Here is a 72089-nt window from a genome sequence, read left to right as displayed (position 1 = left end):
ATTTTTGTTATTGACACGAAATTGAACACCCTTCTTTTTTTTGTACACTTTCACAACTCCTTTTTAGAGGGACTATGTATCTTTTAAATCATGCTCTATTAAAATTTTTGTCTGATTTCATTAAAAACCTGCTTCATTCCTCGTTTTTTTGTTGTTGTCGGTTTTCTTTTGTTTCGCCCAGTTCTCCTGCTGGACTTACATTTCCATGACGTAACTATCTTGGCTGACAGTGAACCTCAACTAAAACAAATCTTTACACATGCATATTAAAAAAAAAAAAGGTATTTTAGGAAAACATCAGTATTTATTGGCCTAATTAAAGTTTTAACGTGTGTTGACACGCTCCTGTTGAAATTGTAGGATTTACATTGAGAATAAAAACTAAATTTCTTACTTTTCATCATTTTATCTTGGGATTTTATCTCACCTTTCCCAGTCTCACATTAATGTAACTCTGCCCCCAATTATCTGATCAATATAGTTAAAACTCTATTTAAATTTGTTCAGTCTCTAAGCGTCAGTCGTTCTGGTGGCTTTTGTTGAGTGTTTCAGAAGGTGGTTATTAATCAGTGAAAGCAGACTGACCTGGAGAGGTGGAAGAGCGTCTTCCTCGTCGGTGTTTAACCACTTGTTTATCCACAGCAGCCTGCACTGAGGGCCGTGGAAGGCAGGGGGCGCACTGGAGAGCAGCTTGCTCTTTGTTTACAATAATTATGTGACACCAATGTTAATACTCTAATTCTATTAATTATTGAACACGATTTGATATGATTTCAGCCATTCTAGTGATGTTTAGTTCCCGATCACTTTTTTTCTTTCCCCCATGCCCCTGCTTCTCTTTGTGTGTCTGAGCAAAGCATCATTTCGATCCTGAAGTCTGAGGAAATGTCAGCTCAAAGAAGAAACAATTTTATTATTTTTAAGACTAACCTATCACATTTTCTTTCCTTTCAGAATTATTGGGATAAGCTATCCCCGACAAATTTGCAGACTTGATTAACAGAGACTTTCTAAAGGTAATTGAGCCTTTTTTGGTTTTATTGTCTGAATAGTCCCATGTCTGTCATCGTTCTGATCTGATTTCAAAATTAACTTTCCTTTGTCGTCAATGAGTGTTATTTATCCATATTTTAAAACTTTTATTAATAACTTGGTGCATGACTGTCGATGTCTCATAGTGTCGCTGTGACACCATTTAAGAGTTCAGTGGATTGCACAATTTACTGGACTTTGGTCTAGTTTTCTTTATCATGGAGCATGTAATGATTAAAGCTCACACTTGTCGTACGCTTCATCCTTCACCTCAGTAAACTCGGGCATCGTAACTGAAGCAGATGCACAGCGGTGATCTTTGAAAAGAACGAGGCGGAGTTACTGTGACGTGTCAGTCATCTAACATCCAGCTGCTTTGCTCTCTTCCACTCCTCCTCTCTCGTTCCCCCCGTCCCTCCTGGGTCTGCCGGCTGCCCCTCTCTCAGGTCCAGTGTGAACTGTGTGGCCGGGTGTCTGTGCGTTGCGACTGATTGGCGAAATGACTGCCGAGTGGCTACACCTGCCCCCGCCGTACCCCCCTGGTGTGGGGCCGTTGTATGGTGCAGAGTTGGAGGCGTGGTATGAGGACCTGCAGGATATTCTGGGCTCCGACACGGGAGGGGCAAAACTGGCACGTGCCCCCACATGCACCGAGGTCAGTAGTTTGAAGAATGAATTGATGAGTAGCAATGTTTTTGTCTGTTGTGATTTTTTTTTAATGTTTAATTTTTAGAGACACTGTTTGCGTCACATCATTACTTGAGGTGAAACGGACTAAGTGTTGGTCGCTAACCAGGCACTGACATTTTGGTTTCGTGCTTGCAGAAGGAGCCCGAGTTTCTGGACGTTCTGGAAAGTTGCTCTCTGACCTGGCTGACTGACGGAAGCCAGACGTGGGGCGAGAGTGTCCAGAGAGCAACGGAGGAGATCCACAGCACCCAGCCTCTGCATCACACCTCATCATCCTCCTCCTCGTCCTCCTCCTCCTGCATGAGTCCAGCCGTAGCGGAGGAGCGGCAGGTGGAGGCCGAGAGCGGGAGAAGTGGCGGTGGATCTACGGGAGGCGGCAGTGACTTGCTACCTCCCGAGTTCTTCGAGCTGCTGAGCGAAGGAGGAGTGGGCATGGTGGATCCGAGCGGAGCGGTGATCAGCGGTGGCTACTATTACCACCACCATCAACACCACCAGGCTAGCAATGTCCAACCTGCATCTCCATCAGCCAGTGAAGAGGAACTGCCCTGTGTCCCCGATTCCCCGTCCTGCTCCTCTTCAGCGTCCCAGTCGCCGTCTCAAAATTGTTCTTCTCCCTCTTCACCCGTGTCTTCACCCTCCGCCTACCCGTCCTCGCGTTTGGGAAAACGCAAAAGGACCACCAGTGAGAGGGCCAACGGTGCCTTGTCCTCTTTCGCCTCCTCCTCACAGCGCACGTGCTACTCGTCTACCAAAAAGAGTCGCAAGGAAAGGGAGCAGGAGAACGAGCGGAAGGTGCAGGAGCTGACAGAGCAGAACGAGCGTTTGAAAGCAGAGATCGAGAGACTGGGAGAGGAGGTGCAGAGGACACGAAGAGCCCTGATAGAGAGACTAGTAAACACCAGGAAATGAAGGCGAGAGAGAGGACAGAAGACATGAGTAACTAAAATGACAGGTCCTTTTAAAAAAAAAAAAAAAAAAAATTAAATGAGCAGTGGTGGGGGGGACAGGTGTAGCGTGGTTGTCATGAAATGCCTCTTAGACAGGAAAAAAAGTGGAAACCAAAGATACATTTTTTTTTTACCAATGTGAGGATTTTGGGAAAAGAGACCAGGATGACAAGCAGAGGGAAAGTGATGAAAGTCAAGACTAAAAAGGGCACAGAGAGAAAAGAGCTGCAACAGCATTGCGGCAAATGAAAAGACACAGTAGGTGGAAGGGAAAAACGGGACAGCTCAAAGTGCAAACCGTGCAGTGGTTTAGATGAATGTTATTTTGAAGAATGCCTAACATCTTCCATCCAAATGAATGGCAGAAATAACTGTTATCAGCATTTTGATGATTTGTATGTCGGACAGAGAGGAACTTCATTTCTAGAGCGCATTTCATCGTCATCCATTTTCACCAGTTTGCAATAAATTGTAACTCCTCCTTTTAAGGGCTACAATCTGGCTATCAGAGATTATTTGCCCCAATTTGTGGAGAGTTTAGGAGCTCAGGAAAAGTTTGAAAGTGCCCAGTGTGAGTATGAGAGAATGTTGTTTTTGGAAGAAAATTCTTACCTTTTTCTTACTTTTGTATAACCCATGGCTTGTGTGTATGTTTATTTAGATAAAAGTAAGTAGGACCCGGCTATACTTTCTCAGCTGATCTTTTTTATCATCATGGAAATTTGTGGTGGAATTACTCAGAGTTGCTCTACCCTACTTTTACTATTTTTATATAATGCTGTAATATATACACTTGTACTGTAATGGCTTATTCTGTAAAATGCCAACATACTCGTTTTATTTTGTCCTCATTCATAGACACTAATTGTGAATTGTAGGATAATATGCATGGCTTTTAATTACCACTCGAATCAAATTCATGTATTTTACCATACCGTTCCTTTTTATTCTTCACTGTAATTACAAATTTGCAATAAAAGAAAAATGTGAAATTTCTGCGTCGTGTAATGTTTGTAATTTTTTTTTACCTTTGGTACAATTTTTATGTACGGAAAAAAAAAAAAAAACCCAGGTAATTAACTACAGACATGTTTGTTTGGCAGATCGTAATGACTTTATTTTATGGATCCAAAAAGGGTATTTATAGCAAAAAAAACAATTTCCCAGAGGCTATAAAAAAAAAAAAAAATCTTAAGATGTGCAACACACCTTCCAATGCTAATATCGCTGAGAGAGTATAAAAGACAGGGAGAGTATAAAATCAGTTTCTTTTGGTGTAGGGATTTGGAAAAATCCCTCCATTCTGTAGCTGTATTCATTTGACTCTCTCTTTGTGTGTTTTCATTTCCCCGCCGGCCTATCCAGCATTTCATTAGTCCTCGGTGCCAAAACCACATTGTCTTAGATCCTGTCACGGCTTTGCCTTAAGCTAATACCCTCATCTTTCTCTTAGTGTACATCTTGTTCCTCTTCTCCATTATCATACCTCAAACCATTCTCATCTTTCCCTCCTCTTGACTCCTCCATAATTTCTCTCCCTCCGTCTTACTTTTTCTTGCCTTTTTGAGGTGCAGACTCAGGGCTCTTCCCCTCGGCCAGAGCCAGCTGTTTCTTCAGGTCCAGCAGTTTAGCCACCTCTGCTGTGATCACCGCCTTGTCCGCTTTTTGGGCTTTGAGCGCTCGCACCTTGTCCCCCTGTGATAAACAGGATGACGGTATTTATTACACCTCGATTGTGCCAACATTTGTCGAAAAAAAAAAAAGCGTTGCAATTTCAGAATGAAAAAGGATAAAACGGCGACACGGTAAAATTTGAGTTTGGAATCGTATGCTTACAATTTACAATCGCTTAAAAATAGTAAATTCTTACACAGAATTTAAGTATTTCCCCCCCAAAATAATGATTTGTAAGTAAAATAATTTTGATTAACTAATCAAAAATCTATATATCACCAGATACTTTTCCAAATCAAAAATACTGATGGAATGCGGCTTTTAAAATCTGCCGATTTTCCCGTCTTTGCACGCGTTATGAAATTAAATTCTTAGTTTTTCTCAGAAGATGACATCGGCTTTGGTTTTTTGTATTTCAAGTTTTTATTTAAATTTTATTTTTTTTAAGAAAAAGTGAGGCAAATAAAATCAATATCGCCGGCATTTAAACTGTATTCAAATATGATCGATGTCCGACTGACTGTAATGGTTAAAAAAACACATTTACATTTTACACATCATTCGATTGGTGGAGTTTGTGAAGAGATCTAACCTGATCAGCCACAGCCTGCGTGAGCTGTTTGGCTTTCTCCGGGTCTGCTCCATTCAGCGGCGCCACCTCATCAGCAGCAGCAGCAGCCGGAGCTTGAGCTGGCACAGCAGCAGCAGGCTGAGTGTCGGCAGCCTTCTGAAGTGTCATGTGAAGGTGGAAGCAGACAAAGGAAGATGTTTGAATTCCAGGCACTTGTGATGGGTCTTTTTTCCCCCTACAGATTACTTACTTCATATCACACAATAACAGCCATCACTCAAATGCCAATGGGATTTTATGAGTCATTATTTATAAACGGACACAGAATCACACTGGACAAACAGAGACGAGTAAAAACTCAAAAGTGTCGGGATGTTAATTGAGCCGCTGGTGTTAGCGAAGGCGTGCGATAATGAACACTGACACGGCGGCGCCAGAGTGGACCGACTATTCACAAACAAATACCACTCAATACCTTCTTTTTAGATGGTTCATCTTCAGGCTAGAGGCAAAAAGGATTTAGAGGGGGATTATTTTAATCTATAAGATGGATGCTTCATACATTTTTTTTTTTTTTATATTTCCGGTGTTGAACCGTGTCTCGCTTTTAAAAATCAGACACTTCCATTACGTACAAATTCGTGGGTTGGAAGCAGCTATCCATTATCAAATCTTTCTTGCTTCTATTATTCAGAAATAGCGAAGCTATATTATTGCAAAATATGACGCATACAAAGATCATTAGGCATCATAAACATCAAATACCTGCTGTCCTCCAAATCTCTTCTTCAAAGCCTCAATCTGGTCTGCCTCCAGTTTCTGGAACAACGGACTGACCTGGAAAGAAAACGGGTTGGCAGAGGCAATGAAAGGTGAAAAAAAAAAAAAAAAAAAAAAATATATATATATATATATATATATATATATATGTGGAGGGATTTCAGAAAAGTTTGCCACCGTCGATCCAGCCCAAGGCCAGCATCGCTGAACATTTTCACCCGGAGGCTCAGTGCTCATCTTTGAACAAAGAGGGTTATGCAAGTAAGTGGATAACTAGGTATGAGAAATTTGCAGTGTTTCGATTCTGATCGCGACTCTCGAATGAAACACTACAACAGAGGACACAATTTATGTTGGGGCATAAAAACTACTGTCCCCTTCAGTCACACGTCACAAAGCTGAAATTCATCGGTAAAAGCGACTGATTGCAGAAAAATGCGTGCGCGATCAGCCTGTGCTATTTGAGGGATGTTTCCCGCTGCTTGCTCTTCAACCGTAGTGGAATCATAATAACTTTGTTATAAATATAAGCGCTGGCAGCAGCTGCACACACTGGTCACCACAATTACACCTGAAGGGACAAGTGGCCCGAGAGAAACTGTATGCTCCAAGGTTGAGCCCTCCAAATATCGTTAAGGCTATTATTCTTAAGGGTGTGTTAAAAAAAAAAGAAGGGAAAAAAAAAAAGTACAACATCCTCAAGAGAACTGAAATATTGACACACTGTTGCATACTCATTGTATCACCCAGTGTCAACATACAGAAGGTAGGACAGGTTTGTGTGTCTGCACATGCACGACCTGCGTGTATTACATGTCACACTCACTGCTCCAATGCGATGGCCTGCATTCAGGGCACAGACAAAGGTGCCGCATCCCTGCAACATGGTGCTAATACAGGACTGAGGGGCGTTGAGTTGATCCCTGATGGTCTGGCTGACCGATGGCATGTATGGCAACAGCATCACTGACAGCAGGCAAGCAATATTGACTGATACACCGGTCACTGTGCCTGCCCGCTGCCTGAAGGGAAGAAAGAGCAGTCCAATTAAAAACTGATTTTGAGGAATTTACTTTTTGCAGTTGATATCTTTTTCTTGCCAATGAAGTCTAGCACAAATTTTCATATTGGTCTAAATTGGTCAAGCCATCTTACCTTTCTGTCTCTTCTCCCTTGATTTTTCTCCAGGGTTCATTGACCTGGATGTACTGGTTACCATGGCGGGAGATGTTGAGGATGTGTTTCAGTGCATCGCGGATTCTAATGAAACATTACAGAGAAATCACTGAAGTTAATATAAGTCTGTCACAGTGATTTCAGAGTACACCAATTACAAACTGAAATTTTTTAGAAGAAGTATATTTTTTCCCAAGATCTTTTCAATCGTCCAGATCTGTGCAAAGCTCTGCTTTTGCTTTCAACATGCCTGTGATTTGTCTTACTTGACTTTGTCCAGGAGCTGTATGTACTGCTGCAGCTCCCAGCCCACCAGAGCCAGGAGCCTCTTATCTTCCTGCTGTAGCTCCATCACAGGCACACACCCCTCAAAGAACTTGGTGACAAACATGCCGGCTCTGGAGGCAAGCGAGGGAGAAGAGATTAAATAAACAGGGGTCAGGGGAAAAATGTTGACGTCTAAACAGAAACAGTGAGATAGAAAGCAAATTACGAAAATACGGCTGTTACTTTACTTTATGCTCGTTTATGAATGAGATTGCATTGTCACATTTCACACAGTGTTCATGTAAATTGACACAGAAAAACACTCGTTCACCTCCTAATAGCAGCTCTGTCTTTAACAGTAATTTCTGATGGGAGTTTTATGTGTACATCAGGAGGATGTTCATAGTGAGAAGGGCTTTTTTTTTTTTTGTGTCATGTCTGATGCAATACGCTGCTCTATATTTTACACATTGCTCAGCCTCTGAGGAAGGTCTGCCAGACCGAAATGCTTTGACAAGAACGTCAATTTTGCGAAGAACTGGGATTCTGATGTGTGCGCACGAAATTCATGTGACCTTAATTTTAGTCTTTTAATTAGTGAAGCTGTCATTCCCTCAGGTTTGTCTACCCTGGGAAAATTAAGAACAATCCTCCTGCTAATACGACTTAAATGCTTGATCAATAAGATATTGTACTTTTTGGGTAAACATTAGGTAAGTTTTGCTTGTCGAGCAATTTATTGTTAAACTTATCATCATAATGGTTTGAGCATAGCAGCACCACCAGAGATCGGGATCGTCCGTAAAAGGCAGGATGGACACACAGCCACTAATGATGTACTGATTCAGGGATTGGATGCAGGCAAGGACAGGATTTCTTTTCTGAAGCAAGAATACTTTCTACCTCCAGCACCTAAGGGTGGATGCAATCTACAAGATATTTTTGAACCAATTAGGCATCAGCATCGCTGCCCGAGACCAATTTTGAAGATCAAGGTACTTTGAAAAAAAGCTGCAGAGAAAAATCTTTGATGTGGGATTTAACCCTGATCTTTTAAAAATCATTTGAGGCAATGTAATTGGGGCTAAATTACGCCATCCCAAACAAATTTAGGAAAACTAGGGTGAATCTCATAACAGTTACTGCTGTAATAGACTTTTTTTTCCCAATGAGTACAACTGAAAACTTAAGTTCTTAATTGGATTGGATGACAGTTTCACATGATATTTACTTTCAGAATTAAACTTTTGTGAAAACCGGCAGCAAGTTTGAATGGATTGTGAAATCTTGTACCATAACAGATAGAATGTAATAAGTAAAAACCCATACTTTATACTAACTAAACTAAGTTCCATCAATATCCTTATGGGCTCTTGCTATCATCAATAAAAAGCCACACTTTGAGATTTGTCTCATCCTGACTGAAAGAGTAAATCTGACTAGTACTCACATAATCCAATGCTTTTAACACACACCATCACCAACCTGTTGATGAAGTTTCCCAAGTTGTTGAGCAGCTCAGAGTTGTTCTTTACGGCCATATCAGCCCAAGAGAAAGCTGAATCCTGCCCTTCTGGCCGCACATACAGGAGGTAGAACCGCCACACATCAGATGGGATGCCCGTGTCTTTTGCCATGTCTCCGAACACGCCCACACCGCGGCTCTTGGAGAACTTTGTGTCCTCATAATTCAGATATTCTGAGGGGAAGGCACAAAGCAGGTCATTTTCAAAGCTGGACTATCTGCAAAGAAACAGCCTTTATATGCCATTAAACCCAAATAATATATTACATGAATAATTAATAATAAATTAATCAATCATAATAGGTGCTCACCAGTGGCAACAAGGTGATTGACAAGAGTGTAGTTGTCCTGGGCTCCCAGCAGGGAGCAGGGAAACACCACACTGTGAAATGGCACATTGTCTTTGGCCATGAAGTTGTAGAGCTCCACCTGGTGGCAGAGACGGAGCAGAGCACCGTGAGGATGACATCATATTAGATCATCATGAGATCATCCAGTTCAAAGAGGACTTATCTGCTCCCCCAGCCCCCACCACCCCCCCACCACCCCCCCTACTCTATCTCTGCAAACAGGCCATCACACACCCATCACACAGGCTCAATCCCGGGGTTTCAGATGGAGGGAGAGGAGATGAGTCAGTGAGAGCGAACAAGATAGTGATGCTCATGGGAGCAAATGTCAGATTTTTGTTTTCGCTATCAGATTTTAGGTCAATTGAGAACACATGCAGATGAGCGAGTTATCTGATCAGCAGTTGCTTTCTGTTTGACACTTATTTCTTTATTAGTGGGGAGGCTGGGTGAGTGAGATCCTCAAACTGAAATTCTATCAAAATGGCTTTACGTTACGAAAAGCTCATGATAGTATTACGTGTACTGAAAACACAGAAATTTAAAGGTATCATGTTGTCACTTTTCACTCAGAAGGGACAAAAAAAACAAACCAAAAAAAAAAAATCCCAACCTTATAGCTATTGTTAGATGTCCTCCATCACAATCCACTGTTGTACAGTGTTGAGTGTCATGTTGCAGCTTTGAGTACATGGTAAATTCCTTAATATTGAAAGAAGCTATGACTTCCTCTGTATTGCAATAGAGTTAGATGGGAGTAGGAATTACACTGTGTTCTAATGGAGGGTGAAAAGGACCAGATGCAGCAATGAAAAAAGCAATCAGACCCATTCTGTGTAAAAATCTGTGCCAAGCTTGTGCATCAGGGCCTCTGTGCGGCTCATAAATTTTGACATGTGTTGTTGGTGTCGGCTGAGAGTTTTGGTACCTGATTAGGATTCTTCCACCACTTGTCCCATTTGTCGGTGTAGTTGGCAGTAATGGACAGATAACCAATGGGAGCATCAAACCACACGTAGAACACCTGCAGAGAAGGAACGAATCACAAAGATGCACAATGAACTGGCTAAAAATATCACAGACGTGATTTCAATGAGGTTTACTCGTGCATTGGTGTGCAGAATTACAACTCTGAAGAGTGCACTAAAAGAACAAGTGTGTGAACATGTTAGCAGGAATCAAGAATGAAAAGTATTTTAGTGAGGCACAAGTTTGTAATAGGTATTAGCAGCCCGTATTTGGGGTATCTTTGTTCAGTCATGTTCTACAACTCCAGGATTGCTCCAGTTTCCTTCCACAGTCCATGAACTTGCCTTTAAATATAATTAGTGACTGTGTGTGCCTTTCTGTCTTATAATGGACTGGAGACCTGTCCAGGGTGTAACTTGTCTTTACCCAGAGTCAGCTGGGATTGGTTCCCAGACTTATAGAAGACTAAATGATAATGAAGATGGATAGATGAAATGTTTGAAAGCGGTTAATGAAAAGCATTTGAATGTGAGATATTTCATTAGCAGCCTGACATTAGAGTCATTCCCACTGTGGTGGATAACAGCTGAGCTGTGGCGTTTTAGTACGTTTCATCAGGGAGGAAAATTGGATGGCTAATCATCTTTTCTTCTGGATGCTGAAATACTAAATTAAAAGCTCATTTGTGCCCATTACCAGCAGGTTGTCTGAAGAGAATGGGTCATATATTTTAACTCCATACACCTCAACAGACCTTTTCTTTAAAGTCTGGGTGGGGTACTGGTGTTCCCCACTTCAGGTCCCTGGTGATGCAGCGAGGTTTCAGCCCGTCTCTCAGCCAGGAGCGAGTGATCTGTTTGGCGTTTGCTGTCCAGTCTCCGCTGCTGGTTGACTTGTCCAGCCACTGCTCCAACTGAGTCTCGAGCTGCAGGGGAGAAAAAGGGGAGATCTGAAAGCGCTGACAAAAAACAGGCAGTGTCTTATATTTAAAGCACGGGTTTTAGAAAAAAGAGATACGATTATTGTGGCGGAGAGGTGATTAAGCCCCTGATGTGAATCAGGTGTGCTGCCTCACCTCTCTGCCCATAAAGGAGGAGACGCCCGGACACACGGTGGGACAGACAGAAGTGACACAGGCAGGACTGCAGAGTCTGCGTGGGAGAGTTTTAAGTTTCGTTTGGTTTTCATTTATTGAATAAAGAATGATTTTGGAAACTCCTGACTCTGCGCCTCTGTGGGGGAACCCAACGGTGGCGGGCACAACTGCCACAATTATGTAATAAAAATGACCACAGGGATGGCTGCCGTCCAATGCTACCTTTAACTTGCTAAACTGGATTAGTCCATCACCGTCCCTGTGACCAAAGGAGCACAGTCTGAATGCAGAATGGATGACGTGCGGTACTGCAGACCAGCATGAAAAGCTTACCTTCGGCAGGTCCAAGAAAAGGTGTTTGGAGGAGCGGATGACTGGAGTCTGTCTGCAAACTTTACATTGAGGCTCCTGTAGCAAACAATAATTATATGTGATTAGAACAAAGTTTAACCTGAATTATTACAGACCAGAAATGTGCAAACTACCATCATACAGTCAACTTTATCAACCTGAGCTGGAAGTGCAAATATAAATTCCAGTTTCTAGTTGCTTTCCATTTTAAAGGTTTCTGAATCACTTGCTTTCCTTAGAAAATCATACATTATGAAATCAGCCTGATTATGTATACATCCATCAAAGTTCTTTCCCTCTTGGTCTACATTGAGTCATAGTAGCAGTATTGAGACCACAACCTGGTTCCAGACAAATCAAACGATATAACCTCCGAGACAGGCCTGGAAGGCTTCTTATGGGAAATGACCATGGGCCCCTATTTTTCCAGAGCTGCTTCAGATGCTCCTCTAAACTCACTCTGAGCTCCACGGCATTGATGAGCCGTCCACACTTGTCGCACTGATCGCCCCGAGCTTCTGGGTAGCTGCAGTGTGGACAGATACCCTCTACGAAGCGGTCGGCCAGGAAACGCAGGCAGTTTTCACAGCGAAGTTGCTCCACTGTGTCCTCTAATAGGAAGCCTCGTTTGTGGAGCCGCCAGAAAATATCTTGAGATATCCTGAAACAATGAGAGAGAAGCGGCGGTTCAGAAGTTGTGTCTGTGGAGCGAAAGGGTGCAAATCCAATGACAATGACCTTTCAAAGAGAGCGGTGTAATAAAACACCTGATGAAGGAATAGGGTTTACAGTATTGATTTGGAAAGACAATATGAAGTCAAACAGTATGACACCCAAATCTGGGGGTAATCCTTAGTTGCTGAGTGGTAAATCTAAAACATAACATCCAAAGCACTTCTTATGAATCAAGTTGAAAGTCTTTAATCTGCAAGCTGTTTTCATTTTTCAAAGAACATGGTGCTGGAGCATGGTGTTTGATGCCTTTTATGTTGTACTTTATCAAAGCTCGGGTGCAAAAACAAGTTTTTTTCTTTGTAATCCTGTTCAATGTACAAGCACCAAGATTTAGGTCTAATCTTTACAACAGAAAAGTGCTGCACTTTTGTGTCCAATTTTTCATTCCAAGTCGGAAACTCTGCAAAATCCTTCACATCCATGAATTATTTTGATATCAGTGCAAATAAAGAGTGATCTGGCATTTCTATACAATTTTTGCCTGCAGAAACTAATCATGATTGAGAAAGAAAAAGTTCACAATACACAAAGAACATCCAATTTATTCCAGGCTCACTCTGAAAACTCTAAAATAAGAGCACAATTTGATTAAAGGGATATGGGGCCTAAACAAGCCCCAGTTTAAGTCTCGTCATGGGGACCTTTTCATGTGGAGTTTACTTGTTCTTCCTGCACATGTGGGTTTTCTTCCCAAAGTCCAAACTGCATTTCAAGTCGACAACTGACTTTCTTTTAAATTCTGTTGGTGTGAATGTGAGTATGTGCGACCATCTAAACTTGTGCTGCTATTGGCTCTAGTGCCCAGTGACCCTGAACTGGATGAAGTGCAATAGAAGATGGAGAGATAGAGGGCAATATAAGTGTTAGGTGATGCAAGTTGCACATAATAATAGTATTTGCAGATGTTGTTTCTTAATTACAAACTTAGAGATTTTTTTCCCCATATTACCTGAGAAGAAGGCAATAGTAACTGCCATCCAATAATCAGGACTATAATCTCAGAGATGAAAGTCTGAGGCTCTCTGGGAGTAACATTTATGGCTGAGAGGACGAGACAACCACACCAGTATGTATGGCAGGATTATAATAATCCTATGTTATGTAATATTATAGTATCTGTATAGAAGTCAAATAGGAACATGTCTGTTCTTTGATACCATACTAGAACCATATCAAATCAATGTCAGGCTCCTAAAGCTATGTTTTTTTTATCATTTCAGGCTTCCACGTTTAAAGTTTCCTTAACAGAAATGGTGAAATCAAAGTATATTCAGTTTTTTCTCAGGGCTTTGGCCCTAAACAGCCCGGCTCACTCACTCCGTCTGCTTCTCTGTGGTGGTCCTGCCAAAAAAATCGAAGTCAATCTGGAACCATTTGTAGATGCTGGCGTGAACAGCATGGTACTTGTCACAGATCTGCTGCGGTGTCAGGCCCTCCTCTCTGGCCTTGTTCTCCGTGGCCGTGCCGTACTCATCTGTGCCGCACACATACAACACGTTCCAGCGTCGCAGGCGGCCATACCTACCAGAGGAGTGACAGATGGAGTAAATGGTGCAGGAGGTAGCGCACGCACGCACGCACGCACGCACGCACGCACGCACGCACGCACGCACGCACGCACGCACGCACGCACGCACGCACGCACGCACGCACACACACACACACACACACACACACACACACACACACACACACACACACACACACACACACACACACACACACACACACACACACACACACACACACACACACACACACACACACACACACACACACAGAGAGAGAGAGAGAGAGCGAGAGGAACAGATGTGGACAAACAAAATATGTTGAGATAAACAACAATGAAGTTTTTCAATAAATTCAATTTAAAGGAAGTAAGAAAAAGCAGGTTATGGTATGATAAAATTAAACAGTCAATTGATAATATCATTGAGATTTAGAATATTGTGTCATTTTATTTTTTTCTAATGCAATCTTCAGAAAAAGTCTGTACATTCCTATATACACATATAACACCTGTAAGGGACAAACAGTTTGTTTTTTGTTTTTTTTTAATAAAAAAAACCACAGTATGTGCGTATTTGTGTGGATTTCTCACAAAAGACTAAATCTGGCTCACTGTTATCAGTATTTGTCTTGCGGTGTCCTTCATAAATAACAACAACAGCGATTGTGGGGATAACTTCGTACCTGGAGAAGACATCACCACTGAGGACGCAGCCGATGATGTTGCCCAGGTGAGGGACGTTGTTGACGTAAGGCAAGGCGCTGGTCAACAGGATGTTTCTCTTGCCCTCCTGTGGAAGACTGAAATACAAAATAAAAAAAAATAATTTATCAAATCTCAAGAGTAGTCTTGATGAAATTCATTATTAGTCTGATAAATCATATTAACACTTTGATCTATTATAGTTAAACTCACTCTAATGTAGAGATGAACAATTGTTTTTTTTTGTCGCAAAAAAAAAGATTGGATATTGTGATATTTAACACCCATTTTGAGATTGATGTAGTTATTTCGACACAATTGCAGAGAACATCACATCCCTCCTGTAGGACGGTTTTCAAAAGGATTGAAAAGTACTTGCATCATATTTTCAAGTAGTTACTTTTGATTTTTTCCTACAGGCACTTGAAATTAACCTTGTGGCTAAAATTTGCCAATAGTGTAGATGAAAGTGTGTGTGACTGTCTGTGTTTTTCTAGTGATTGACTGGTGACCTGACTAGGATGTTCACTGCCTTCAACCATAGCCGGCTGAGATCGGTCCCAGCTCACCACAACTGAGTAAAATTAAGTGATGAATGTGTCTATTTAAATTAGATGGATATAGTCCAAATAACAATCAGAGTACATGGCATGATTCCTGCAACATCCTTGTTTACAATACACAGTACATCTCCACTGCATAGCAATCGGAACAGAAGTGATGGATTAAAATAAACAGTGTTAAAATGACACTCACATGGGGTGCTGTCTCTCTATAGGCTGAGAGTCAGCGCTCAAACCCTGACACCAGGTGAGAAAAGCAGCTTCCATCTCCTCTGCTGAAACGAAACGCTCACCTTCTTCACCCTAATGAGGCAAACAAAGCATTAGTTGAGAACTAAAGCAACATGCAAGATCAATCGCCTCTACAAGCAGATAACTGTGATCAGAGCTCTAGATTCTGCAATCTGCTTGGACAAAAAATAAATAAATAGCTGCTCCTAAATTTGATTGACAATTCTGAAATCCTCCCACACAAACACAAGAGTATAGAGGATACTGAAAGAGTGATGTAATCTTTACATGTTCTATATCCTATCCCAGGTCTAAATTTCACTTTCATTGAGCCAGTTTATGTCTCACTGGGAGGCTGCACCTGCTTCATTAAAAAGCACTGTATAGTTAAAGTGAGGTGACTTCCCGCTTTCTCAACCCTAGAAAAAAATTACTTTCATTGAAGTAACTAAAAACACGGCAATGCAGTAGAGGCAACAAAGATGTTAACGGTAGTGCGTAACCAACGCATGCTTGCACTAAAACATCTCTAACCAGCAATGGAAAATCTTCCTAGAAACCTCCCAGGTACATAATTTCCTGAGGCGTACACACATGTGAACGTGGCACTGAAGCTCCTTTGCCTACTTTGTGGTTGAGTAAGAATGCTTGAAGTCTAATAGTTATCCTGATCTAGCAGATACCTCGGCAGGGTTGCTGTTGCATGGCTGTGTGTCTCTACACTGGCTGCTCTGAGGGACAGGCTGCCTCTGCATGTAGCTCTTCATGCCCTGCAGGCCTTTCCCCTGAAGCACTTTCTGAGCAGCAGACTGGCAACTGTGCATGGCAGCCACACGGTCGAACCAAGACTTCAAAGAGTTGTGTTCGCCTAAAAAAAGACAAGGGGAAATGTAGAAAATGGGGAATGGAAAGGAAAGGGGGGATGGGGGGTTGGGTAGAAAGAGAAATAAGAAAATTTACATATACATAAAATAATCTGATATTTTTTGTGGACTGGCTTTTATGCTGTATAGTACTTACCCAACGCTAGTTTAGACTCTGATAAAACAGGGTAGAGTGCTGCCCACAGAACAACATCAGCAACTGAAACTGCATCCTGAAACATGGTACAGATTCATCAGTAAAATTTTAGACTCTACACACAATTTAAAAGTCTTAGAGAATCTGGAAGAGGTGTTCAGGTTATTTTTGACTTTCTGCATAAGAAATAAGCAGGAGGGAGACAGTTTGCAACATGATGACTCATGTGCTTAAATCAACAGCTGGGAACGTCTGAACCAGGTTTTTTTCTTTTTTTTCTTTTAAGTCGTTCACAGAGGCACGCCAATCATCAAGATATATGTCACATTCTTGTACTCATGGAACATGTGAAGGATGCTGATGACTCGTGGTCACACAAGGGATGCAGAAACCACAGAATTATTCCCCTCCCCTTCCTCACCAACACTCATACTCAGACATATCCGCAAGGTAAACATTGTGCTCACTCGATGCAATTTTACACTTAATCTTTAGAGTTTAATTCACAAATCAAGATGGTAACACTCACAAAGTTACAACTGCTTGTTTAAAAAAAGGGAGACAAAGAAATAACAGCCAGAGGAGATAAGGCACAGTGGAGATGCTCATTTAAGCTCAACTCAACTTCAAATGAAGCATCAAGGGACTGTGACTGTTTAACTTGCTGACTTACATCTCTATAATGAACGGGCTTCAAGGCTTTGCTTGAATTAGTACGTTTATGCTCATATTATAGGTGTATTGACATAATATGCAACCTCTTTACATACAATTAAAAATAAACTGTGACACTGTACCCCAGTTATATATGGCGTTCCTCCTTTATTCAAGCTTTGCTCCAAGACATTTAGGTGACCTAGAAGGAGGTTAGAAACCTCTGATCCTTTTCCCTGCAGTACTGCCATGTGGAGTCCCTGCAACAGTGCAGGCTGTGAGAATTGGGAAAGAAAACAGGTTGATCAGAATTAATCGAGTGACAGCAGGTGAAGTAGTAAAACAGAAAGGGTTGAAATCAAACATTTCCCTGTATCCTCCATGATGAAGCTGGATGGATTGCTTTACTGCACTGTTTATACAAGAACCTGAGTTTAAGTCAAGGCTGTTAAACTCATTTCCCTTCTGGAGTCACACATAGACAAGTTTAAATATTGAGCTGGATCAATGAACAGTTCATATAACAACCTCCAATTAACTACCACTCAATAAAGGCGACTCCAAATGTCTCCCTTTGAGTTACTTCAAAACACTACAAGGACATTATAAAAAAGTGCAATTTTAAAATTATATCATTTTCAATAACTGCTACTGATGCAAAATGGTGCAAATTTCTGTTTGTAACATTATAAATGTTTTGCAAAGATGCAACTATGGCTGAACTTTGTGATTTCTTTGGTTTCCTAAATCAGCCTCCGAGACCAAACATGCAGCAGTGTTTCTTTTCTAAAGATTCTTGGTGAGTTTTGGCTACTTGTTTATGGGGTCGCCTTTGAACACGTCAGCTTTGTCAATATGTACAAAGAATGATTAACGCGTACAAAGGTATAATATCTGTAGTTAAAAAGTTTCAGTTTCAAATGCTGAAAATACAAACAACTCATCAGTTACGAGTCGAGCGGTTTCACACTTGTTTTTTTTAACACGTGACTTTTGTTACAGTTCTGCCATGATAGGATTCAAAGCTGTAATGGCAGGGTGTTGCTCCCTGAGCATATATTTGAGACCCCTGGTTTAAGTTATTAAGCTGCGAGAGTCTGGATGAAACACTGAAAGCGGATTCTGCACAAAGGAATGTACAAAGACATGAATGGTGAGAAGGCTTTCACAAACAGGTCAACATTTTTGTCCAGCAGGTTAGCAGCAAGCTAGAACTGTCTTTATAAATGGATAGCTTACCTGAAGATTTGTGGCCTCCCATTCAAGCCACTGGTTGCATAGCTCACTGGATTCTTGTCCATTTACTTCAAACAAGTATCTGAGGTAAAGACACATGACAGAAAAAACAAAGTCTTGTCAGTGATCTTTTACCCAATGATTTTCTATTATAGTTTATAGTGTGGTCAATATTTTTTTGATCATAATGAGTTTTGGCATTGGAGAAGATAATCAGACACAGTATTGGGGCTGGCATGGAGAAATATCGAAGCTGGAAGTATGATGAGTCATCGACTGACCGGCAGATTGCATTGGGACTGAAAAGGTGTCGTCCACTGGGGAGGAGCAGGGCTGGCACAGCTGGACGGCTAAGAAAGGGCACAACTCTCTCTGAGAAAAAAAAAAAAAAAGGCAAAAGACAAAGACTTGGTTTAGATATGTTCGATTCAAGGCACAGAGCAGCTCATGTTTTTAGATGAAATATCATGGTTTGGTTTATTAAATCTGGCTGGAGTGACACATTCACTGCTGACAGTTTAGGGATAAAATACCAATGCAGCTGATTTAATTTTTTAATTGAATAAATGAAACATTTAATAACAAATAAATACAAAACAAATGTATGTTAGAGTTCCACAAAACACACTGTTGTGGTTTTAGGGATTTCCTCCCAAAAAAACAAACAAAACAATTTGTGTGACTTATTATGGAATTAAAAATAAAAATGATACTTTATCTAGTTGATCATGGGCCAATTATTAGGTAGACCTGTACAAGGCAGTGCTATACGATGCAACCACTTAGAAATAAGTTCTAGTTTTAGAAACTTTTCAAGTGTAGTGTTTTTCACACTATCAGAAGGGGTAATAATCATCCTCTGTGTTTACTGCTAGCAGGTGGTAATGATGTGCTTCAGTACTTCAAAGCGAATGGCGTTACTAAGCTTCAGCTCCTCTCATGTATGAAAATGGCAGAGTAAAACCAGTCAGCATAGTGTAGACCTCTTAAACCCAGCCTCATTCATAAATATGTGGTTAAAGTAACAGCTGTTTGATAGTATCAAGCAAGACTTATTATTATCTTTGCGAAAGCAGTAGTTATAAGAAAGCTGTTCAACTGGATACCAGTTAAAATGAGTCCAAGTCCTTATTACGGGGTACTATTCATGCATTCATCCATCCATTCATTCAAGCATGGCAATCACATGCCAGATGGTCCTGGTGATTCATCTCTGTCCAGCTTCCAAGGATGACTGGCTCACATCTGGCTTCAATCTATAAGTTTGAAGCTGGAATGTATCCCCATTTAATTACAATCTAATACACCGCAAGGTCCAGAACAAATAAGTTAATCTGGATGAGAGACAGTCTCATCAGTGTGAATTTACCATGAAACAACACACTACATTAAATATAACTGCTGCTATATTTCACTTATGCAATAAATGTGGGCTGATGTGTATGTATCTAGATGTATTTATGTTCCTGATCGTGAAAAAGCCTCTCCTTTGATTCGTCAGTGAGGAGAAATCAGTCAATGGATAATGGTTTCTAAGGAATTATTGTAGGTTGTTACCCAATCAGGATTGGAACACTTTTGTAGTTTTCATGCCCTGGGTCATCTGTGACAGATCTGTTCAGTGCAGCCTGACCTGAATGCCAGGAGTAACAATTCTAGTGTTCTCTTTTTCTGATGTTTTCATTTCTTTTTAAATAGAGGTCACACAAATAGAAATAAGAGATGGAATGGTTGACCTTCCCATGATTATGTTTTGGGAGCACACCAGCAAGAAACAATTCAAAGCAGTTTTGAAATTTGAGACAATTTTAATGTCTGACACGTTAGAGGACGTATTGTGGGATTTATTGTGTTTTCCAGATAAATAAAGAACAGCACGATGACTCGTTTTCTCAGCATAAAACCTACTGATGTTAGCAATAAAGATAATAGAAGATGATTTGAAATTGTGCTTTAAATTAAATTTGTATTGTGTTATAGGGACAAGCAGAAACAAACAATACGAACACTTGACAAAGAAAGCAGTGCCAGGCAGTAGGAGTCGTTTCCAGCTGCTTCTCAGGTAGCTCCTGTTTCTCTCCATTCACTGTGACCAGCACCTGTCACTCTGTGGGGGCTAAATGCCCACCAAGCTGAGCTATTAACCCGTTATATCCAACGATTACCCCACAAGTTCAACTCATAAACCACATACAAACATCAACTAGCCACCGCTGTGCTAAACACGAGTGTTTGTGATAGTGAGCAGTGTTAGGTTGACAGAGTAATGCTGAGCTAACCATGCTGCTTTACCTTCGTGGTTGACATAGTGGACGCCACATTGAACTCCTGTCACTTGTAACGCGGCTAAGGCCTTCAGGCAGTGCGGGTTACCCTCACTGAGAAACAGCTTCATCTGGCCGCTGGTCGCTCCTCCGCTGTGTGACCGGTGACTGGTTTAAAACGTAGACAGTTTGCTTTATTTACTTTGAAACACGACGTGTAGCTACTGGTGGTAACTTTGCCGGTGAGCGCGAGTGTCCACGCTGATGCAAGCGCTGTCGACGCGGTGAAAAAATGGCGGAATTGTAGTTTCTGGACCGCCCCCGTGTCGCTCACATACAGAGAAACACTCCGTTTATAGGACTACATTTCCCTTTCATATTTCGCGAGACGCTCTCCGCGAACTTTCAGGAAGTTTGCTTGTTTTAAGTTGTGGCACAACACCGCCGGGCGGGGCGGTCCGTTTTAGGACACACATTGTATTCCGGGCGACGCCGTATAGATAAATGCGCGCACCACAGATCCACCTTTTGAGCGATCTGATTGGCTGCGGGTAAAATCATATTGCGAGATTGCACCCAATGTTTGGTGCTGCAGACCCCGTGTAGTGTAAGCTATTTTTTTATCCGCTTAAAGAGCGAACAGGCTCTATCATCACGGGCTGCAGCCTGCAGGGGCGACTTTAGTGCCCATGCGTGACTGTTAATTTGCCAAAGTGCACAGAGGAGTTGTTCCCTGTGCCTCCATTAGGTAAATTATGTGAAGTTACCAATACCCTGGAGAAAAGAGCGCAGCAACTTTACCAAGACGCAACTGCTGATCTCTCTGCAGCTCGCTCCCAAAACACAGCAGAGCTGTCACCGCGTCGCTGCAAGGTGAGTGATGGGTCCTGCAGAGGCAAATCTCCGCATTTATATTTATGCAACATGATGATCACTGTCCGGGATTTATTCTACTGTGGTATAATGCACTATGCACCTACAAACTATGGGATAGTTTGTATGCGTTTTTATTTATCCGTTTTACAGGAACACACTTTTTGTGTTATTGCCACACTTGCCCATTGATTAAAAATGAATTTGAACACTGAGTAATTTAAAAGCAACATAGTATTATTATTAGTATTATTATTATTATTATTATTATTATTGTTATTGTTATTGTTATTGTTATTGTTATTGTTATTGTTGTTGTTGTTGTTGTTATTATTATTATGATTTTTTTTTTATTTGATACTTCGAATGTTTCCTTCATGGAAGCAGTGAGTGCCCCCCCCCCCTCCCCAATAACATGCATTTAAGCCGTACTTTGTTTTAGACATAACCAATTATCAGATTAGTTTCACCTACTTTAAAGTTTGTGTAAAAAGTTGCACATATCCTCAGTATAATGAAGACAAATACTATGTGGACAATCTTTGTGCCAAAAATATGTTTTGGATTCAGCAGGTGAATGGGAGATGTGTGTGTCTCTTGGGAAAAGAAAAGTTGTAAACCACTATTCAACTTGTCTTCTCTGCTTCCAATAAGAGGTGAACAGTTGCTAAAATAGTAACCTTTCTTTTTCCATAACTCTTGAATTTTCCATTGTGTTAAACATCACGTGTCACAACTACTCAAATATAGCTGACGCTGGATGAGAGTCATACAGGGCCAATGTAGAAACTCGTCACACTAAAACGTTTTAACCTCCAACCATTTCCTGTGGAGAGTTTCCTGTTCAAACTCTCCCATATGTGCACAACATCTGATGCATTGTCTTCCTTTTAGTTGCACACAGTGTGAAACTAAAAGAAACTAAAACTAAAGTTTCCCCTTTATCATCTTTTTAAATGTCATGCTGATAAGAACTTTTTAATTTCATCACTTTACATATGTGGTGTATTGCCTGGAAATATTTGCATGCTGCGAGGTAGCCCTCACATGCTTCGCAGAAATGGTATGGACGGGTTAACCACAGGGTGTGATGGAAACAGTTTGACTGACGCATTTTTGCCGTTTCATAATCATTCTTAAGTCCATACAAAGCAGGAGATTTGCTCCATTTTCGCCAGCCTGTGACGACACAGGCTCGAAAGATTATTCTCCACTTGCAACTTTGCTGATTAAAAGTCCCCTGTACCGTGTGCAGTATTAGGAGGAGAGTTACAAGTCCAATGTAATCACTCGTGTGCTCGACTCAGATTTCTGCTGAGGATGTTATTGGGAGATTGAATGACTGAAACATTTTACACTGTTTTACCGCTGAGCTTACCCGGCTTCTCTGGGCATTTGAGCCAGTCTGCGATCTACATCCCTGTGTGTGAGATGTATAGCAACTTTTGCATTCATATTCTCTGTTATGGAGCAAAATCCTACTGTGGCAGATCATGAACGACAGTGAAAAACCTCATCTCACTTAAGTACTTTGTACAAAGCAGGACGCAAGCCACAAAACAATTGCTCCTCTACCTGTAGCTTCATGACATCTGGTCCTTTAACAGACGTAAATCCCCACATGCGACAGATGGATGCTTTGTTTTTTGCTATTCATTTGCTGTTTTGTCCCTTGTTTTTGCAGCATTGTCATTGCCACAAGTTTCTGTTAATTCATCACATTTATTTGCACCATTTGTTTGTCACAAAGCATTCACATGAGCTCATCATGAGATTTAACATGTCTAGCTGGAGTAGGCTCCATCTCCCTGATACCTTTATTCAGGTAAGCTTCTACAGGAAATGAATGTCTGAATTTAAATCCAATGTTTCTTCACAATGTAAGTAATTGGTGTTAATATCTTTTTGATAAACTTTAATGATGTTGATCAAATGTGAAGGCCTGATCTACAAACCTTCCAAAACACAAAGATATATACAGTATATGAATAAAACGATGTAGTAAACCATCTCCTCTGAAGGGCAAACCACTTTTTTAATACATTTTATGAATTGACTTATTAAACCAAAATATTGCCAAACATCTTTTTGTTTATCAGATTGTTGTTATTGCTTTAACGTTTGCTCACCTGCTGCTTCAACTGACCTGATTCAGACTTTTTTAGTTGTTGTTCTTTTTCTTTCCAGTTGTTTTCTCCCAATTATCTCTTATCTTGTATTTTCATTACTCACACCAGTCTCCTGCATGTTCCCCCTTGCTGCTGCAGAACTGTCATCTTTTTTTTTTTTTTTTTTTTTACATACAAGAACGAACCATCTCAATTTATTTTTTGCACTTTCCCACCAAACTGTCCAACATGATCTGCCCCTCTAATGTACTTTAGTCATAACTCAGTCCTTCTGATCATTCCCCATTGAAAACCTCATCATCCTCAGCTCTCCCACCTCCAGTTCATCTTACTGTCTTGTGGTCTGTGTTCTAGTCCGAATAGACATGGCTAACAGGCAAGCCGTGGACCATATGTGGCCCCCGTCCCATATTTTGCAGCTTATATGCCAATTTCCAAATTCCCAAAAAACTATTGGTTTCATATGTGATGGTGGAGTACCAGTGTGGTCATTTCAAACACGTTTAAGCTTGTCATCTTTTTAAATGACTCCAAATTCCTGTTTCCCTGGGTTTATTTCAAGGCAAACATGTCAAATGCATTCATGTCGATTGAAATCAGAGATATGCAATAAGTCATGCAATAGCTATAGATGTGCTTGGTCACAATTTGGCCCCCTGGAAGTGTGGATGACTTTTTTTGTGGCGACCACAATGATCAAAGTTGCCACACAACTAAGCTGGTCTCACTTACCATCCTTTAAACCTGCCCCTCCAGTCTCGCTGGGAGCCTTTTATCACAGATCAAATCTAATGTGATTCAGAGAATTGTCTGGGAAGTTTCAAGTCATTCTATGTTTTGTTTTGTTTTTTTCCCTTGACGGCTTCATAATGAGAGGTGTTGCTGTAAATGTAGTATTAGCTACTTCTTGTATATGTTCTTCCAAGGATTAAACATGCTTAATTGTCTTAACTTGCAAATAAGATGAAATAAGATGAATAAGATGAATTGCAATCCCGATAGGCCACCTCGTGGCCTATAAAAATGTAAATTTGGAGAAAGGAAAACAAACTTGGGAACAATAAAGTATGGAAGATGATCAATCACAAATTAAAAGTTTGAGTTTATCATAAATTGAACAAACAAAAGTCATGGTGGTGAGCCAGCTGAGGAAATGCGTCTCACCACAACAATCAGCAGCATCTCTGTTTAAGGCTGAGCTGAATTGTATCTATTTTTCAAACACATTAAAAATTGAGGGAGTGGATCTCATTTTTCTATGTTAATTTCTTAACATATTCATCAAGGAAAATATGCTAAATGGATAATATGTGGTATTTGGCACCTCCACAAGACATAGTCCTCAGCGCACACTATTGGTGGATCATTACTTTGGGCCTGTTTTCGTATCCGCAAACCTTTTTTAGATCAAGCCCCAAGTGTTTTTTACGCTGTTGTCAATACGTAAGGCGCTTCCCCAGACATAAATACTGTGGTGTGTAGCAGCTCCAGTTGCATTCACATCTGTGCTCTGTTTTAATCCAGATTAATCCTGCTTCCTTTTTTAGTATCACTGCGTTTCAATGGGTTGCATAGGTACAACTCTATAACCATCACCATGACAACAGTGATTATTGGCAATGTGCTGAGAATATAACTTTAAATGACCAGGTACCCTGTATTGACTCTATGTCACAACCTTGAACTAAAGTTTTCCTCTAAGTTAAATTAATTAGTTGACTCAGGTCTACTCGATTAACAGCAAATCAACAACTCACTGTATTTCTTGCTATAAAAAAAGAAAAAAGAACAAAACAAAAAACCCCAGCTATTTTTCAAGCAGGATTATACTTCTCCATTTATTTTCTTTTTTCCATATATGCACACTAGTCTGTTGTTTCTATAATATTCTCAAAAAACTCCATACTCTTTACTCTGTAGCATCAAGTACTTGAACTTTCGATTTGAAGGTTCTGTGGATAAACACTTCCACTTATTACTAATGTCTGACAGAGCCTGGCCCTTATTTGTATTTGTGTAATGTTGCTTTATTGAGCAAATAACCCCTTTAACCCTGTGAAGGCATCAAAGCCGCGTCTGTGAGTGTGCCTCCTCCCTATGCCTTTAGCCTTGGGAGGTTTAGCTGCTCTTTTCCTTGTGCCCCAACAGTATCGTGCTCACTTTCAGTTGCACACGGCTGAAAGTGGGTCTTCGACTTGCCTGATAGCTTTTGACAGCTCACTCTCATCCCCGGTGGATCAATGGAGCTCAGCGCTCTTCATTAGAAACATCAATGTACCGCACATTCCCACAGGCTCAGAAACAACCCGCCAGCCCAGCCAGTGAAGGTTTATTTTTTTCATTCTGTGAAACATCAGTCTTGACTTGTATGTGACATTTTATTCACTTCAGATGGAAACTATTGGAGAAATAAGTTGAAAGAAGACCTGCTTGGTGCTCGCAGGTTTTTAGTTTATTGAGTATAACGCACATTTTTTGTTTTATTATCACATTCCATATTCGAAAAAACAAGATTCTATCTGTTTTATCAATATCTCTAGTAATATATCAATTTGCCATTTTTTTTAAATCTGTTTCTACAATTACTCTTGGGACTAATCTTCAACAAAGAAATCAGTTTGCTGCAGTGTTTCATGCTGAATATACACTGAGAAAGACAAGATCCTGAGTCATTGTTGTTGGCGCTGATTAATTTGAAAGTTGCATAAAGAAGTAACTTTTAAGCAAGTATTGTGATTTTAGTTTTCAAATGACTCGATTTGATCTGCTATTGTTATTTGATTTAATTTTAAACTGATTGCTATTCAGGTTTAAGTTAAATCAACAAAGCAATTAGTACAATAAATGTGTTTTGACTTTACAGTTAAGTTCTTCTAATGTTCTGAAATGTTAATGATGAATTGATTTTCTAACTGTAGATTTAAGTAAAAAAGAATGATTGGAAGTCTTATCCTGCACAGAAAAATCTCGTTTTATAACGGGCTTATAACTATTATGATACCACAGGACTGTTTTCAAAGTGAAATCATAAGGTGAGATCCACATTTTATGCTGTTTCTTTGTTTAAGCTGCCTATTGGAAATAAGAAGCACTTTCATAAGCTTATTTCTATTACTGGAATAAGCGTATTACTTATAAACAAGTGTACCAGTGGTGTATTTTTCACCTTCAAGTAGTGTTTTTTTTTTCTGTAAGATGCACAGGCTAATTAAAAAAAAAAGAAGTGACGCTTAAATTAATTCTTTTCAAGAGTTTAAAATGCCCCCTGGGCAATGCTATGCCACTTTGCCTAAATGGCAAAAGAAAACACTGGCTTGTCTGGTTGTTGTTTATATTCAAATGGGGGAAATGAGAGCTTGAATGTTATACAAGTGAACTCTCTGAAGGAGTCTGCTACGTGTCGATGCAGGCTGCAGGGTTCATTGTAAACACAAGTATTGCGTCAGCAAACACTTGAAATGATGGCATCACACATATGAAATGTTGTTATGTGCAACAAGAAAGAAAAAGAAGAAGAAGAAAAAAAAAACCCAAACCCATACTAGAGAAGCTGCAGATGCTAGTTGGTCACAGAGGTTGTTGTCATGATGACAGTGGCGAGTGTGAGCCAATGGCTGCTTTACTGTCATCATCTGCTGTTTGATTGGCCCTCTGATAATTTACTCAGCTAATCACCGGAGGGATGCATCCCACCTGTTTAGTCACATATACACACACACACACACATACACACATATACACACATGTTCAGCAGGCAGCCATCACACTGGGAAACACAGTGTGTGTTTCAGTGTCTCTCTCTGGTCTGATCATCAATAATGCATGGCTTTGGGAGGATGAAAGGCTGTTTTGGCTTGAGGCATGTGTCTCATATGGAGAGAGAGACATCAGCGCTAGTACTTATAACTGTACATCCACAGACAAAGTGAATTCTCCCTTTTAAGGCTGTCCTCAGCAGAACTGCTCATCAGGCTGAGAGCGGACAGATTTTAAGCTAAACATGTTGATTAGTTACTCAAATACAATGAGGACGGTAATATTTACTGAAACAGTGTTGATTGTGGTTTGAAATGAAAGGACAGAAACCAAATTGCGAAACTTTGACTTAACTTTTGGCGTGGCGGCATTAACACTCCATCTTAGCCAGTTTGTCAAAGTAAGTATTAAATCTTGAGTCATCAAAGCTTAAAATTCCACTTAAGCGAAATAATATAACATAGTGCTTGACTTAGCATTGATTTTAAGCACATTTCAAGGAGCTTCTGTACTTGTTCTGAGACATACTGCTGTGTTACAACTCCTTTTACCCATAATGCATGATATGATGCAATACTCCATGACACAGGCATCACCTGACTAAAACTTTGGAGCCAGTTTTCCAAACAAACTGGGATGCTTGTTTGTCTGTGGTGATCACATACAGGCTGCCTTCTGTGCAAAAAAAACTCAGATATGAGGCGTTGTTTGGCTGACGCAGTGATGAAATCTGCTATCCTGGTAACATGAATCGACTCCCTTTCACTTTCTGCTTTGGTAATTAACATTATTGAACATTGTGTTTCACGTTTGGAGTAAATACAGTACGGTGAACGCGCAGCCGAGTGTGTGTTAGCGGATGCGCAGAGTAAAAAACCTTTGAAGTTCCTCATTCAGTCCATACTCCTCATCCCCACGTCTCAGCTCTCTTTGAACACCATGTAGCCATGATTATTAAAGCCGCCCTCTTTCGACTTCAAACGTATGGAATGAATATGGATATGACATGACACCAAACTCTCCACCATCAGCCTTCACTCCGGTGCAGACCTGCCGCGCGGTGCGGTTCGGTCACCTCGCCGATCCCAAACAATCGGTGGGAGCCGAGCATGTCATTCATTCATGAGCTTGTTTTTGAATTGAGGCTCAAACTATTTGGAGTGATTATTCTATTGTGAACGTTGTAGCATCTTTTATTTCTTTCACCAGTCCAACTTTATTTTCCCTGGTATTATTTCAGGTGCCCCATCATCCCTTAAATTTGTAATTTCTATTTGTTCCATTTCTGTTCCAACCTTTTATTGGATATCAAGATCAAAAACACCATACTGTTAATGATTTTGATTAACAAACAGTGTATTTTCATACCTTTCACACATCAGCACAGACTGAATAGGTGTGCTATCATGTGATGATAATTATATTCAAACAGATGTATTTTGATTATGACTGCCGATTTGTCACTCAAATCAGTCTTACTTTGTGCCAATTACAACATTATAACAACACACACACAACATATTCTGACACTTTCATTAGGGGAAAAAGAAAAAATCTCAAAGACTACCAGATCACACATAGGAAACAGTGGGAAAAGAAAAACACCATTTATCGGAACCAAGCTCTGCAGAATCAGACTCAGAGTTAGCAGCCTTTCTGAAGCACTGGTTGGAGTTGGTGAATAATACAAGAAAAAGGAATAGAACAGAGAATGACAAACAAAAAAGTTGACATCTGACAGCAAACTAATCAACCTTCTGGAGACTTAATGGGGTAACGCACAGAAATCACAAACTCCCTGTTCCACAGTCTGAGATCCTGCAGGAAAGTACAGAGAAGAGAGAGCACAGACTACAAGAGAGAGAGATATACATGATGTTAATTACACACAAAGGTAACATGAATTTCTGCTCATTGCAAAACATCAGAGACACTCAATGCAATAAAGAAGGTCTCGCAGCTGGCTAAACCTATAGCAGCTTAACTGAAAAAAAGCTCCAGAGTGACCTAGATCAGCCCCAACTTTAAGCTTTATTTAATACGCTTCATTGAATAAGTAATGGAAACCTTGAGCCTAACTTTAAAAGTAGAGACAGACAGTGTTAGCCTCCCTAACTGAAACTGGGAGCTGCTTCTGCATGAGAGGAGCCTGATAGCCGAAAGCTCTGCTTCTCATTCTACTTTTAGAAAACCGAGGAACCTCCAGTAAGCAGCACTCTGAGAAAAAATTCTTCTGCTGGGGACTAACAGATTTTCACGATAGGATGCATCCTGATGCGTGATGACTGTTTAGCACTGCAGTAATCACACTTCTGGATCTCTCGAGAAGCAAAAGTGGGTTTTTTGCCCATTGTATTCACAAACCGCTCAGGCTTCATCATTATGTCATCAGTTGATCCGTGACTGGCTAGATAATGTGGATGCACGGTCCATGTGTCCCAGGTTATATGTCTGCATGTCACATGTAAACATAATGATTTTTCTGCTCACTGCATTTCAGGAAGTCTCTTCTCTGCTGTTTATATGGTGCTTATATGATGACAACAATAGGAATGCACTTCATTGATTACCATTAAACCATTCATCATTTTATGACCAAAGCCTGTTTAATGCAATAATACATAGATGGATGTATTTTAGTCTGTCAAGTATTTTTGTAAATTTGTAGCAAAAGATGTACTCTGAATAAAAGTTGATTCCTTATAAAAGTGTATTGGTACTTTTTGAAATTGTTCAAATAAAACATACAAAGGCATCTGGGCATTTAAGCACATACGTAAGATTAGAATATGTAATTTGTTGTTGACTTCATTGATTTATAGACAGATTTTTGTCTGGTCAATAAGGCTTTCATCTCATAAAAAAACCTACACCCATATTCACTGTATATGCGGTGTCTGTTAATCAGCTACCAGCCTGACTGATAGCAGGTGCACTTTTGAGTGTTTATTGACATCTAAAAAAAAATCATGCAATTTACATGTGAGAACACAAATATGAGCAAAATGTTCCCTGCTGAATATAGTCCTTTGCCACTTCCATCCACATTAAAATTCCCTGATACCGTATACGCATAGATTTGAAAATTTTGCACTGCTTTATTTCCACGAGGTGTGTTAAGACGTCAAATACTGTCTGAGGTGATTCTGGTATATATTGTAATGTCTGCTTCAGTGTTTACATCCATGTGGTGTGCCTATGATCCCCATTGGCTGACCAGCCTGCCCTGTGTTTGGATCAATAGTTCAATCAATCAGCAGAACAGCTGGTTGTGTTTGTTTCATCAGGGCCTCCGTCACTCTGTCCCCACCCCACTCTGTCCCCACCCCACACTGTCCACTGTGTTCTTGTTTCTCCAGTTCAAATATGGTTTATCTGCATGGATGGGTAACAGCCAGATGATGCTCTCTCTCTCTCTCCAGCTCTGTTTTCACGTGTGAGGCAAAGTGCTGGCTGAACGAGGAGAGGTAGGGTCAGCAAGGGTTTATCGAGTAGACGGAGGATCATTTGGCGTCACAGGATTAACCGTGTGTTTGTGTGTTTGAATCTTTTGATTGTGTGCAGGACAGAGCTGCTAGCTGGTGTCCATTTTTCTCCCTTACCTTTCCCAGAACCCCTCTGCTTTTTGTGAACATGACAAAGGGTTCCTTGTTGTGATTTGGTGTGTGTGTTTAAAGCTCATGGGACGTATGGATCTGACTATACAGTGAGCCGGTGACCTTGGCATCGTAGACTCACTCTCATCACTTCTTGGTGAGACGCCCGTTCTCTCGCTGGCTTTCTCACATGCATGCTTGCACAAATTGTATACTTTCCATTTCTTCAACTCGGTCGGACTTGGATGCACACAGAGTGAGTTGGAGTGAAAGCACTCAAGCAAAGCCAGACCGGCACATCACATGCAGCACTTGTTCTGAGTTTTACTCCTTTCTTACTTATTTTACTTCATTCTTATTTTTTTATCTGTCTGTGTTTTCTTTGCTGTCTCTTCAGTTTTTGTTGTCAATGACCCATCACGAGGCCACGGTCCTTGGCTCAAGCTTCCTGCGTCTTTCTCTTCCACCATATGTCTTCTCTCTATGTTGGGGTGTGTGACGCCAGTGGCTTCTCTGCTGCTTTGTGGCCCACAAATAGAAACACAGTCTGGACTCATTTTCCATTTCATAGACTGTCGTTCAATATCGTCACACTTAATTCTGTCTTCTGATGAATTCAGATATTTACTACATTCTTGTTGCAGTTGCTCCCCGAACAGCAAGTAATGCACCTCGCACCATAGACCTGGATTGTTTTCACTAGTCTGTCATTAAATTGAGATATTAATCATTGTGCTACATTAATTCCACCTCAATGTTTTTCTTAAAATCATTTTGATTTCTTTTTAGTCAAATAGTTATTCAATTTGCTTTGATGAATCAGACCTGACAAATATATTTTAAAATCATGAGTCATTGAATGACGAAGGATCACAGCATTCCAGTTTCTTTTTTACAAACAGTCTCTATTTGGTAGAATCATACTAAAACCCACAGCAATAAAATGAAGGACTTTCACTCTATCCTAGTAGACAAATTGGTATGAAACTTTATCGAAATATAACTTTGCTTATTCCATGGCCGATGTTTTTGTGCCAGTGATGATAAGTGATGCATGCCTTTCAAATTTTAAGCCAGATACAACCGTGTACTCTCAAAAATATACATTACATGTCCATCCGCCTATCTTCTATACTTGTTTTATTCAGTTCAGTGTCATGGTGAGCTTTAGCTGTTCTAAGATGGCCATGTTGTACAAACATACTGCATATTCATTGTTATAGTGATATAAATATAGAAAATATACATATAGGAAAAGACTGAACTGAACTGAGATAAATTATGTTTCTATGCACTATAAACACTCTGTAAATTAAAAATGACAAAATTTCAGCCATGAAAGAAAAAGTGTGATTAATCACAAATGATTCACAAAAAATTATGTGATTAACTAATTAAGGAATTCTATTCACAGCCTATAAATACCTTTTGGCCATTGGGGAGAAGTCAGAAGCAGAAAAATTAAAAAAAGGAAAAAAAGTCAACAAACTGTTGCACTTCTGAAACTCTTTGTGTAGGAACAGCAGATGCACATATGATTAAAAAAAATTAAAACAAAGGAGACGCACATGGTTGAGTCACAGCTGTTATAAATTAGGGGCAAGCAAAAGATCAAGTCCAAAATGCAAAGACATTGACATGTATTTCTATGCATTTTCTATTATCCCTTTAATTTTCCCAATACACAACATTATTTACATATTGCATGTTCACCTGCTAAAATTCTTTTTAATCTAAAGTAATTTGCTAGTTTTGATCAACTGTCAGCAATAACTTTCAAGATTTAAAACAATAAATGAAATCACTCCTGCGGAATGAAACTATGTATGTATGTATGTATGTATGTATGTATGTATGTATGTATGTATGTATGTATGTATGTATGTATGTATGTATGTATGTTTTTCCCTTCTGAATTGAATCATTGAAATAAATCAACTTTTCAATTATATTCTCATTCATTGGGATGCAAATGTATTCTCTGGGCCTGTGGAGGAAATTCTCATTGTGAGGCAAGAGTATGTTTTTGCATGCAAGACTGTGTTTTTCTATATATCTTTTTTTTTTTTTTACCTCTTTTTGCCAGTGAGTTTTAAAAAGCGTTGAAAGTCAGGAAGAAGAAAACAGGTGTAACCCTCTTCCTGCGTGTGCATACAGAGTAGGCCTATCAATAGGCGTGTCTGTATGGTTAAGGATTTCTTTCAAATCGGAGGGTTGTTTTTTTTTTTTTTTTTTATATTGTAAGTAGTCAATAACACATTCCTAAAGTCATGCAGTGGGATTGTTAAGCCAAAACAACTGCTAATCTCTGCTTCAAGGCTCTGTTTTGTAGCTATTAATGCTTGTCACAGAGCAGCACTGCAGTCTAAAATGTTAACAGTGCAACTCACCATGTCCTCTTATGAGCATGCAGTTAAATAATCATGTATATAACTAAACCTGTGATGATGTCTCACTCTGGAGAACAAGTAGAAAGGATATGGGCCAAACTGTGGTTGAACTATGATGTGTCTTTGCAGTTTCCTGTTTACTTCTGACTTTTCCCTTTATCGTTCCTGAGCTACCTGCATGCTTAGAAAGGGTTTTGAAAACTACAGCTAAAGCAAGTCAAATTTTCTCTCCAGAAAAGAACACAAGATGTGCAAACATAAATAAAAGTCAAGCACAATTTAACAGCGGCATTATATTGAGTTTTCTCCCTGGACAGGTTAAACATGGATAAAATACATCCTGTGGCTGTCATTTCATATCACAGCATAGAAATTCCAGGGGAACAAGAACAACTGGCTGTGTTTTTCCCAAAACAAAGAGTGGGCTTTTAGTGCACCAAAAAAACTCAGCTGTGAAGCAGCCAAGAGCTTCTTTATATATATTTAAAGGGTTGCACACAGCACACCCACATCAGTGTTTTCGCTTGCTCCAGAGGGGAGCTCTAATCACCCAAATGAAGTCAAACTACCCATGTATGTGTACGATGACTCCATAAGCCATTTAAACATTATTTAACAAGTGTAAGGAAAGAAATGACGAGGTGTTTTAGGAAATCTGTTTGATCCCCCAATTGAAACACCATGTCAAATTCAGCAAATACTGTATATATTCAATGTTTTTTTTCAGATATGTATGATAATTTATGTTAAAATTCTTGGCAAAAAGTTGAGCATTTATCTGGTTTGCAAGCCAAATCATTTGATGGATATGGTTGGTAATGTGTGCCTACTCCCTCATTATGTTGCCCATAACTAATTTTCTGCATTTATAAATACGTATTAAAAATGCTCTTACTCACATGTTCACAATTCAGCAGACAGGGAGTTGATTAAAAAGTCCTTTTTAAAAAAAAAATCTGAACCTTCTTAGATAATGTCCAGACAAAATTATAGGACTTAAAGGAGCCCCATAATTTATCAAATTTAAACAACACAAAAGTAAAGAAATACAGTATACGTTTGGTCGATTATTGCTTTGTTATTAAAATACTTTTTGGCAATTGATTTTATATTGTTTATCATTTGTTTCCTTAAATGCTGAGTATTGAATCCAACAAACAAGAGTGTAATAGTGAAATTAACTGTTATTAAGAAGGACTATTTGGAAAATGGTAGATAAATACTACCCTCAAATTCAGCACTGCTGCTTAACCCCACAAATGCATGTTTCTTACAAATGGTAATTTAAAATTGTCATTTAAAAAGAAATAAACAGGCATTCTAACAGTATAAGATTTATTGACAAGAAAGATTGTGGCAAGAAAGAAGTAAGTGATCTCCCCTTGGTAAATTTACTATGTTATGCCTTCATCACAGCGCTGACTTGTCACAGTACAGTGATACATACACAGGAACAATCCTGCATCTATGTGTTTGGAATTTCAGTAGAATATAAATATCCACTTTTATAAAGAACTTTATCAATCGTCTGTTGAGTTAATCTGTTCGTAATTGGTTGTGATGTTTTCACTGTCATCACATGTTGATAACTTGTTTTGGATATCGTCCTGTGTACTTTACAATGAGATTCCTGCTTGCGTTTGCCAGTCAGTCGTCTGGCAGACAGTCCTCCAGGCCATATGCTGGTACTGAGGGGCTTTACTGTAATTCTCTGTAGTCGTGGGGGTTGCAGATTCATTCCTGTGCTTTAATAACAGTGGGATTATCAAGGTTCAGCAAGCCATCCCTGCCCTCCTCTCCATCAACTCCAGGCTGCATTCAGCTTGATCCACTCCTTCCCTCCTCTGGTTCTCCACGTCAGTTTATCTCAGACATTGGGACCCGTCCTCTCCTCCCTTGTGTTGCCAACTTGCCATCACTCTCACAGACATATTCCAGGTGTGAGTCAGCCTGTTTGCAGGCATCTCGGGATGTTTCCTTTTCGTTGTATGTAAGTTTGTGTGTTTGCAGAAGTGTGGGCGTGATCACTCCGAGGCTGCTTTTCTACGCGTCTGGCAGAAAGTTAGATGTTCTCTTATGTAAGCGGGTCTTGGCTGGGTAAAGCAAGGGTTTAGCTTGGGGATGCTGGCTCAGGTGGAGAGATGGAGACAGATGCTATTTTGAGTATACTGTGCTCCTTACATCCTCTAAACGCATGAGTTATTCACTCACATGGGTCTCGGTTCTAACGGGATGAAAGGACAATAGCAAAGTGGTGCACTGTGGGTTTGTGCATGTCTCTGTATTTTATGTTCTGGCAAGTAGGTCCAAATTACAAGTGGGAAAATGGTTGATTCTATATATTTATAAGTAGCAGTGACGGGTTGTAACAATTCTTTTTTTGTTAAACTTTTTTTTTAATTGTGTGGCAAAAACCTATGGATCAGGGGAGGAGTGATGTCTCTTCATAATGAAGACATTGAAATTATCTTAGAGCTACAGAAAGGCTGGTAAGTCTGTTGACATATAACGATGATTAACAACAAAAGGTCCAAGTATTTATTTGATCATTTTTGGTTACCTTGTCAAAAAACTGTTAAAGTTGTGTTTTCAGGTGACTTGTTTTTTCTGAAATCAAATTAATGTGAAAAGGGAAGAAAGGAATTATTGCATTGATTCTCCTGGATTAGCAGTAACAGACATATTTTAACACAAAAATAATTATATTCTAATTTGCGCAGAACCCGCTAATGTTTTTTCCATGGTTTTCCTTTTGATAATCCAGCCCTCTTGTGTATTTCAGAGCATGGCACTGGCCTGGTTCCAGTCTCACCTGCCCTGCACTGTCCCAGCCTGCAACATACATCAGTGCACTCCCAGCCAGCCTTGCTGAACCAGGACTGCGTGCAGAGCCATGCTGTCCGGTACGTGGCGGCGCTCTATGGGGCATCAACAGCCTGTTGCAGCAACTGAGATGACGAGCAGGGGGTTGACCGTGTGCGGGGTCCCCACCGGTACGGTGGTCCTCGAGGCCCAGTACGACTACAACTATCGAGGGGCTGATGGCCGGCAGGTTTGCATCAGGGAGGGAGAACGCTTTATTCTCCTGAAGAAGACCAATACTGACTGGTGGCAGGTGAGGAAACAACTCTTATTCTTTCTCTTTTCAGTTAAGGACTTTTGGAAAATCTGGATTAGCAAAATAACCACAGGTTTCAAATAAGTTTGACATGACAATTGTCCAGAAGTAGAAAAGTAGAAAAAAAGGCATCGCAGGGTTTTTATTTTAGAAGCGAATAGTCATTTGCAAATAGATTCTGTAGTGCAACTGTTTCTAAATGCACTTGCCTCTGTCTCCATGAAAACTTGGAAAATGCAACTTTTCTAAAACACATGCATAATTTAGAAATGTTGCACATGTTTGGGCTTTGGGTTTTCTATGGGGCTGTACAATTGCAAATATAGTGCAATGTCATGCAACTGTATATATGGGTAGTCTTAATATTAAACAGCTCCAACTTGTGTTCTGCCATGCAAAGTATAGCATTTTTTTTTTAGCATTTCTGGTATTTCTTTGTGTACATCAGTAACTAAAGATTAGAGTCTGAACATGAAACTTTTCTAAAACAAAAATGTAAAGCAATGCCATTTCCAGTCGCTGATTCTTGTGGTTGTCTGTCTCGCAGTGGCAAGACAGAAAGTCTGTCCAAGTGAAACTTAGAGGAGTACAAATGGGCTTGGACCCCCTATTCCTTAGGGGGAAAAAAAGATTGATTTTCTTATAAAATTATTTGAAAAACAGACAAAAAAAAAATCTATGAAAAATGTTGACATTGGTTTGCCACCCTTGGCTCCAGCTCCTAACATCAATAAATTATAAATAGAAGATTTAAGGGTAATTATATTTTTGCTAAAGGGCTATTCTTATTCAATTTTCAGGTGTCGTGCTTGCACACCCACTTCATAAATCAGGCTCATGTTCTCTGGAAAAGAGATGCTGGTGGTCGTGTCACTATCTGTGTTATAATAGTTTGTGCACCTCAGTGCAGAACAATGATACAGGTGAAGCTCATACATCAGATTGTTGCTTCTCTGGAATACATGATACCTCATGAATCTCAACTGATCCACCAACCAACCATCTTACTCGTTGTGACACAAAAAGTATCACGTTTCAGTTGTGTGATGGTTATAAGGGTCACATTACAGTTGATAGAGGAAACTGTTTTGATTTTACTTGTTGCATCTTTTAAAAGAAAGTATTTTTTATTAAGAGATATCAAATTTTTTAAAGTTTTATTTGGTGAGTTGAGGCTCAGTTTGGAGCGTCTGCTGTTTATTATATATTGGTGAGTCTCAGAGTAATCAAACCTATAAATTAAAATGAATACATTCATGGGTGCCACAAAAATTGAACATAAAACATGCTCCACCCAAATGATCAACAAACCTCGATATTAAAAAAACGCAAGCTATTGTCTTGATTATAAATCACTGCACATTATTTTCTGTGCACTATTATTAAAATATTCAAATTGCTGTGTAGATGTCTGGGGTAACAATTATAAAAGTTCATTGCACCCACTGAAGAGCAGTAAAAGAAGCATTCATAAGGTTTGATATCACGGTCATGCTGATTCATTCTTTGTAAAGTTGAAGTTAACTTATGGAAATGATGGAATTACAAACAGCACAAATAATGTTTAAAGCAACAACAACTATACAAACGTTCTTCTATGACTGAGATAAAGGCTATATGACAGGAATCTTAAGAATTCACAGTAATGAAAAATGTTTGTATTTCAATGTAATTTTTTTCTTTTTAATATATCAACATGCAATATTTTGTTATTACATGGACGAAACAGGGTTCAAATGACCTTTGTAGGTATGGGATGAAGTAGAACAAATGTATACATTTTTCTACCATCGCCTCATCTTTCCTTTCTTTTTTAATGTACTTTGTGACCTAAAATTGCATCTTTATTAACAAAAAATGGAATATTAAAAAAACGAATTTACAGTTGTGCATTTTTTTCTCTAGTATCTCAAGTATCTCTTTAAGTGCCCTATAATTGGTCAAATATAATTTAAAAAGAAAAGAAAAAAGTGTAACACTATTTTTTGAGCAACAATGTCAAACTTGCTTACTGACTACAAGAGTTAAATATCAATATGAGCCCTACAAAGAGGAGCAGAATTTTTTTTTTCCATGCTCTTTGATCCTGTTTGTACGGTTGACAGTGGCAGGGAGATGGAGCTTTTCACAGGTTACAATAAGTAAAAAATAAAAATGCAACCTGGACAGTTCATCACAGTGCAAACACATAGCGACACACATTCACACAAACTAAAATGTGTTTTAATAGACTAATTCATCATCTCACAATGTGGGAATAGGCAGGAGAAACTAACACAGCGAGGAGATGCAAACACCATGCATTAAGCTTCATCATGATTCAGGAAACAAGATTAGATTAATTCTCCAATAAAACGACGAGAAGATCAACTGACCAACTAAGTGACATTGATGTAGATTTCCCCCAGTAATAATATTTACATGTTGATCTGTGTGTCTGCTGTTTGGCTATAGATCATGTTGGTTCAGGGAAGCAGCTCTGCCGTCAACCTTTGAAGCCTGTGAAAAGAGAAGTTGTGTGTTCCCCTGATAACTGAAGCGGTGGATATTTCCGCTCAGGCTCCAGTCCTCCCCTGGATGTGTTGCCGCTTGGTTGGACTGAGTGGATTTCTGTGGGAGGAAAAAAATAGCGAAAGCGTGCGTAAACCCGTGTCCTCTCTGACAGGTACGGCGGATTGGAGCAGCCAGTAAAACAAAGCCGCTGTATGTTCCTGCCACCTATGTGATGGAAGTTCCGATTGCACCGATGCCCTCGCCTCAGCGCCTGGTCATGTCCGCGTCGCTCAACTCCAACCTCAGGATACTACCCCGGGTGTCGCTCTCTCCCAGTCCGGCCGGGTCCGTCTCCAACGAGCAGCACCAAGGTAAATGTGCGGGGACTGAAAAACAAAGACGATCCCACCGAATCAAGTCGATGGTGTCACACGAGATGTGAAAGCAAACGTGTCAATGTCAAAATATGAAAGCAAAGTAAAGTTTTTGGTGATTATTTCTCAAACATTTTGCAATTAACTAGTAACACAAACTAAATATATTTTCATCTCTAATTATTTCAGACATGTTGACCACAGGGCAGAGGCCAGAAGCACAAAAATCTAAGAAAAATTACCAAAAAAAAACTAAGTCAACAAACCTTTTTTCCTTCTGTGGTAAATCCTTTGAAGTGCTCCAGTGTTTCCCAAATGTCTTTTATGGGCCCCTACCTTTAGATATATCAACATATCTTATCTCTTATCTGGATATACTGCACTCATTTCTTATACACAAACTCTGCTGCGCTTCTTTTTCGTGATTGTTTGAAATAAACTGCAAATTTAATCTCAAACAAGTCAAATGAAGTTTAAAATAATCACATCAACAGTGAAGTTTATTTAAAGTGCATCAGGTCTTTCAATTATGGCATTGTAACATTTCACTCTTCAACATTCAATGTTTTCAAATTGCCTTTCTGTGCAAAAATAGCTTTTGAAACACAAGCAATGCTCTAAAATATATATAAAACAAAAAACCTGGTCGTTTCAAAATCAAACAGGATTCAATCTGAAATGAAGCAGATCAGTCCAGGCTTTAGACATCACTCGATTAAGCTGTGATGCCCCCCCCCCCACACACACACACACACACACACACACACACACACACAGACACACACACACACACACACTTTGTGAACCACCAATCTGCTTAAATATTTATCGCACATCATATTGTTATTGAATAACTCCACATTACGGCATGTTTACCCGGTTGGACAGCCCAATTTTTACTTCCGGTCAAGGTTGAATGAAAATATTTCTGGTATCTTCTGCAGCAAATAAATTCATCTATCGCTCCATGGAAAACCTCAACTCCAGTAGTGCCTTGCAGGGGCTGGGCAGCAGCAGCAGGGTGGGGGGAGGCCGCTCTCTGCCCCTCTCCGGATTCACCTTCACCCCCAACTCATCCGGCTCCCTGTCCGGCCACCTCGTGGTCCCTGCACCCCCGGGCGGTGGCCACACGAGCAGCCAGAGGACGGTGCCCATGATCACCCGGAGCCAGAGCTCCAGCAACCTGCCGGAGAACGTGATGGAGAACCCGTACGACGAGGTGGGCGGCGGCTTTGGCGCCCGCGGTTATCACAGGGTCCCAAAGAAATCCTGCAGCCAATGGGACGTGGTGGGAGCTTCAGGCAAGAAAAATCATCTGCAGGTGAGACGCAACATGAGCATCATGTTAATCAAACATCCACTTCGCAATGCTGAGACAGTGGCAGCAGATGTGCAACGAGTAGGGATTTATTTGAAAGGCGCCTAAGAAAAACAAAACGCATCAATTAAATGTGTTTTAAAATATAAGTGAGGAAGGACTTTTAGCTCTCACACATTTAAATTGAAACTCTAAACTCACTGCATATCATTTTCTGTCATTCTTGTATGTTCTCCACATGTACGTCTTGGTTTTCTCTCACATCCCTTTTTGGCCAATTGGAGCCTCTGTGCCTAATTTACTAAGATCTCGCATAAAATGTGCTAAATTGCATGCTTAAATAAAGATGTGGTTTTACTGAATGTGGGTGATCACCTCAGAGAAACACGAGTGACATCACATGCAAACGTGAGCATTCAATTGAGGGATTTGTGTACGTCAGACCCTCTTGAGATGAAAATGATCTGCTTGAAACTGAAATGGCTCCATGGTGATTTACTTGTGTTCGCCACAAAATGATTGGATGGCGCATCAAGCCTCCAATTGAAAGGTGATAAACATGGAGTCGGACGTGTTGGTGGAGGAACTGGTCAAGCATATCAGACCATCACAGCACATAAATGTGAATTTCACTAGAAAAGAAAAAGGTGATGTGGGAAACTATCTGTCACAAAGTCAATGATGTGAGAAATGACAGCATCAGAAGGAATTCAGAAATCATTTCAAGTCCACAAATTGAAATTATGGCAAAACATCTGAGGAAATTCCTCCCATAAGAATCTTAGCTGAGTGTACAAAATAAACAGTAACACTACAAAAAAAAACACCAAAGCTTCACTGAGCCGACAGAGTTACTAAAGACCAATATGTGGAACCAGAGCAGTGGGTTACAGACCCCGAAACTAGAGTGATGGGGGCTCAAGCCGATTCCAGATAACACTGGCGAAAGGCAGAGTACATCCTGGACAATCTAAACAAAAGAGATGCATTAAAAGACATGGCCAATTTACAGTTTATCAATTAATTTAATGAGTATTCTTTGTAAAGTCGGCAGGAGAACATACAAAGTCCACACAATCCAGTCCCAGTGCTAACCATTTAATCTGTATTGCACAACAGACACTAATGTCAGAGGTGATTGGGTTTAAGGAATCAGATTTTTATGTGTGATACTAAAAACAAGAAACCTGCTGATGATCACATTTATCCAGTAATTAGTATGAAGAACAAAGAAGGTAAATAACAGAAACTAGTTCAAGCAAATCCACCCCACGCATGTGACGTTGAAGGAAGGAAGTGTAGGATTAGATAAATTTTTGATTTCCTCTCATTGGCAAATTCTCTAATCTCTGGGATTTACAGGTCATAACTCCAAAACTACCCAGCTGGTGTTTTGTTTTTGGGGTTGTTGTTTTTTAGCATTAACACTCTTAACAACAGGAAAATAAGTTTGTAAGGGCTCAATGTATTGCATGTATCTCTCAAGGCCTGCAAAGATATTTTGATGTTAATGTTGTACCTTCACTTAAACATGTTCCACTGTTTTCTGAGAAATGGTATGAGTTGATTGACTTCTGCAGTGACGGCACAGTTTGTATTTGATTTACGTCGGTACTTGACCCCAATAATCCTCCTAGAACAGCAATCAAGTTAGTATTGTCGTGACGGCAGCGCGGCCCCGTATTACATCAGAGGGGATTACACAAGACGTCACTGCTGAGAGGAATACTCAAGGTTACCCTTCTGTCAGCTGAGGGGAAACTCCCACAGCCGAAGGTCTGCACTGTCAGTCCCAATGTTTCCACTGAACCGTGCAGGCACAAGTGACTTCCGACCGTGGATAGATGTGATCTCAGTAGAAATGGCAGCACTGTTTTCCCGTCTCTTATCTTCGGACTTTCGTGTCTGAGTCTTTGTGTCTCTGTGTCCGTCCCCTCTCTCTCTCTCTCCCTCAGGACCCCTCTTCGTTCCAGGCTTTAAGCAGGATTATTGCAGCCACACTCAGGTCATGACTCTGTTTTTCAAACAGAAAAAAAACGACTTTCAGACACCTCGCTCTTTGTTTGCACTGTAAATGCTGTCAAATTCATGATGATTTGCCAAATTTGGGATGAACTTCAATTAAGCACGTCACCTGTAACATTGATTATATGTGAAATGATTAACAGTTTGATAACAATTATTTAGAAAATAATCATGTCGCATTATTATTATTATTATTATTTTTTTACTTTTGTATTTGGAAATCCATGAACTGGAGCCTCTGGGAGCTTTAAAAGCTTTAATGAAACGAGTAGCATTAGCAGTAGGGTGCATCACATTACCTTATCTATACTGTATATATATATATATAGATAGATAGATAGAACACTTAACATGCTATATATTGTCCAATCCTATTGAGCATGAAGAGACCTGTGATGCAGTTGTGCGCTATTTTACCAATAACGTGGTCACATTAGTATTGACGCCATTGAAGTGTAAACACACACACGCACCTCCCACTAAACGCTGTGCACAAGGTAAATAAAGTTCCCGCATCCATCTGCAGTCAAACATTAACTCGTGGAAGTTAAACACCAACATTAAGTCGGTTTTTTTGAGTTTCTGTTGCAGGTCAGAGCCGCACGTTTGTTGTCTGTAAATATAGTTTGTTTGGGCTGTTCGTATCATCGGCTGGATGCATGGCGACAAGGTCGTAAACCTCTGTGAAGAGTGGAGAGACAACCCGAGGTCAACCAAAGAAATAAAGAAGAGCACACACACACAAACAAACACAGACATACATTCATATGCAGGCACACAAAATCGTAGACTAAAACATACACTGTCACACAAAACACACACAAACTCACAATGATACAGAGAAGAACCCAATAAAGACACACAAACAAATGAACAAGAGTTTATTGAACTGCACACAAATTACAGACAAAGGCAAACCAACAAACACAAAAATCCCCACAGAAGCATACAAAAAAGTAAAAACTCATCAAATCAACCACAAACAACCTGAAACAACTAGAAACAAACACAGATAAACTCCCACTTTAAAATGCACAAATATATGCAAAAGCACATGGACCAAAACCAAACGAATCTCACAGAAATACACAAAAATGCACACAAACACAAAATCACTCCAAATCCCACAAAACCATATAATCCAATAAACACACAACCCCTCAAAAGAACATGCAAAGATTCCACACGCAAATACACAAAGATTCAAACCAAACCTACTGAAAATGACCACACAAAGAAACAGACAGCTTCTGCAATTTTATGATGTCTTCAAACTGCTGAGTATTTCAATTAAATAAAACTGGAAAAACTTCAAATAAATTTCATCACATGTTCATCTCAAGCTGATGAACATTGGAGAAAACATTTTCCTTTATGTTTTTGTAAACAGATACGTTAACATTAATTAGGCCTCAGTTTTATTTTTCATCACATCTGTTTGAATTTAAAATCTAATTCATAATTTAGACCAAGCACAAACATGTTTGGTGAAGCTCACTTTGGAGTCGTAGCGATGAAGACTCGCAGTCAAGAGTGTCAACTGATCATTACATTTCATGTGCTTCTTCCATCTTTACATTCATGTTGTGGTATATTAAAGTCAGTGTTAAGAAGATGAAAGCTTATCCACGCTAGTCATAATTGTACGGCTTCATGTTTTTAATGGATCAAAGTCTTTTATCAAAAAGCTTGTTTAAAAGGCATAAAAGTGATTTGCACACAGTGCTGCCCTCTGCTGTAAACCACAGTCCCATCCCATGTTTCAAGCTCAAGCACACAGTGATACAGTAGTGGGCGCCTTCAGTTATTATCTGAAAGAATGAGTTATGTAACAGGGTTCACCCTGAGGGTCAATCAGCCATTGAAATCTGATTCAACTGTGTTTTATTTAAAGATGACATGACGTGTTTATTCTTCTATTCTTACAAATAATTCGATAGGATTTAAAGATTTTGCTCTAGTCCAAGCTGTGCTGTGTGTGCGTGTGCGTGTGCGTGTGCGTGTGCGTGTGTGTGCTACGAAGCCATAATGTGATGGATTAGTGTGCAGTTTGAGACAGGAGGATTTGTTTGTCCGCTATTGTTTGGGGCTGTTGGAGTTTTCCGCTTTTTAACACACTGACATGGTGAAGACGCAACAGTCTGCTCTTTGTGCCTCGTAATATCTGTGTGTACATTTCTCACACACATGGGAAAACTCAAAAAGAACCATTAAAACGAAAATAAAAATAATGAAAATACTGAAAAGTATAAGAAATGTTGCTTTTACTGTCACTTATCATACTGCTCATGTGAAACACTTTCTGAATTAATTTAGTAAAGTAAATGGACACATACATGTGTAAAGAACATAAAGTATTGCTTCAAATATTGTTTTTTAAATGTACCCCTGAAAAGTGAAATATTTATCAGCTTGTAGCTGTATTTGAGATGAGTGAACAAACGCTTACCGATTATTTATTCTTCATTGAGAGAGTTATTTTGTACAATGTGTCAGATGTGATCTTCAGGGAATCCTATTAATAGATCAAGTTGCACACACATGTGCGTACTGCTTGTTTTTACATTTTATATACAACCATTTCATGAATCAGGACCATAGTGTTTGACATTAACAAACAAACATATTCAGAACAAACACAAAAAAACAACAACAAAGATGAATGAATATTAGGAAAGACAAAAGCATGAATAAAAATGAAACGTAAAAAAGCGTTGTATCGTAGTGTCAGAGCATAAACAGAAAAGGCCCTTCCACCCTCAGTGTGACAGTGAGCAGAGCCATAGTTTAGGATTTTAATGAGACGGAAGATCCGAGATTTACCTTCACGCTCTTCCAGACACGACTTTAAAAGTTCATCCTAAAATCTCTGAATTCACTCTGAAATGAGCTGGGAGCCATTGAGCTGAAGATCAAACAGGAGTGAGATGTTGCGGGATCTGATGCTGCATTTTGAACAAGCTGGATGAAAGAAACTTAGATTTTTACAGCTTTGAGGGAAAATAGGCAGTTTTTTGTGTTTTGTAATGTTTGTCTCCTTTTAGAGTCCAAACTTGATTCCACGATGCTGAGAGTGCCCTTAATCATATATATTCATGATCCTGTTGTCTCCCATTGTCCATAAGTTCTTAGCAAAATCGAGTCCACAAGAAATCCTTATTTTTCAATGCGTCTTTCTTTACAATATCCTCTTCTATTCTTTCTTCTTTCGCTCTCTCTCTGCCTCCCAGGTCCCCACAGAGTCCTATCTGTCCCAGCTGTCATGGCAGGACTCTCCTCTCTACACTGAAATGCAGCCAGAGAAGCGTCAGTCGCAGCTGGAGCCGCCCAGTCCTGCTCCGGGTCAGCAGCCTCTGCAGATCATGGACCTGTGGGAGCAGTACTCCGACCCCGCCTCGGGGAGAAGCTACTATGTCAACAGCATTACGAAGGAGAGGTCCTGGAAACCCCCTCGACGAGCCCGCCGTCAGACTACTGACGGGGTAAAAAAAAAAAGCTGCCTTTAAACTTGTATTTTTGTGAAACATTTTGCATTTTTTTGTGGGTCTATGAAAGTGTCTTTCCTCAAAGGAGTTAATAGAAAAGGTTGAGGGTGTAAATTGAAAGCGAGCGCTCATTGATATGCTTGCATGGTTTAACTGTATCAGCACTAAAAGGGACCTTTTTTTTTTTTCTGGCAAAGAACTTCATAAGGCCTAAAGGAGAGAAGCCTCCTTGGCTTTTTTTTTTCTCCCCCCTCTTTACTCACTGCATCACAGGACTGGTTCTCCACAGCAGGAGCCTCATGCACAAGGGGAGACACACAGTCTGAGAGGTCGATACGCTATAAATTTCACTTTGGCATCAGGTCACATTGAACTTGAAGTGGTCGAGTTTAGTTTTGTCATGAATGAAATAACGACGTAGTTGCTTCCACTGTTAGCCGCTGAAGGTCAAAAACATGGAGTCAAATGTTGAATGAAAAAAAAAACCCAGGACTTTTCAACATTTTAAAAATTTACATTGAAAACAAACAGAATAACTCAAGTATTCTATGTGAGCAAGTGTAGGCCACAGTAGAAATGGAAAACTTGAGGTAAACTTGTGCAGTGGTTAGCACTGCCGTCTCACACCAAGAGGAACTCTGTGAATTTGCATGTCATTGCTGTGTGTTTGTATGGGTTTTCTCATAGATTAAGAACTAGAACTAATATGTGACTGCAACTGAATTTTTGGGTTACAGGTTTTAGCTTTTACTGTAGATAATGTACATTTTTACTCAATAGCCACAGTATTTATAAAGTATATGTCATTTGCCTGACAGAGTGAAGTTCCACTCTTTGTCCAACGGAAAGATTTCCTGTGAGTTTTAGGTTAAAATCTACTGTAATTCAGGTTTCTCTTCTTTTTGCCTGGTTCCATTTTCAGGTCAGCGCAGTGCAACCACAAACGTTACCCAGAGACACCAGCCACCTATCACTACCACTTTCTGGAGCTGGCAATGGGACCGTGCACAGGGTGAATATACACTCTTCTTCTCAGAAGATTGTCCTGACAGGATGACATGGCAGGATGTGAGAGAATTTAGAATGTCGAAATCACTTTTGGGGTAATCAGCAAAAGGCTGAAGTCATTCTTTTTTTTAAGTTGTGCATTTATATTTTTGTCATTTTCATTAATGGTATATTTCCAAAACTCCTCAAAAGTATCAGTACACATTTCTTCAAACCCTTATCTCCATTTCTAAGTTAGAAGAAGCAGTGGAGAAGATGGATATATCTATTAATGTGAATTTAGCTGCATTTTGATGCTTATATTCTGTTAAACAATAGTCATTTTACTTCTTGATGTTGTAGTTGCTTGCGAGTGCTGATGAGGTGACTAAAACCTGCACCGCAAGTTGCCTCATGCAGTAGTTGAGATGGATGAATATAATGAACATATGATGAAATGACAAAATGAAGTACTTACATTTTAGTGTTGGCATATTCCTGCTTGTTCTTCTTATTCCTGTGTGATTCTTCTCAAGGTAATCCAGCCTCCTCCTTCAATCCAAATACATGCATTTCGGATGAATATAAAAGGTTGTGATGCATTAATATGGGTTTTTTTTCTGATGGAAGTGTATTGGGAACCTGTTCATACTGTTTCCTACTATTCACCCTGAGTTTATATGTATAGACTCAAGACCCCTATTAACAAATTTTATTTAAAATTGTCACTCAGCCAGACAAAAAAAATAAAACCTTGATAAAAATCTAGGTAATGTTGTCTATTTACCACTCCTTCACAGTAGGTGGCAATAATGCCTCATATTGTGAGTTGGCAGCCTCTATTTCACACTGTAAAGGAAAATCAACAACATTTACATACATTTGCTAATTGAGCATGGCAGAACACAGGTGATGATTTGTCAATATAAATATTTTTGTGGAAAAAGTACAACAAATGTGAGGCGTTGACATGTGGAAGGATCAAGGCAGTATGTATTGAAATGACATCTGAGTAGCAATTTTATTTATTACCATGGTTAAATCTGTTACAAACTCTGGATTAAGGAAGAGTCCCATTTCTAATTAAATTATAGCTGAATGGGCTCACAGCATAAATATTTACCTGTTTTTGTGTGTTGGTATATTGTAATATATATGGTTTAACTAACAATTAGGAGTCAAGCTGTTTCAGCAAAATTAATTTTTGATTAGGTTAGACCTGGTTCCCTGAAGCAAGTTTGTGAACCACGGTTAAAGATTGATGAATCAATATGATCTTTACATTCATGAAGTTTATTCTTTATTTAAATGCATATAGGTTCCTTGTGTGTGTGTGTGTGTAAAATAAGCACTTAGTCTCATTTTCTTCCTGTTGTTCATAACATTTTCCTCCAAAGTGTGAAAAACGCTTCATATTCTCAGCTTGTAGCTCTTTCCTGGATGAAAATCAATATATAAAAAAAAAAAATGAAAATCAATATTAAAAGCGTGTAGTGCTGCATATTTAAGTGCAAATCACTGTGCTTTGATATCTGCACACATGCAGGTCAACCATCAGTCAACCACACACACACACACACACACACACACACACACACACACACACACACACACACACACACACACACACACACACACACACACACACACTTTGCCTGTTTTCTATGAATGTATTCATTTGAAGTCTCCATCTGTCACCACAGTGCACCTGCACCCACAGACCAGCGCTGCGCTCCATTTTACAGCAGACAGAAGTGCTGAGTGTGGCCGAGTCTCGCTGCCCCATTATTTACTGCCCAGCTCACTTGCCGTATCTGATCATTTATTAACTGCCCCTCTGACCCACACTTCCTCTCCGAGGATGTTTCTGTCAGGATCATCCTGCACTTTAATAACAAGCTAATGCCTCTTGATCTGATGCAGATGAGCAGAAGCCATTAGTGCCTCACAGAGGCAGATGGGAGTGTTTTAAATGCAAAACGGGGTAAAACATTTCTAAATATAAACCTTTCACTGAAGCTGCCTTTAAACTCTCCCAGACCTTGTTGCTGTGTCACAGTAAAAACTCCCAGTGTATCAATTATTTCACCTACTTTGCAAACCTCATTTTAACCCCGTTATAGCAGAAGTAAGCATATTTTGTAAATGCTGCTGTGACTGAAATAAAAGTTTTGAATTGATTAGAATATACAATTTAAAAAATATATGTAATTTAAAAAGATGTTTAAAGATTTATATAACCCGAGTTATATAAATCTCTCTGTATCAGAGTTAAGGGACTTGCACAGTGGCAGTCAGCAGTGGGATTCAAACCTCCAAACCTCTGCACGAGCATGCTTTCTCATATCCACAGCTCCAAATCAGTGAATCACTAGCCAAATAAAATGAGATTCATGTGAATTACTTGTAATAGTGTGACAAAATTATACTTAATACTATTTTGCTCATCTTTAAGGAAATAATTTAGAGGGTGTATTTATGCAAAAAAAAAGACAAAAAATGTGTCGTAATGGTTATTTTGACATTTTGACAACACAAGTGTGTTTATTTACACTTCGAGGATTTAAAGTTTTTAAATGACCTTTCGTCACTCCTTTTTTTTTTTTTCTATCACGAGCTGTCCTATACAGAACTCTGTCAATGCATGTCAAACGAGGAAGCACCTCTGCTGGTTCAGATGTTGAGATTAGAGACTTTAGGCAACAGCCGCAGAAATTGACCCGTCCAGCGAATCAGTGACGACACCTACGTGGTGAAGCCACGCAAGCGCCATGATCCAGATTGCTAGAGATAAGCATTTTGCATCTCAAGGTTGTATTGCCTCAATGTTGCATCAGTGTTTCAAATTTAATGTTGCTCATCAAAAAAAATACCCACATGATCAAAGCAGTGATTCCCCTCGTCAAGTCAGTGTGAGATGCATTCGGTTGACCTATATGTGTCACTATTTATTCGGAGGTACATGTATTAGCAAACAGGAACCTAACTACGGTATATTTATATATAATGCATGCAGGATGCCGCTTGGGTTTTCAGCCCAGGTGTTAAAGCCCAAATGGCCCATTTTCCTTGTCAGCAGCAGAGAGCAGCCGATAGTCCGTGTTTTATTTTTCACTTCAACTTTTAACGTTTTGACGTCTACCTTTTCTTTTATGTTGTCCTGTGCAGGTTTATTTCTGCTTTTAGAAACAGTTCAGAGATCTTAGTGTAATAACAGCAAGTGTTTTCATCCCAGTTTATACTTTTTGCTGTAAAAGATTCCAAGATATATATATTTTTTTTTTTTATCTAACATTTATGTTGATTTTTACATTAAAACTGGAAACTAATGTTCTAATGAGGAGAAATTGCTGCTGTTTGATTTTTTTTTTCTTTTTTTTAAAAAAACAGAACATATAATGACATAACAGAACAAATAATGAGAGGGTAATGTGGGAATTACCTTTGTTGTTTCAAGTTGGAATCATTTTATGAGATGCCAGAGATTGTTTTAGATTAAACATGTGATTTTTGCAGACTGTATCTACTGTAATGTGATAACACCGGAAAAAGCTCAAAGTTCATTTTTTAGATGTCGATTCATTCATTCATTGATTATCACAATTTCTGAATGGCAAACGCCACGCTCAAAATGTTCCAACTGAGCTCGAACTGGAAAATGTCTCCCTGTGAGATGAGTGCTCGAGCCACTACACTACCGGGCACTTTCTATTTGTCTTTGAAACTGTACAGGAGGATTTCTTCACTTTTGTTTGTATGATATTTTTAGGTGGAGTTGACTTTTTCTCTGGTTCACTGTTCCACTTAACTTTAACTGCTCCGTGTGGTTTGTACACCTGTGACACCTCCACAAGTTGGAGGTCCACTGGAGTTGTCTTATTATAGCAAGATGTTCTTGCATTGGTTTTTGTTTTTATAGAAGTATGTTACATATGAGGTTGACTCTAATTTAGGTAAAATGTTATTAATAACTTTTGGCTAATTATCTAAAGAACCGTTAGCTACACACACACACACACACACACACACACACACACACACACACACACACACACACACACACACACACACACACACACACACACACACACACACGTGTGTGAATTTGTTTAAACAAGCTGCATTACTCACCATACTTGTGAATTAACATGCACGAAAGCTCTTGTCATTACCTGGGAGATGACAGGTTTAAGACTATTTAATCTAAAAGAAAAACAAATGATGGACATGTGTCATTATTGTACTGAAATCGAGAATCTGAATGCATCTTGCAGCTCTTGTACAGACAAACTGTGGAATGGTGGTTACTGTGGGGACATTAAGCAAACCTCTGTTGCATTTGTGCAGTTGATCACACACCTTCCTGACTGAGCTGCTGTACATGAGTGTGATCGTGTCGACTGATAAAGTCAGCTTCCCTCTAGAATGGGGAAGTGTAGATAAGCTGAGGCAGCTCGTGGAGGTGAATGACTTTCATTCGTTTGCACTCAGACAAAAAAAAAAAAAACACGGACATGACAAACGAAAAACAGACAAACGGCTGAGTATGTGAACTCGACGGAGAGCTCTCAGAAACTAAATTCAACCTGGATTTTACAACTTGGTGACTTTTTATAATGAGCACATACGCTGTAAGTTTTCATTTTGAAATGTATTATTGTGTTGTTGAATGTGATTCATTAAACCATTACTGGATCTTCCTTATTACTGACATGGTGGTACACAGAAATTGTTCGTTTGTTGTTTTTTTTTGTAGTTCAGACTCAACGTTTTTGACTGAAATACTGAATACTACACAGTGGAGGTTTCACTTTTGCTGAGTAGCAACTGCCTCTCATTGACGTCGGTTGAGTATCGCTGTGGTTGATGGCTGTCGTAGTTTCTAAAAAAAGCAGTTTTAGTTGGCAGAGAAATTGTTTTTACTGCTGTTGTGTGAGTTAGCTCAGTCAGAAACATGTCAGCATTATTTTTTTTAATGTGAGTGTAAAAATCAGCCCGCACAGCTACTGTTGTGAATCAGACTAATAACAGCTGAAAATGGCAATTTATTTTTCTTTTGTCGTCCCTAATGAAGGTCAACTAGGTGGGAAATGAGGATCGCTTTTGTTTTATTGGGAGTAACACATATAATAACTGTTAATCTTAATCTGTTTTGTCATTTTAGTCTCTTTTCTTTCCTCTCTTTCTCTTCAGTTGTCACCTGATTTCCTCTTCGGGAGCCACCAGAGGAATACAGACGGTGGCTGGCAGATGAAACAGGTAACCCTCGTCTCTACCTCCTGCATTCTTTTATCACCACGGGGCATCTAATGCTTCTCACCTTGACTATCACCTTGTAAAAAAAAAAACATCAAACACTAAAATAAAAGCAACTTTTTTATCAATTTTGCATACTCTATTAGCATTTGCTTGACACAATGGTAGAACTTTGGTGACTTTTCCTGCCATGTTGACTTTGTTTTGCTCTTCCTGCTTCATGTCTTGCGTGCATCCAGTATTTTATTCTTGCACAGACACGTATATTTTAATGTAAAGAAATTAATGACTAGCTTGTGCTTCAGTTGACACCTTTGGTTTTTTTTGTGCATGCACTGTGAAGGTATTCCTCAGTGTTTTGTCAGTGTTAAAAGGGCTTTTTGATGGGAGGTATTTTCCTCATGAAAATCAATGAACCCAAGTTGTTAGATTTGCAAAAACTGCACCCTGACTGTATTACTGTAGAATACATTAAAGTAGTGCCAGCTACGCTCTTTAGATTTTCGGAGATCAGCATTTATGCATATTAAGGTGGCGAAATAGCAACTCATGGTGTAAAAAGAAAGGCGGTTACCGAAGCAGTTCTTACTGCAACATGTTGCATCACAGTGGGGTGTGGGTGCACTTGGTTTAAAGCCCTTTTAAAGGCCTCCTCTTAGCAAAGGAGTAGATTTGGCTCGCAGTGCTAATCCTCCTTGCATGAAGAGATGGCAAACATTAGGAGGGATATTCAGTCTGATTGTTGAAACTGGGTTACAGAGATTGGGTACTTAATTATGGCTGTTGCATGAAAGTTGTGTCAAATTTGTTTTGCACACGTGCGCAGTAATTTGTATGTGTAGATGCATGAGTGTGCACGGGTAAACATTTTGCATGTAAAACACCAGGGCACTGCAGCTCATATATGTATTGTGCACAGTGCAAGAAGGTACATTTTTAGTTTATCAGTCACTATGGCTGCATATCAGTGCCACTCTACAGAGAAAGCTGGGAGTAGATAGCAAAACATCATAAAGGAGTGGTGCCGAGGCGATGCACTTTGCAGCTAACACAATGATATTCCAACAACAACAAAAAAAAAGAAATTATATGAGTATGCAAATGAGCATTCGCTGCACCAGCTGTGGCACACTTCACACTAGAATTGTTATTTAAAATGCTATATAAAGTCTCTTTTGCATTTCACTAAAGGAAGAAGGCTGAATAAGCTCATCAGAAAATACATTACCTTCTTTTAATCAGAATAAGGTGTCAGAAGTAGCTAATGACCTTGTCTTTGGTGCAAATTGTGCCAAAATAGCCGACGTTTTTTAATTTTAAATTTTTTTAGTGAACCTCGGTTATTGTATCATAGGAGCATCAAATAACGTGCAAGCCAACATCAGCATGCCGGAGGGTCGATATTGTGCTATTTATATGGAAAACATTATCTTTTTAAATAGGGGTAACTGTTGTTCCTGGTTTATTTAGTGGGGTGAGACGAGGGAAAATGAAAGATAGCTTCTCCTATTGCTGGCTAAATAGAATTTGCATATTGTGAGTGTGAAACTATGACAAACTTCTGACTGAGAGCTGCAGAATTTGTGTCTGGAGAAGCGTCAAACTCCTGCAAACATTAGTCTGAAGAGAGAGACTGGTGATGATTTCACATCTTTCTGCAGATAGACAGAAATAAGAAGGATAACATTTAGATTACATTTTTAATTAAAATTGTTATCTGTAGGTTATTATGATTCTTAACTCCTTAACAAAAATAGGTTTTATTTGTGTCCTTTTTCAATGCAAAAGTGATTATATTTGTGAAAATATAAACATGGATAGAAGACAAAACAGTGCTCAAGTCAAGGTTTGTATGAAGTTTTATAATAACACAAGAAGTTGAGGTAATTTATCTTGTTTTAGGTTTTGTTTTAAATTTTGTGTCATATGGGAAATAAAGAAGTGTAGCAGAACACTGCACACTGTGAAAAGGCCTTGGCCTTTATGTTGTCCTTTACTGTTACTGGTTTGGGATTTTAATTGTTTAGACATTTCTACTTATTAAACACTGGATTCTTTAGGCAGAAATACCAGCTCAACACTTCAACCAGCAGTAAATATGATATAAGAGACGGAACTTTTCACCACCGTTGCTTGTATCTCATTCAGGAAGCAATATCAGTTTACAGAATCAGCTTGCTTTTGCATCCAATTGAAGCATGTTGTAATCATTTTAACGGTCATGCACATTTAAATTTCCCTTCCCCCCCCCTTTTTTTTTCTCTGCTCCACATTTTTGTGACTCACCCCAACTTTTGACCCTGAAGAGCATGCAGCGTGCCGTCTCCTCTGACACCCTGAGCACCATGGCGTTCAGTAATACCGGCTCCCAGAGCTGTAACACGGCACCCATGTATGATGTCAAGCAGCAGCTCAGCCACTCGCAGTCTATGATCCTGTCTGAGAATGGCAAGGTATTCATCCTCGGCACGTGCACACACACACACACACACACACACACACACACACACACACACACACACACACACACACACACACACACACACACACACACACACACACACACACACACACACACACACACACACACATATGCACACGCACGTACACACGCACATGCACTCTCACTCACAAAGAAGAGAGAAGGTAAGTAGACCTCCACATGGATGTACTGCTCAACACAGGTGATGCCCTCTTGTATTTTTCCAGCTGGGCCAGCAGTGCACAGATTACTCCTGCAATGTGACCAACATCGTCGTGGAGCCTCCATCTCCTGAAAGCTCTCCAGACAGCGACGGCTGCACACCGGTGAGGAAATATTCCTTGTACTAGATATATATATGAAAAACTTCCTTCAGGAAAATCTGTTATTCTTTGCTGTATGGACTGATGAGGTCCTCTTGCTTATGGTTTCTATAATCTCATGAGAAACTGCTGTTTTTCTTTTCCAAGGAAAATGTGTATTGGTACCATTTGCACTTTTTCACTTGTAATAAGAGATTAATAAATAGGGCCTTCTCAAAGTAATAAAAAGAATAAGAAGCATAAGAACACCTTCACAATTTTCACAAAGTGTTCATATAAAGAGTTTAAATGATCAAGCTCATTAGTAACAAAGATGATAATATTTTTGAAATAAATTATACATAACAGGAATAAACAGCCCAAAAACTTTAATTGAGAAACATCGTATGACACAAAAGTAGCATGTTCTTTTAAAATATAATTCAACAAGCTATTCAAACAGCATAACATCACATAAATGTGCATCCTAAGTACCGATTTATCTCCTCAGGCAAGTTGTTCCAAAGTCGAGGCCCCCTGATGATTAAAAAAAATAAAGCTTGATCCCCTTTATGCTTGAGTCTTGACTTTGAAACAAGCAAAATGTTCCACCTGATGATCTAAGGGTGGGAAGACACCACCCTCCTCCTGTTTGAACGCTTGCCTCATTAAATCTGCTCGATATATACTGTATATATATATCATCTCTTCACAATTATAATTATTTCACAATTTATCATGTACAGCAAATTCAGCATAAAACTGTTTTAAGAACGTAATTGACGTATTTATCCTCTGCTGATCTTGACGTATTCTCAAAAATTACAATCCTCCTGGGAAAATGAATTCCTTTGATCCCCTGATTTCTTGACAAAGAAGACAAACTCCACCCCCTTTCGCAGCAAATGTTTCATAAATCCTATTTCTAAGGTTTGACACCAAAATTACAATTAAAATAACCAAATATTTTATAACCGTTGATATATACTGTGACTCTAGGATGTGCGTTTATGAAGAAATCCCCAGCAGTTCAGTTTTTAAACTTTTCTTTTAAATTTTTCTGAAAAAACCCATCTCTTACTGCAAAAACCCAGAAGTATTTATATGACGAGACAGACTTCCTCTCTTTCTCATAAAACCGCCGCCACCTCTGCTTTACGTCAGTTTGTTCCTCACTGTCTTCATATACTGTACTCAACACTCCATCGTTAGCATTAATTCAGTTCCCTCGCACCTTAAACGGGGCCATACCGCAGTGGGAGATTTTAGAGCAGTTCCCCTCCTGCTATTTTGTGAATGATGCAACACTGGAGTTAAATGGGTTTGCTCAGGATGCGGTGTATTACACAGAGGAAAAGCCCTCTGTGCTACTTTACTGTGAACACTTCAACTTGTCCTCACATAGTTTTTTGACCCCAAAGATCCCTGGTTACTCTTGAGTGATTCCTTCAGTCTGACATCACACGTGTGAGTGAGAACTGTGGGTTTTAACGTATATTTGGCATGTGTGTGTTTAGGAGCTGGAGAAAGCAGGTCGATTGAACAAGACGAAAATTGCTGAAGGAGGCAAGAAACTGAGGTGAGGTTGCTTTCATCTGAGACAGGTGAAACTAATTATTCACTTTGTTTGAATCTACATGAAAAAATAAATTAAATATGCATTGTATTTGGTGGATTGCAGGAAAAACTGGAGTCCCTCCTGGGTGGTGTTAGTGGGGAACAGTCTGGTTTTCTTTAAGGATCCTAAATCACAGACACCTTCCAGCTGGGTAAGACTTTAGACAAACTATAATCTTAATGACTTTAGTCATTAAATCTTTTCTTTTTTTGTGGAGTTTTTGTTTTTACAAGGCACACAAATACCTTTTTGACACAAATTTTTATATATATTAAAAAAAACAAAAACATCTTCATTATCCATGTTAACACCATGACCACATGTGGACTTAGCAGGAAAGAAGATCAATAAATATTCTCTGTGCTTGTTACTTTAAAAATGGTAATTAAAAAAACGTAGTTGATGAAACACTTGCCTTGAAGTTATATTTTAACAGATTTGCGTGTGTTTTTCATTCAAAGAAACCAGGAAACAGTCGACCAGAGAGCAGCGTGGATTTAAGAGGAGCAAAGCTACACTGGGCCAACGAGCTGTCCAGCAAGAAAAATGTCTTTAAGGTAAAAGAAGAAAAAGCAGAACAACTATCTACATTGATCTCAGGATTCAGAAAGTGAACTTTTTATTTATTAACGATCATGTTTCTCTGAACCCTGTTTACTACATACACAATACATTCCAAAATAAATGAACAGATAAGAGCTAAGTGCTAATTTCCTCAGTGGGAGATGTGAGAGTAGGAGGTTTTCTGTTTCCTGGTCTGTCTTCAATGACCCACACTGAGGAAGCAGCAAAAATACATTTTCCTCAGAAATGAGTCAGATTAAATACAACGCAAGTTCCCCACAGTCTGTACAGAAGAGGGAATTTTACACCTACCAAATGTCAATGAAGTGGATAGAAAACAAGCCTGAGGACTTCATACAATGCTCATGTAAAATATAATGTTATATAGTTACATAAAGTACAATATGATAGGTATTAACGCACTGCATTACAATATGAAGTGTCTCTGATATTTTGCCAATATCACATTGTCATTGTATTTCTTGTTTTGTTTTTATTTGTTACATTAGAAAGGAAGTAAAAAAAAAAAAAAAGTGTTAATGGGACAAAACAGGTGTTTGTAATATTTTGGCCACTTCATTAGCATATATGATAAAGGCAGAAAATTACTGACTCATATGATGCAGTACAGCTCAATAGGGCTGGAAACACAACCAGAAGAAGAAAAAAAAACAAAGTAAATTTACACTGTTATGAAATCATGAGGGATTGAAATGATCTGAAATTGTGTGTTTTAGCTGAGAACGGTGACAGGCAACGAGTTCCTGCTTCAGTCGGAGACCGAGTCACACATCAGGGAGTGGTACAACACCATCCAGAACGTCATCGACCGGCTGGTTAGACGCACGCACGCACACACACGCACACACACTCACACACACAGAGTACATAGAGTACTTTCCATTTACCACTTCTCTATTAGTGGCTAAAATGGTTTGTATTAAAATAGTGTACTCAGTAAGTGACATTTATAAATCCATGGCTTCATTTTAATGTGCAGACTGCATGTCAGTTCACTTGTTAAGTTTGACCTACATTTTTCAACATTTCAGGTTTAAAGATAAACAAATTTGTGTTTTGAATGTAAATGTCTAACATTACGCCTTTAGGAATTGTCAAATTGTGTTTCTAAATGGAGGGAAAAATATCCATCTTACACCACTTTTTGTGCAGCCTGTCTCCAAGCATAACTGCGTCCACTTCAATATCAGCTTCTCCATACCACAGTTTCTCACTGAAATCAGCTTCTCATGAATTTGGTAGCCTTCCCTCTTATCTCAGCTCGACTCCAATTATAGATCTCAAAAATGCCCTTTTTTTAACCCCCACCCACCCCCCTCCTTCTGCAATATTTTTTTATTTCCCCGAAAGAAGCTGCTCTTCAAACAACACCAAGTTCCAAAAGAAGACTTCAGTGATCTATAAATCTGCGTTATTCCAAAGTGTTCACCATGTGTGATTGCCTGCATTGAAAAATTCAGTTTCTCCTGATTGTTAGAAACACATTTTAAATGCCCACTTGACGAGAGCACATTAGATTATCTTATAAGAAGCGTTGAAACCAAATAATACCATGTATTATTTGGTTTCAAGGCTTCATTACAACATCGTTTCCAGAAACATGCTGGTCTACAAATACATCAATACACATACAACAAAGGCTGCATGATGTTCTGCTGCAAAGGAGCTGTTGGGTCTTGATCTTTAATAAGGCCCACTGCCTGCATGTTTGAGGGTTTTCTCAGCTCCAACATTCTTGATGTGGAGCCTGATGATAACTTTTTCAAACAATAACTAAAATTTCTTTAGAATTAAAATGATAGTAAAATATAAATGAGTCAAACATGGCTATAAAATCTGTGGTGATCAAATGTAAAAACCCAAGTTCTCATTAAGCACAAAGTATTTATCGGACATGACCATTTCTGTTTCAACTTCTTGAATTATTTTAACCCGTGGGAAGTGAGGCAGAAGCTGTTTGCCATTTGAAAATAGTATGCTCTTTGATTTGTCAGTGTTTAATATAAATTTGTGTCAGACAGGACAGAGCAGTGTCAAATGCAAACTGCATGAAATAAAGGTCTAGTAAAACTGAAGAAGATTAGCACTACGTAATCATATATTCAGCATATTATAGGACACAGCGTCAAGAAAATTATCACAGAGGATATATATGTAAATTGTGAACAGGACTGGTCCCATATGGCGCCTTGAGGCACTTCCTTTAAAAGAAGAAGAAAGAACAGCAGCCTGGACACACTGTGTTTAACTGGATTGATAATCAGAGAACCAGTCTTGTGGAGTCTATACATTTATTCTATGTGCTTTAGATGGTGATATATCATTCATCACTGTGAGGGGAAAATCACACAACTGGAAGGTGAAATTCCCTCAAACCTATGACAGAAAATCAAATGTGCTGGTAACTTATTGTCTTCCAGGACCGTGAAAACCCGTTAGACAATGTCCTCCTGTACTCCCTGAGGAGAGCGGGCAGCGTGGAGTTGTTGGACCACAGCGACGACGATGACAGACGAACATCCCGTAAGTCAGCCTCCACGACGACACCACTCATTGCTCCTTCCTTCATTAATGCAACCGTCACGAGCAGCCGCCACCCACCCTCCTGTCCAGTTTACTCTATCTCCATCATCATCATCGTCATCATCATCATCATCGCTCTCTTTTCTAAACTTCCACACAGGCTTCTTGCATCCCTCCATCCTGTCCTCCATCATCTCCTCCATCCAGCCCACTTACATTTTCACTCAGCCCCCGTGGCAGATAATCCCTCCGTCAGTCCTGTCTCATCTCCGCCGCCGCCCGGCCCTCCCACTCTTCATTCTCACCACCATCCCCTCTCATCTTCTCTTCTGCCCCACGGCCGGACGCCCCGCACTGACCTCCTCCTCCTTGTCTTCCCTCTCCTCCACCTCCTCCTCCTCCTCTCCTCCCTCTGCAGTCCCTCGCTCGTCGTCCAACCTGGAAAACACAGAGAGGAAAAGAGTGAAGACCCGGCTGAAGAAGCTGATCTTGAAGAGACCCCCTCTGCAGGCCCTGCAGGAGAAGGGCCTCATTAAAGGTGTGATTTCTTTTTGAAGTTGGAGACTTATTTAAATGAAAGTATCCTTTATTCAGCAGTATAGCAGGCAAATCACGGAAGTGCATGTTCTCTATCGCTGAGCTGTTAATATTACAAGACTGTGCTCTTGCAGCAGAAACTATCCGCAGGACTTTTTTGTGAAGTTTTGCCATTTAGTGGAACTGCATCAAAGTTATGATGGCAGGCAGGAAACCTCAACGTTTATCCTGCAGTGATACCACATCTCGCTGTGAGCGGGAAGCCGTGCAATACTCCTCGTTTGTTTCGTAAGAACTTTAAGTGATAAAGTTTCTCGTGCCACTAACAAAAGCATCAATTATTCATCGCTCTTAAATGCTCAAATAATCCGCGAGTTTAGCATTCACATATGCATCCATACAGAATCACTATGTGTTTTATGTGTCTCCCCGCTATGACACATCTGCTTCAAATGAATGACTCGTTATCGGGCCGCCGCTGAGCTTGATGACGACCCATTTATGTGAAGCATGTGTGATGAAGCGGTAAGACGTACTCAACATTTACTGTTCCAAGCAGAAGAAATTCAAAGCACACTTACTTCCAGAACAGCGCAGAACAAACAGACAGTAAAGACAAGCATCTGATTAAATGAAGAAAATCTGAACCCTTTAAATGCTTGATAACACGCATGAGACTGTGAGGCCGGTATCTCTCCTGATATTCAACCCCAGCATACTATGAACAAATACACAGGTACACACTGGACAAATTGCCAGTCTGTCACGGGGTAAACACACAGTCACAAGTAGTCTCACGCTCACAATGACACATATGCTCAATTTAGAGTCACCAATTAACCTCGACTGTGTGCGTTTGGACCGTGGGGAGACTCCACAGTACCCAGAGAAGACGTTTGCACGCACAGAGAGAACATGTAGACTCCACCTAGAAAGGCCCTCAAGCATAGAATAGTCCTATTCATTTAACTTGCAATGAGCTGCTGTAGTGTGAGGTTAGGACAGGACGAAGTAGCTCAAAGAGCGTGACACAGAAAACTAACATGTTGACATGAAAAAGGTTATTTACATGCCACAGACCGGTGGTTTCAGGAAGAATTGATAAACAACTGAAGCTTTTAGGTAGCTTTAACACTATTAATAAGTCTGGTTTATCAAGTGTGTGACCTCTCTGACAACCTCTTCATTTACATGGTTTTCTGCATGTTGAAGAGCAAAGCTTTATTTGTCACACACACAATTAGCACTTTATTATTAAAAAAAAAATTTACATCCCTAAGGAGCAGTGTGCATTAACTGTGCAGCTTCCAGAGAGCATGTATTTGAGGTGTACTTGGCAACTCACAGTGGTGATGTGACAGCTTGTGAACTAAAGCTTCCTCCTCTCACCTTGAGGCCACCACTGCCTAATTCTTGTCTGTCTTGTTTAATTTCACAGGAGCAGTGATACACTTGGATCTATAATTACTAAACCATTGACAGCCTCAGTGAAAATATACAGAGTTTCTTTGGTTCACACATTGTAATACAACAACAAAAGTATACTGTGGACAAAAGGCTTGCATATGCTTCGCCCTATAGTCTATATACAGTGCATTGCATGGCTTGTGTTGCATCATCACGTGTGAGCTTACATGTCTGCTGGGAGCTGAGCCAAACATGGAGGTTTTCTCCCTGAGTGAACACAAAACTTATCAGTAGATTAACTTCAGCTTGAGGCTCTTACATCATGTCTTAGTAAGAAAAAAAAAAAAGAAAGTGTGTGCAGTTTTCTGAGATGAAAAAAAAAAAAAACCCTTCTCAACAGACATGAAAAGTGTGTTTGTGTCTGTCTGTCATCACTCTTCAGATCAGGTGTTTGGCTGTCGTCTGGAGATGCTCTGTGAGCGAGAGAAGAACACTGTCCCTCGCTTCGTCAGGCTTTGTACCGAGGCTGTGGAGAGGAGAGGTACAGTCGCCGCCAACACGGACCCCCGCTAATGTGACTCCTCCAACTTTAAGGCGGACTCACGAGAACCAGCCCTCAGCACCCTGTTTTGAACCTCACTTGACAGCAGCTCCGAGCTCGTTGGTCTCACAACTCTGGCATAAATCATCAAACCCCAATTTAATGAAAAATGTTTGTGATTGCCCGACAGAGAGCAGCTTGGAAGACTGCGATTAAGAGGAAAAACTCATGACAGCTGCCAGCCAGAGAGATAAGAGATAACTGAGTTGTTGAGAAACTGTTTAGAAACAATGCATCAATGAATATTTCACAAGTAGAAGAAAAACAAAACTACCTTAACTACATGGGTTTGATGAATTAAATATGTCTGGGGAATTGTAGATCTTTAAGCTCTGCCACACCGAAAAAGTTAGAGCCAAGTAGGAGATACTGTTTTAATTCTGTTTTCTGTGTAAAGTTTATTGTAGATTTGGAAACAATACTTTCCCAAATGTTTGAGGAAAGAGACTTCACATCCATATGTGTTATATATATATTGTGTGTGTGTGTTTGTGTGTGTGTGTGTCTATATATATATATATATATATATATACATACATACATACATACATACATACATACATATGTGTGTGTCACATATCCAATTTATCTTTCAATTTAAACTTCATATTTGCCAAAGACAAATGATTAGTTTTATAGTTAGAATAATCATTATTTAAATAAATACATTGGTTTGAAAATTCAATGGAGAAGATACAGAAAAACAACTCAAGATGTCAGTTCTATTTTTGCATATCTATTTCCAGGTGTTTCACAAAGTTGTGAAGTGAAAAGTTAGCCATTCGCTCTCTAGATTTATCTACGGTATTATCTAGACTATAAGGCACACCAAGTCGTGTCTGTCCAAAAAAATGCATTGTTAAAAAAGAATAAGTATCAATTTTGTGTATAACTTTTCGTTATGATTAATCCCAAGATGTACTTGATTCAGACCACAACTTGCCGTCTTTGTTTTCTTCATCACCGAAACAGTTTCTCTTCTTCTCTACAATTCCTCCTAATTTTTTTTCTTTCACTCTCTGGATTCTTTCTGCTGCATATTTTTAGTTCAACTTTTCTTTTGAAGCTTTATGTAATTGGCGACATTGTTATATTGAAGTTTTCCCGAAGGTACTTCAGTATTCTTTTGTTATGCAGCACCTCCTCGTGGTCTAAGATGCTATACACTGATCAAGAGTAAAACAAATTATTATTACTATTATTAATTTGTTATTTCTCTATCATTTAGAGAACCCCTAAGTTAAGAGGAAGGAGGGTGTATTTATAGGGAGACATGTGATCATTCACATGTCTTTTTCTCATTTTTTCAAGTTGCCTAAAAAGGCAAATTGCCCTCATGCTTCACTGTTCTCACACATCTTTGGCCACTTAGGCAACATAACAAACCTCCTGGGCACATTGAATTATTGATTTGCAGAAAATGTGACCAAAACAAAACAACAAAATCACCTCAAACTGCCTTAAAATCTGAGGAAACCATTTCTAACCCTCATTAAACTGTAAAGAATGGCAGATGTGACAGTCAAATTGACGTGTATTCTTACAAAGCAGTGGACGTCCCGTATCATCTGACCTGCTCTGTGTGTTGCGTTTCAGGACTGGAGACTGACGGCATCTACAGAGTGTCAGGAAACCTGGCAGTGATTCAGAAACTCCGGTTTCTGGTGAACCACGGTGAGGATGGAGGAGGAGGAGGGGGAGGAGACAGAGGAGGGGGATAATAATGATGATTGTGGGTAATTCTATCTCTGATAGAAAAAAAAATGGAAAGAGAGAGAGTGTCAAAGGTAGAAGCGGAGAAGTGGATGCAGATTGTTGTTTTCTTTTGCTGCTTGGTGCCATTTTGGATACTACGGGTAAAGCGGAGCACACCGCTCGCACTCACTGTCTACCTTCCACCGCACGTCGTCCCTGTGATGAAGTGGACGCATCAGAAAGCCAACTGAGTTACTTGTTGGTTTTTGCAGAGCGAGCGGTGACTACCGACGGCCGTTACATGTTCCCGGAGGAGTTGGTACAAGGTAGACTCGAGCAGATGAGAAAATAAAACAGCCGCTTTCACGTCTTTACCCGACCTTCTTGTTTTGTGCATCGTGCGTTGCATAATGTGAACACCTCAGTTTAAAAAAAGAATATACTCCCAAAAAATAGCCGCTTACAGACTGACATGCGGAGACAAGCTGCCACCTTCTTTTTTTTTCTTCCTTTCTGTGTGCTACCATTTGCTCAATGTATGTGTGTCCCTTAGGCTTTTGTGCTTTAAGTTTTCTGATGTAATAACATGCAGCAGGTTGTACAGCGAGAGCTGGCGCAGTCCACGGCTGCCACCAAGTGGCTGAATCAGCTTGTTGTCGGCGCGCTCTGATCCCGCAGCGACATCTCACTGACTGATGTTTCCCATAATGAGATGCGAGATGAATATTGACCTCATTGATGTTCAAATTAAACCCCACACTTCAGCTCTGATGATCCAATTTGAGGAGCGTTAGTCAAGCCTGCGTTTAAAAGCAGTGTGCTTTATCCTCAGAAGTGCTTGCGTGTGTGATTTTGTGTGTGTGTGTGTGTGTGTGTGTGTGTGTGTGTGTGTGTGTGTGTGTGTGTGTGTGTGTGCGTGTGTGTGTGTGTGTGTGTGTGTGTGTGTGTGTGTGTGTGTGTGTGTGTGTGTGTGTGTGTGTGTGTGTGTGTGTGTGTGTGTGTACACTTTCACAGAGCATCTCTATCTCCCTCCTGCAGCTACAAGCCTTCATGTCACGCTTCAGCACTGAAGTGAATTCATACTCTGCTCATGCTAAATAATGCCATGACCGTAACTTCACTATTTAGACTCTAAAACTCCCCGTCTCTCTGTTTTTATATTCCCTCGCCTTTCATTCACTTCCTCTCACCCGGTCTGTTCCCCTCTTTTCTTGCCTCCCTCCCACTTCTCCTCCCTCCTTCTCTGTCCCAGAGGAGAAGCTGAATTTGGACGAGAGCGAGTGGGAGGACGTTCATGTCATTACAGGAGCTTTGAAACTTTTTTTTCGTGAGCTCCCCGAGCCCCTGGTGCCCTTTGGCTTCTTCACTGACATCGTGGAGACAATCAGTGAGTGACCACTTTCACCACATTCAGACTGGTTGGTTTATACTGCCAGATTTGCACAGATTTACTCAAAGTGAGTCATTTCATACACAGAAACTCAATATATTTGATCAAATGCACCTCATCAGCTGCCAATAAAGTATGAAACCAAAAAAAGTGAATAACACGCTTTAGATTGGAGGTTAAAAAAACGTTAAATTGACAAATTATGCAGAGTTTTTTGCATTGGGACTGTATAGCGTTATGGAGGTTCGCAGTCTCACCTCATAGAGGAGTTCCATGATATCAGGGGAATGGGTAAAAATCTTATTGAGTACTGTGACAGCGTAAAAACTGAAGTAGGAGATAATGCCTGGTTACCGAGCCGTACACCTGGTGCAGTAGGATTCCACCTGACTGACCAAATATAGTCACATTAAACATAATTTCAATCAACATTTTGTGCTATGGACATTATATGTGTCGATATCACCTTAACCATCAATTTGTGACAAGTTGGCCAACTATTTCAAAGTTTCAACACACACAATTAGAAAACACATCAAGAAGTACATTTTTAGAAAGATCTCAACATTTAGGTACAGTTACGCTTATAATAATACATCCATTAATCTTCACATATGTACAGGGAGAACATGCAAACTCCTCACTGAAAAACGACATTTTAATCGCTCAACATAAGTGAATAAACCTATATCTACACCATAACTTCCAGCACTCTTAATCCATCTTAATTACCCTGCGATAATACTTGTGAAATTGGGATTATTGCAGTGTGTTTTTGCTGCAGATTGAATCTGGAACTGATCAGGTGTTTTCTTGCTGGTATTACATGGCGGAACATTTCTTACCATGCGTGCTCACGAGCGTGCATATACTACATGCAACTTTCGAGTATTTTCGCACTGGGGTTGCGACAACAGATCATTTTCTTGCAATACAATCTGCCTCCTGTATCCTGCATCCATATGCAGTACATTTGTTCTTTAAAATGCTGTGTATTTAAAATATCTGGGAAAAAGTTGTGTTCAGAAGCTATGTTGTTTATTAACGAAAGGAAACTGTATTGAGCAGAAGAGAAGTCTTCATAGCAATATTGTTCTGCACTTCTTTCACTTCAAACAGCTTTCTAACATGGCAGCATTTTCCACACCTGCCTAAATCTTGTGCACAGTACCATATGTCTATAATTAAAGATATATTCAACTCAAACAATAAAAGAAAACAGCACATCCGTATAAAAAAAAAGCATGGGCTCCAAAAGCGAGACAATAATTATATACTGACAAACTGTGGAATTTATTGAGTTGTGTTGATCTTTACGTTTAAGCGCAGCCTTGTTTTCCATCCTATAATCCTCCATCTGTGCAAGTATATTTAAATCATGCTTGAATTGTTACACCGTCATTTTAAGAAAAAAAAAACATTATTTTTGAATCTTGTGTGCCAATGCCACGAAAACACTGAAGCCAACAAATCATATTTCACTTCTTTACAACTTTGTTCTCTGGCAGCTCATTTATCGTCACTGATGTACATCTGTTGAGAACAAGCCACAAATATATAGTTTACATTAGTGAACATGAGGGTTTTTTTTTCATTGGGAGAAAAAGCCAAAGTATTTTTTTTGTTGCTGTTGTTCTGGAAGAGAACTGCAAAATGGCTACCTCTGTTTCTGGAAAATGAAGCTAAGCTGTATGTTTTCTAACATTGCAGAAAGTGGACATAGACAGATTTCAAAATAATTGTGACAGTCATAAAAATAGTAATAAGAAGAAAAGGAATGTGAAGATAATGACAGAGAAGAGGAAGAAATACGATACAACGTTGAAGATGACTACAACAATAAAGATCAATATGATCAAGAAGAGGAAGAAGAAAAATGAGGGGGAAGACGACAAAGACCATCGAAAACGGTCAAAGAAGAACAAGAATAACAGAAGAGCAATGAGAACAATATGAAGATGACGAAGATTAAGACAAAATTGAAAAAATTAAGACAAAAATAAAATATATATAATAACATACATTGCAGTAATGTGGCACAATATTATTATTATGATTATGATTATTATTATTATCGATGTTGTTGTGAAAAGAGACAATTAAGAAGATGATGATGTCAAAGAAGTAGAAAAGGAGGAAGAAGCAAAAGAAAATACCACAACAATGAAGATAAAGAAGTTGATGTGGAAGAATTAGATGAAAATAAAGATGAAGAGGAGGAAGGAAAAAACAGATGGCAAATAGGAAGGTGAATAAAAGAAATAAGACAAAAACAAGAATTAATAAAAAAAGATGATGATGAAGAATGATAATAATTTTGATAAAATATACATAAAGTGCAAGAGATGCATATTCTTGGGCTTTTGGAGTAAACGCAAGAGAAAACACACAAACTCCACCATGGGAGTCTCTGTTGCGACACAAAAATCCACTCTATGTGCATTAGTGACTTCACTTTACTGGTAAATTATCCGATTTAATGATAATTGATTAACTGAATTAATTAATCTTTTGTTGACTGTGTTGAACACATTAATTCTTAGCAAATTTCATCACTCGACTATAACTGCTTGAACTGTGTGATACGGCATTTTGAATGTATTATCTCAAAGACAAGACAAAATACTGTTTGAATACTTGACATAACAAGATACTGATCGTGAATGTGAGTTTCAATTTCTGTACACTGCCCACAGTGGTGATGTTTGATACTTGCATCAGATGAGATTTTACATGTGTTATCAGTGGGTGAATATGTTAATCAGTTTGTCAGTGCTATTAAAGTGCATGAAATCAAATTCAAAAGATAAAGTGATGATGATCGTTTCTTTCAAACGTGTAGATCATAGCCATTTTTTCACATGTTTCCATATGTACATATAAAGGTGATTATATACACAGTTCCCATATAGATGTACCCACATCCCTACTGCTGTAGTGTACATAAACCCACTCAAACAGTTAATCTCGTCTGAAAAGGAGGAGGAAGAAGCAAAGCGTACTTAATCCTACCCCTTCTCCTATATTCCAACTTACTGTTGAATATGTATCCGACACGTCTCTTGGTGTGTGTGTGTGTGTTGCAGAGATGTCAGACTACATGGACAAAGTGGATCGCCTGAAGTGTCTGGTGCTGAACATGCCTCCTCCAAACCACGACACGCTGCAGTTCATGTGTCGCCACCTCAGACGGTGAGAAGAAAGCGATGGAACAGATGTGTCTTCATTTGTTTCAGTGGCCCTTAATGTGGCTAAGGTCAGAAAGTTGAATTTTTTTTTTCTGGACAACATGAACAGATGCTCCTGTCCTAAAGTAAGATCTCTCCTCCTCATAATGTTTCTTTTTTAAAATCTGACCACAAGAGGGGGTAGTTCCCTCGTCGGCCTCAGTAATTTTCTGTCAGGGATTCTTTGGCAGCGGCTCTGAAAGTATGCCAGAGCTGTACCAGGACCACGCTGTTGTTAAGTTTGGGTCCTAGTGAAGATGAAAAGCCTGGAGGAAGATGAATGGTGTACAATGTTCTGTGAGCCAGTTCCTTTTACAGTACATAAAATGTGTGTTTTTTACCGCCTATGGTTTTTCCTTCCACTCCAGGGGTGAGCGTTCGTGTTCTGAGGCCCATGTTTGTGCCAGGGTGTGGTGGGCCCCATGAATTTGTCAACTCTGTGTCTTTCTCCCATTTTCTCTCCGCTGTCATTCCTCTCTCCCCTCGCTCTGTTTCTCATTTATTATCTCCCTGATCAATCGTTCCCCCCCCTTTCCTCCTTCTCCTCCTCCTGCTCTCGTGCTCTCTTCTCCAGCTCCTTTCCCTCCACTTCCCCCTTCATCCTCTTCCTTCTCTTTTCATTCTTCCTTTCCTCTTCCTCCCCTCATCCTCCTTTTCTACCCCCCTCCCTCCCTCCCTCCTCTCCCGCTCTCCTTTTTGCCTCGAAGGTCCCATGGGAGCCTTGTGGTTCGTCTGCTGGAAGGCATACCAACACCGCCGCCGCCACCGCTGGAACCTCTCTCTTCTCTCTCTCTTCACCCTCTTCCCCGCTCACTTCTTTTTTTTCCCTCCTCCCTCTCCTCTCTCCCTTTTTTCCTCCTCTCCTTTTAATGTGGAAGTTTTGAGCAATTGCTGGCTACTCCTGTGGCTTGGTGGGAATGGCATTTTTAGAAGAATGCCTCATGCTGTGGCTTTAACCCATTCCTGCGTCACCCCCATGTCTCTCTCTCTCTCTCACACACACACACACACACACACACACACACACACACACACACACACACACACACACACACACACACACACACACACACACACACACACACACACACACACACACACACACACACACACACACACACACACACACACACACACACACACACATCAACATAGGTGGATAGAGGCAGTGGATTTGGAACACTTTAATGCACAAATCTATGTCATAAAATCCAGATGGATGTACGAGAACAAGCACGCTAAAGCAAGAGGTCACGGGCGGATCCACCGACTGATTCTCTTACTTTGTGTCCACAGTTATAAAGATGTCACATCTCGACCACAAGCACGAAACTGTATCAGCATTTAGCATTAATCTGTACTCTTTCTATCCAAAATGATGGTTTCTACGATGGTTGAGCGCTCCTACCGTGTCTGTAAGAATAATGTCAGCGTGCTAACATGCTCAGGGTGCGTGTGCTCACAAATGATTAATTATTGCTTAATTTTTTTCGTCTGGTGTCGAAGCCTGTTGATATTTACTGAACATAAAGGGAAATTGAACCGAGTTTTAATTTTAAAGGTACGCAGAACTAAACACAATGTAACACATAAGTTAGCAAAAGGCTAACAATGTTTTTTATTTGTGTTTTTGAAATGGAGCAAACACATTTTTCACATGGTTCTAAAGCCTAAGTGGTCGCCTCACTGCCTTCATATTTAGCCACTTGTCAGCTGCCGTTTTTTTTTTTTTTTTAACTGCCTCTAAAAAGGTTCAAACTCAGAAGTGATTTCTGAAAATGTATTTCATGTAATATAATAAGAATTTGAGCAACATTTGGTAATATCCGTTGTTGTTCAATATATATTGAACAGATAAACAGATCAAACAGGAAGGATGACTTCCTCACATTCATGCATTTAAGTAGAAAACATTTTAAAAAGTAAGAAAAAAAGGTTTAACTCATAAAACTAATGTAAATGTTCTCATTCAAACATGCTTTTGAGAAGTCGATTTATGTTTTACAAATATTATATGATATGGTACTTGAGTGAGATAGAATTGTACCCAAATTAAGGATTTTTGATAGAAATTGTAAAATGATTCTCATTTTGGCCAAATCAATGCTTTTCTATAGTTTTATTTCTAAATATAATAATATTTAAAATATCCTTCTTTCACAAGTATTTTTTTCAAGTATTTCGATGTGTGTCCTTTAAAAAGTTGACCACAGAACTTTCATCCGGCATCTAATGGAAAGCTTCATAAATTTAAGATAAGATGGTTTCTATCTTAATTCTGTGGTATTTGATGTGGTCATAAGCCAAGATTTTGACCTGATGGTGTCGCTTTACTACACAGACAGTGTCTTTGACGCAATATACGCAAGGGGAGTTGTTGGGGACGTGAATGTGTGGAGAACATGTCATGCCTCCTCTTCCAATAGTGGTTGAGACATTTCACTGAAAGCCACAAATGTCAGTCTCTCACTGGCCGTCGATGAAATGTCATCAAAGTCCATCCATGAGACGTTGTTGAGACGTTTCAGTCCACTGTGGTGGACCTGCTGACACTGACTGCCCACAAATGTGGCTAAACATTTAAAGTGTGTTTTTTTGTTGTTTTTGTTGTTTTTTTTTAAATCTCTTTTAATTTTTTATATTTGTGTTGTGTCTCTGCAGAGTGTTGGAGCATTCGGACACAAACCGAATGACCAGCCAAAACATCGGCATCGTGTTCGGCCCCACACTGATGCGTCCGGAGCGCGACAACGGCAACATGGCCGTGAACATGGTCTACCAGAATCAGGCGGTGGAAATCATCCTCAGCGAGTTCGAGCACATCTTCGGGACGAGAGGCCTCTCCTGATCAGGCAGAGGTGGCGGCTCCAGATCCCGCCAAAGCACAAGTATTGCAGCGTTTGTCCCCTCTGCCTGTTGACTCATATTGTGTAAAATGGATTTCACATCAAAAGATAATTACAGGGTAAAAAGAGCCAGGACAGAAAGCTGCTAATCATGACATCTGGCCTCCATATAAAGCCATGTTAAAACAATAATAGTGAAACGAGCCAATTTTAGCTGCAGTACTTGTGCCTTCGACTGCAGATGTGGAGCCCTGCCCCGGTGTGCTCCGCCGCTGGAGCAGACGCCTCCAAGTCACTTCTCCTTGATGTTTCAGACTCGGATCAGGACAAATAAAAAGCCATAAAAGTGATAAATCTCCTTCCGGCTTGCGCAGCAAGCTGTGTTCATGCGTTGATAAAGAACTGCAAGGAAGATTGTGTCTTAACGGAAACAAACAAACAAACGAAAATAAACTTAGCAGAGCCATCTCACTGTGAAAAACACATGCACCAGCACCCTGTGCAACGAGGACTGACAGTTCCCACCTGCAACGTTGGACATGCACATGCGGCAGGCTTTTAAATAAAGAAGGAAGCAAGGTGGATGTGCAAATGTGGCCGCATCTCCTCTGGCAAAGGAAGAGTTTTGGGGTTCATTTCATAGAACTCCTTCAAGCATGATCTCAGTGACTGGACAGCTGTGACAACCGGCCAGCAAATCTTCCTTTGTACCAATTAGTACTTGGTAGTG

The 72089-nt window shown here is 39.7% G+C and overlaps 3 protein-coding genes across 4 annotated transcripts in view; 2 read left to right on the top strand and 1 right to left on the bottom strand.

Annotated features, from left to right (window-relative positions):
* ddit3 (DNA-damage-inducible transcript 3) overlaps positions 1-3664 on the top strand; it is a 4201-nt gene extending 537 nt beyond the window's left edge. Inside the window, exons 2-4 of the mRNA XM_080495311.1 lie at positions 955-1016; positions 1479-1687; positions 1858-3664. Of these exons, the coding sequence (XP_080351437.1) occupies positions 1532-1687; positions 1858-2634 (933 nt within the window). The 5' untranslated portion in view covers positions 955-1016; positions 1479-1531 and the 3' untranslated portion in view covers positions 2635-3664. The remainder of the gene's footprint in view (positions 1-954; positions 1017-1478; positions 1688-1857) is intronic.
* A 105-nt stretch (positions 3665-3769) lies between these two features.
* Positions 3770-20593, bottom strand: mars1 (methionyl-tRNA synthetase 1). 2 transcript variants are annotated; one of them, XM_080494584.1, is made up of 22 exons: positions 20375-20593; positions 18364-18454; positions 18086-18164; positions 16990-17121; positions 16193-16268; positions 15856-16040; positions 15135-15244; positions 14360-14476; positions 13484-13687; positions 11891-12092; positions 11414-11488; positions 10739-10909; positions 9944-10039; positions 8977-9094; positions 8626-8839; positions 7140-7271; positions 6853-6957; positions 6524-6719; positions 5683-5754; positions 5393-5419; positions 4939-5073; positions 3770-4367 (listed from the first exon to the last, which is right to left on the bottom strand). In XM_080494584.1, the coding sequence occupies exons 1-22, from the start codon at positions 20475-20477 to the stop codon at positions 4218-4220; spliced, it is 2790 nt and encodes a 929-aa protein (XP_080350710.1). In that variant the 5' UTR covers positions 20478-20593; the 3' UTR covers positions 3770-4217. The 2 variants fall into 2 exon arrangements, with proteins under 2 accessions (XP_080350710.1, XP_080350711.1); XM_080494585.1 differs by lacking the exon at positions 5393-5419.
* A 15390-nt stretch (positions 20594-35983) lies between these two features.
* arhgap9 (Rho GTPase activating protein 9) lies at positions 35984-71361 on the top strand (the record flags this gene model as incomplete). Its single annotated transcript, XM_080495823.1, has 20 exons — positions 35984-36205; positions 38874-39072; positions 40020-40396; positions 45649-45900; positions 46826-46915; positions 52084-52149; positions 54453-54599; positions 54856-54954; positions 56448-56509; positions 56612-56699; positions 57010-57105; positions 57850-57948; positions 59554-59656; positions 60075-60194; positions 62043-62141; positions 63798-63875; positions 64169-64222; positions 65149-65283; positions 68373-68478; positions 71175-71361. 20 exons carry the CDS (start codon positions 35984-35986, stop codon positions 71359-71361), a joined length of 2679 nt encoding a protein of 892 aa, XP_080351949.1.
* Positions 71362-72089: the final 728 nt, after the last annotated feature.

The sequence above is a fragment of the Blennius ocellaris genome (genome assembly GCF_963422515.1).
Source record: "Blennius ocellaris genome assembly, chromosome: 4".
Taxonomy (NCBI): Eukaryota; Metazoa; Chordata; class Actinopteri; order Blenniiformes; family Blenniidae; genus Blennius; species Blennius ocellaris.
This window is presented reverse-complemented; position numbering and strand designations above follow the sequence as displayed.

What these genes read in the sequence shown, in the direction of transcription:
- mars1 (XM_080494584.1), bottom strand. Translation starts at nt 20,477, where the DNA reads ATGAAGCTGTTTCTCAGTGAGGGTAACCCGCACTGCCTGAAGGCCTTA. An exon ending in ACCCAGACTTTAAAGAAAAG is followed by an intron (nt 10,040 to 10,738) that starts GTCTGTTGAGGT and finishes CCTTCTCTGCAG; the next exon opens with GTGTTCTACGTGTGGTTTGA. An exon ending in TTGGGAAACTTCATCAACAG is followed by an intron (nt 7,272 to 8,625) that starts GTTGGTGATGGT and finishes GCTTGCCTCCAG; the next exon opens with AGCCGGCATGTTTGTCACCA.